Source organism: Anopheles coustani, chromosome 3 (genome assembly GCF_943734705.1).
Source record: "Anopheles coustani chromosome 3, idAnoCousDA_361_x.2, whole genome shotgun sequence".
In the NCBI taxonomy this organism is placed as follows: Eukaryota; Metazoa; Arthropoda; class Insecta; order Diptera; family Culicidae; genus Anopheles; species Anopheles coustani.
In genome coordinates, this window is record NC_071288.1 from 38,899,029 (window position 1) to 38,971,117 (window position 72,089).

The following is a 72,089-nucleotide window of genomic DNA, read 5'->3' on the forward strand; positions in this document are numbered from 1 at the left end:
GTGTGCATTACAACAAGTAGCAGACAGGGCGAGGATATACACTCCAGGCATGCCCCATGTGGGGCCTTCTTCGGTGGAGAGGCTTTTTTTGCCTATTTAGTATCTTACCCTCGAAGTTAGCCAGAAAAGTGTACCTCTGGCGCTGCTTGATTCTCTTTCATTCCAATTTGAAGCTTGATATCGTTCGAAGCCGAACTTCCCAGTCTATTTGTAAAGAATTGAATTTTTAGAACCAAAAGTGATTGGTTTTTCAAATAAAAACTTGACTTTTTCTGATCGCAAAATCACAAAATAAAATAAGTAAAAATGTTTGATTTGATCCATGTAAAGCACAAAAAAACGATAAAAATACACGATGGTGTACAATTTAACGACCGACCTACTTAAACATATCGCACAAGTTTTGTGAAGACAATGATTCTTGTTGTTGTTCTGAAGTAAATACTGCTTTTTAATTGAAACAAAGCAAAAACATAATAAAATGATTGAAAAATTGTAGTCAAAGCAATAACAATGCTATTATCCATCATTGCTGGAAAAAAATTAACGTCGTTGAATGGTACGCAACTTGTGCAAATTTTCACCGCGTGCAATAAAGATAAAGGAAACGAAAATTATATTACATTTCGCCTCCATTTCCTCATGCCGAATACCAAACGCGAATCTTCTTCTGCCAGTTAGCTCAGCATGTAATAAATTCATATTTAGCGTGGGCTTAGAGAATTTTCAACCGAAAGCTGCACAACCAACAATAACAGGAGCTTAATTTAATTTATTTCTCGAGCGCATGTATCATTTTTCGTGCGGTGCGAAAGCCCTTGAATGTTTACCAATGGAAGAACGAGAAATATCGCCCGCGGTTGTTACGCTTTACGCCGGCCGGTCGTGGCGATGGGGTCAGTTTGTTTTGTATTTTGTGCTTGTTAAATACCGTATTTGCTGCCCTTACCTTGGGGTTTGCCGTTAGCTAAGCGCCCGGATAGCGGACGATTTGACAAGCCGGTTGGTGGCGAAGGATTGCCTGCTGGCAAGACATTGTATCAGATGATGGACATTTGAGCAGAAATTCAATTAGTAACAAAATACCTAGATGTCACAACCATAAGCACATTTTTGGCCAGATGGAAAGCATAAAGAAATTTATATTTTTTAATGCCAGTTGAGATGAAATGAGATTTTATTTCTCTTGCTCGTCAAATTCAACGTTTACTTTAAAATGCTCAGAATCAAAAATAAGGGCTCGTGTTATACACACCAAATTAGTTTTGTTCTGATTTTTAGAATTCCCATCGATTCGAAGAAAGCCTTCCAACCAATCTTTGACAGCATGATTTGTGAATATCCGATCACAAATATTGCGATATTTTTATATTAGTCGATTAATGCCTATAAATAACGGCGAAAAATAAAAAGTTGTTTTAGAACTTTATATTGACTTTATCAGCGTGATGTTCAATGTATAGTGTTGATTATTTTTATATACTTCTGATTACAAAAAAATCATTAATACGGCCTTCAAACTAAAACTTAATAATAACTTAATTAAATAAAAATAATCCTTATCAGAACTGGCTGAACAAGTGGAGGTATCAAACAAGTTTGCTCATGCATATTACAAATCAGTGCTTGTATAGGGCAACGTACATTTAATGATGTTGATTTCAATCTGGTTTCAATCTTACCATACCCATACATCAATCTGGCTTTTATTGACTAGCTTACCACTGCAATTAGTTTCTAACTTAATTGCTTGGTCTCCTTGCCACATGCAATAGTGAACTGGCTATTGATGGTCAATGTTTTTCTCTGTATTCGAAAGTGTTCGTAAGTATTTCGTAAGGGTTAATACTTTGTTTGTGATTTATTTACAGATAAGGCGTGTTTCATTAGAAATTTTACATTTATCTTAAGTCATTTTTACCCTCCAAATTTGTCAACAACGCGTGCTTATCGATATGTTAACTCATTATTCATCAGGTTTGATGATTTGCTGTTGATTAAATTGCTCACACAATCGCACTTCCTGATATCGTTAATTCATGATAACGCGAAGCAAAGCTCTCCGATTCGCGTGACGAACTACAACCGTCGTGGCCGCACGTGGCCAAAACGTCGCATTAATGCAGTGGCGATTTGAAGCATTTATAAAACCTAACGACTTCCGTGCCCATTTTTGCATTGCTTGCCATTGCTTTCCCGCGAAGTTTGCCTCGTTCCGGCGAACTTTGGAGCTACGATTTGCTGCGCGTTCTGTGGTTGACGTCGACCGCATTGTAACCGTCATATGCACAACGTACGGACCAGCTCGGGGCCAGCGCTACTTACCCGCGGCATAACTGGCTGTGTGGTCTCGTGCGGCTGAGAAATATTTTATGGTACATGGTCCCGCCCTCCCCTAGGGCGCCATCGGAACCACCGCGCTTGCTTGGTCGAGATTTGAGGCGGGCGGAAATCAGGCAGAAACAGTTTCCTAATGGGGGCCACTTTATCTCGAAAGGTTTAAGTCTACGGCTCGTAACGAGAATTTATTGCACTATTTTCGGGCCGGTGTACAAATCTGTTGGATTTGGCCGGCCGTTCCGTCTGGGCGAATGATTTCGCTACTCGTACCACCCGTGTCCCATCAGGCCGCTAGTCCGTGTGCGCGTGTACTGACATAGTGGCCTCGTTTGTTTCATATCCGAATAAGGTACAGAAGCGACAGCTTGTTTATTTTTTTTTTTTAGTACTATCTTTTTCCAACGATTATTTATGTTTCGACTCGGACCGAACGACAAAATATGATATCGATTTGTCGATATCATTAATGCTCGTTACTTTTCGTTCCTCTTGATTGCGGTTGTTTTTATAAGAAATCGATCGTCGGTGATCAATTGTTTGCTAATAATTGTTGAGTAAGAAACAACAGGCAAGATGCCGACGTCAAATGATTTGTTTGTTCATATCCTTAATAGATATAAAACATTCATCCTAGAGAGAAAACCAACACAAGTTTGCCACACTGGGTAAGTTACTTCCAGCTATGGAAAAGTATTCCGTCTTCAGAAACAAAGGATGTCACAGATGGCAGGTCACGGTCACACTGTTCTTTCCACAGTACGCTGCAGAACGGAAAGCAGCACAAAGAAATTAAGATGTCTTTCTGCACAAAAACTGTTTGCTTCTTCTCGGGAGCATGACCGTTGATTTTCTGAATGTTCTTTCCCATACATAGCCAACTTCCAGCCCCTGTTTCTCTCCCATTGTTCGTTGTAGCAAAGAAAACAAGCCGATCTAACGTATCTTATTCGCGACTCACCGTCTAGGAAAAGCTCATAGGAAAAGCTTGGAAGAGTTTTTTTTCCTATTGTTTCAACATTTATTCTTCTTACTCATTCGAGCATTTTCACCCCGTCCCAAACCGACATCCTTAGGACTAATAATAAAATCACCTAATGATGCGTTACGATTATGTTATCCGGCTGTGTTTGTGTGGTTTTCGCCGGTGGTTTGTTAATTAATTATCGATACGCTTGTAGTGCTCGATAGTGCGAGCTAATGGGTTGCGAAATACATAATTCCATTAGGCAACTCGAACAATTTCCGTTTACGTTTCGGACATATTTTGGGGCAATCGAATGCCGCGGTAGGAAACACTAAGCCTGGGGCGTTGGCGGGGAAATGATATTGAATTCTATTTTTGGCAAAATAACACGATACTCTGATTCGGTGGTGGTAATGAGAATTCACTGTTTTGGGCTTAATAACTGGTGGAAATGAAAATTAACAAGAAATGGGTATACCTTCAGCCAAAATGATGTGTTTTCTATGATTGGTGAAGGAAGAAATTCATTTACTAATGAGTCCCTTTGCTTTAATCGGTTTATTATGTAATTTTGAGTATTGAAAGATATTTTCTAATTTTGTTTTCTCCAAGAGTTTTTTTGAAAAAATAATTCAACATAGCATTGTGATAGGATCTGCAGAAAAAAAATTAACAAATAAAATAACTGCTTGTGGGTGTAGGTTAGTAATGTATTTAAATACTCATTTATTTCAATCGATTTATTAAATAATTTCGTGTGAAAAAATATATTTTCTCCATTTATTTCTCCCAAAATTGCACACGCTATACATGGAGATGCAGTTCGGAAACATTCACGTATGATCCACAAATTTCGTCAAACATGGTCCCTTTTGTGGCGTTGTGCAGAGAAATTACAGTAAATGGACCACGCTGTTCTTATTATATGAAAACACACCGTTTGTCAACAACTTTTAAGCTTAAAATAGCAACGAAGCATGGGTACCAACACCTTTTTTAGGAGAAAAGATGTTGATTTACTGCTGACCAACGGTATGGTTATTTACAGTAAAAATGAGCAATCAGCTATTTTGCACCGGTCTTACGAAAGGGGTTGAAAGTGACAAAAAATACCCAAACCAATATCAACACCGGTTAACCTGGTATTCTTTTGAAGTTTCGATAAAGAGCTCAAATTTATGTATAAGACCCGAACGTGCTGAGAAAATTGAATGTTTTACCGGTCGATGGTTTTCCCTCTCCAACCTGCCAACAGTGCCATCGTTCGCTTTCCCGCCAACAAAATGTTCACACCTACCCGAGTTGTTTGGACCCAAAAGGTTGCATCCCTATATCGATCGGTTTCGCTGAGTGTCCGATAGGCTTGCCTTTTTGAGCAGGGGGATTCTCCACTAACGAGCACACTACCACCATCGCTGCTTCACGAGAATAACCAGGTGGATAAACGGTTTGTGGTTTTATATCTGGTGTTATCGGAAAAAACCAAATATCCAACCGCTTTCCCGCACTGGTTTGGACAAATTTCGTTACACACCCATCCTCGTAAAAAGGGCGTGTGGATAAGAAAAAGGACAAATTCATCTCATTTTAAATGATAATCGCCAGCCCCGATGGAAGATGCCTCAGCGAAGATAAAGTAACAACGAACAGACGGATATAATAAAATGAAAAATTTAGGAACATCTTTATTTGACAGTCGCCCAAATTGTTTCATGTAGCGCATAGTCTCCAACAAGTGTGTTAAAGAAGCTTTCTCTAGCGTAACGTTTTATCTTCCCTTCCCTAAGCTCCCTTTTCCTTCATCATCCAGTTGAATATACAATTCAACAGAATAGAAAGTTTAATCAATTCGCATCTGGTTTGTTTCCATTCGAGCTAGCGTCATTTACACACTATGTCTTTGTTGGTTATTTTCCACTTGCCTTTTTTCTCAACGACTGTACAAATCTTCGGAGCCGTTTCTTGACTTGTTTAAACAAACGCTTGCAGGATCACTCGTTGTGTGTCTGTTTTATTGCGCTGGCTGGTCCCCATCACGGTCTCGATCGGAATGGTCCGTTTTTATAAGCACTCGGATTCGTTCGCACGTATGAAAAGTATGCGAAACATTTGTCGATTGCGGATGGGGTGATTGTTATGTTTGGTTTACGTAGTTTTCTTATAAATATAGACTAGGATTAAAAAAGTTTATGGTAAATTTATCATTTGATGATCCATCAGGACACTCTTACAATTTCGTCTGTCATTAGATTATACATATAAGGTATATAAGCTGGAAATTTTACTAACAACTGGCATCAGTAGATTATAGACGGGAATCATTCCATTTATTTTTAATGCTTCGAAATCAGCGAAAAATATTGTTCACACTATAAGTTAAAAAGATGCTTTTTCAGGCTAAAAGAGTATAATTTGGCTCGATGGGACCACCATTTGTTTTTTTTTGATCCAGAACGCTCTTATCAAAATAACTTCAGATGGGGAAATCAACAATGATTCATTTGAATAATCGAATAATGGGAACATGCCATTTGGTTTTGTTCTGGATTTTTAATAGAAACTGATCTATTAGCATAATTGAATTTAAAAAATCAATTTAATTTTAATCAATACTTGAAAGGCGGTCGCACAAGGCCAGTTTATATCATTTCAATTAAAGGCCACGTTTCAATTAAAGGCGTAAATAAAGCCTGAACACAAATACTGAAATACAGTGTTATTTTTTTAGTACGTTCGTCTAGGTCATGTCACAATTGAAATAACATATCTAACTTCAATACTCAGCACACACTTGGTTTCTAAATAAACTTATTATTTTTATTCGTCGCATGCACAGAACAGCTGGCCATCATTTCCTGTTTATTTTAAATTACTACCGTCTTATATTGTTTGAATTCCACGGGTGTAAGACGGGACAGGGAAAATGAGCCAAACATATAAATCGCAGTGAAAAACTTAATATGCGGAGATATGTTATCATAGCATTATAACATGTTAGACATCTCCTGACAGGGAAATTGAACCATAAAATATTGTCCTTGATTTTTATGAGCCCGCTTACTCGTACCAATCTTTCAAGCCACGGGCTTCTTGTTTGGCAGTCGGTCACCCTGCCAGCAATTTGCAATGATTTCCCTACATTTTTCTATATGGCATATTTTACTGCTTATTACTTTAGTGTGTATGTATCCAGCCCGTTCAGCAGTGTGGTTATCAGCGTGAAGGTAATGCTTCATAAAAGCGCTCTGCGGTTCCAAACTAACCCGAAACGTGTGTGGCTGTCAGCAACATCATCGTAATTCCAAACTAGCATTACGACAAAGTTACAGTTGCTGCAGCCCAGCGGGATCCGCTTCCCACCCTTAGATTGTCCCGCCGAAGCTCGCTCGTTTGCTTCGTTGTCGGTTTATTAGCACCCACTTCGGGCCGGACGATCTGCCGGCCGGACAGACGTTCAACAGGCACCGTTTCCGACGGTTTCAGTTTGTTTACGCGTCGGATGGGAAGTGCGTGACCCACACAGCCGGCTCTGTTGCCATCTCCGGCGCGCGGTGCTGGCCCCGGGTTTGAAGCAACACCTGCGGTCTCGTCGCCCGTGGTCTCGTCCACCGTCCAGCAGCGCACGAGAGACGGTTATCTTTATTTGTCCTCATTCAATTTGCTGAAACAACCTGACGCCCGTGCTCTACCTGCGCCGGCCGAGGCCGGATTCTCGTGACGTAAGTTTATTAGACCGTCCGATGGCGACTTTTACACGCTTCTCTAACGCCGTTTTCGCGCGTTCTCGCTCGTGCGGATTTCGGACCGGCGGTCCAAAAAGTTCGACCGGAATCTAATCCTTCGTGGGTGGCGAAGTTTATTGCCTTAGAATAAATGAGCAGAAGTGATGGTGTGGCCACGCAAACAGCGCCAGTATTAAAGCTGCATCACGAAATGACCGTACGAGAGCATGTTAAACATGATTGGATATGGGGCATTAGCTCTAGTTCAAACAAATAACAAAAGGAACTATCCATCGCCTTCTTGGTATGGTTTATTAGTAGAGGTTATGATAATCTATGAGTATCTAAGTTATAACATTAACTTAATTTCTTAAGAACACAGTTTTTGAAACCCTTTGACGATAGTTTTAGTTTATATACAACCCGAAAGGCACAACCTCAGACATTTTTAAAGTCAGTTTTGCTTTTTTTTTTCTTAATTCGATTAGTTGCAAACATATGGATTGCAAAAAATTATTAAACGTTGATTACCTACAGTAGGACCATACCTCAGTTTAGGGTTCTAATAAAACGTTTTATTAAGATTGATAGGCATGCCGAGGAAATATTATATCTTAAATTGCATATTATTTTAAATTTTAATATTTATTTTCCTTTAAAATTCTCAATACTTAAAAATAAAACTAAGATAGTATTTGTTTTCTTGCTTAGGTAATAACAATAGTTATATAGATATCATTTACTATGAACCTCTACATAGAGATTCAATTCCTACCTAAGAAAATTTTCAAAATTGAGCAAATCTAATCTCCTCTAATAAATATGAGTTTCCATTGTGTTAACCTGCCACTGTTGTTTAGTTGGAACCAATTTAACGTTTATCTATAACCTGATGAAAAACTACCTTCAACGTGTGGTTGGCTTTAACCAGTGCACCTGTTAGGTGTTGCTTTTCACACGTAATTAATTTCCCGAACACCAACTATCACAACCAGTGTCCCACACGCCCTACTTCACATGCCACAGTACATCCGATAGGTCAACCCTGAAGGCTACAGCAGCGGGAAGTAGAGTTTCCGTTTTGGAGCATAATCAATTTAACGCCCAAACAAGACCACATGGCTGCAGCATACCGCCGAAATGCAATTATATGCTGCCAACGTCAATTTTGCCTGACTCAAAATTACATTTCCCCTGTTGCGTGCAAACCGAACCGCCTAGAAGCCAATGTGGGCTCGTACGGTTTGACCATCGTAGTAGTAGTGTAATTAGTAATTAGAGAGTAAACACAGGAATCGGTATCAAAAGAAATGGACCCATCCAAGTTACCCGCTGGGTCATGCTGCAGTTACAACCGGCCAATCCCTCTCCCTCTCTAGCCACCTCGCCAGATCCGCCAGCATCTCTTTTGTATTGGTATCACCATAAATCCTTGCTTCACTTTTATCCCGCCCGTATCAGTGCGGGCAGCTCATCAATCTCGCTGTCAGAGCATGATTGCCTATTGAACTAATTAATTCTGTGCACTTTATTTCCCCGATATGCCCCCGCCTTATCGTGCGATAACATCTACAGCCGAAAGGTACAACAGTTGCCCCCGTTGGTATCCTCCCTCAGAAATAAAACAACCCAACAATGTTGGGGCATCCGAGTTAAAGAGTGCTCGCGGCGCGATGTAAATCAACCGGACGCCGGAACGAAGGTATGTAAATATTATAATTGTCCACACGCTCGGGAGAATCACAGGAATGGGATGAGTTGCACTGGAAAAAAAAAATGGCCGAAGAAAAACGAACGCCAACTATCCACCGGCCCTTGCCCAGCTGGGTTTGCATGCACGTAAAGGTTGCTCGCAACCGCCAAAGGGGGGAAATTGGAAGTGTGTTTGTGTGTGTGTGGATGGATGGCGCTGTAATGGGGGATACCATTTCTGTTATCTATGTTTGCTTGCACATTGACAAACCAATGCTAAGTATGGTCTTGTTTAATTGTTTCGTTCCGTTTCACTAATGGAAAACCGGTGGAAGCCGAAGGGGGGAGAACGTTATAACTACCAGCCCGGTCTCTGTGGAGGCTTGAGAGGCAGCCGGTGGAAACGGTGGACAGGAAGTCATCAGCTGGGTGTGAAACCACCCCGGGGTTGCGCATTGTGTGCTCGCCCGGCGCACGACGCCGGTTGCCGTAAATGGCGCTGGTGGCGCTGCTGATTGCACTCGTCTCATGCCGCAGCGCTATAATTGTCTGTGAGCGGCGTGTCCATGTGGTAATTTATTGCGCTTGCCAGCAGAACGATCGTGGAAGCGATGATCCGGATGCGCCCTTCTGGAGTGCGCTATGGAGCCGCTCGTGCGACGTGGTGCCGGATGATGGATACTTTTCGTTGCAATTGAATTATCACTCGGTTATTTGAAATTCACTTACAACAAGGAGTTGAAAGTGGAATTTTTTTTATTTTTGAATTGTTAAATTTGGAGCTAATCGAAGTTTCTTTATAATACATTCATCAATCTTTCATTCCATACCGTTAGTAAAACATTCGCATTTGTCATATTCCGTACAAAATTTATGATGTATGAAAATCAAAAACTTGTAATCAGAGATTTTAAAGAATTCTCATAACGAACAAGAAGTAATAATTTATATCATATCTCTTTTTCGAACCGCAGGTCAACGAGAAAACTTCTACTTGCCACCCGATTAAAAATGATGATGCCTTACTAAGATAAAAGTGAACGGTTGTAAATCTTTGATCTTCTGCCCAACCCGAAAGCGAGTGCATTCGAATGTGACAACGTTATCATGTAACCCCGCCGTACGCCTCATCATCCCGCCCGCCGATGGCTTCCGTTGTAAGTTCGCGCTAAGACTATGCCGTCCGTGCAAGTGACTGAGCAGTGTGCAACGTCCCGCTTCGGGTGTGAATGCATCCGCACCGGTATCTTGATTGTCTCCACTTTTTCCAACAATCAACGCGGTTACCGTCCGTCCGCGAAGTCACGGGCGGGTTCTTGTTTAATCGGCTGAAACACTGCTGCATTTCTCGCCCTTTTTGCGCCCGGCGCACGGCGAACATCGAATCGCAACGAACTGCGGCGAAACCACCCGGTTCGTCGATGGGCCCAGGTCGGGAGTGCTTGGTGCACTTCAGCAAACTGCAGCTCAGCTGCGTGTCAGCACGTGCACTCAGAACGAACACACCAACACATAGACCGACCCACCGACCGGCCCGTTGTTATTAGTGTAATTGGATGAAATTTGAATTCACAATGAAGATGCCTCACCATGACCTCGAAAAACGCAATGTGGCCGGGCGTTGGTATAGCAACTGCAGTTTTTTTTTTCTTTTTATTTTGTTTCTATTTCTGCGCCGTTTGCAAGCGAGTGGATGCACTTTTTGGCACTACGCTGCTAACTATCAACCGAGGCCGCCCACCAACTGTACTGGTGGTGTGCTGTACTGTTGCAATTTTGTCGTCCGTCGTGAGAGAAATTATTTCGAACCGTGGTGGAACGAATGGCACCCTATCTTGCGTGCACAATTACGGCCAGGGCAGCCGGTGGGATGTGTTTAATTAACATCGACACCTTTGGTCAAACATTGTGTGATGTGTGCGTTTGTCTTACACCGAACGCAATCGATTGTTTTAAGCAAACTATTTCACAACAGGAAGATGAGAAGCGCAAATTATATTTGCAAATATACATGTTTCATGCAACATTTCCTCATATTTGCTTAGTATGTTTTTCATAACATACCCTTTACTCATCAGTTGAAAACAAATGTGTTCAATACAATTTCAGGGTTCAACAATCATTTAGAATTCCCTAATTGGTAGGTTTGGGTAAAGCATAGTTTGACTAGAGAATTGGATGTCCCATTTCTAGTTCTAGTCTTTCCTCCATTATACACGTGACGAAAACTTACCAATAATAATTTCTCGAATAATATATATACAATATTACCACCTTTTTTACATGCTTTGCTTGTTATTGCTTTAAGAATTGAGGATACATTAATTGGGAAAGTAAATAATAACTGCACTACTAGTGAAAGTAATTTCTACTGTTTCCTAATAAACTTTACATGAAACGTGCCACTAGTCTGATTGCATAGATTGATTAATTTTAATTAATATAATAATTAGTTATATTTGAAGTGTAAAGGATGGTTATCTATAGTTTTAAGAATCATCAATCATCAACCCTCAAAAGTTAAAAACAATTTTCTATTGAAGCGAAATATGTATAACGGATATCGCTCCTTATCTCATAGAAGAGATACATTAAAAATATTGAAATCATAGACAAAATTAATTACCATCTATGGCCATTGCTCGATTCGCTAAAATGCACTTTTGAATCGCAGAACGGTGCATTCGATTGATTCCACTAATTTCAGAGTCTCGCCTGTCGATGATGGATAAGGATCCGCTTTAAACTGTCTAGAATAAAATTATTTCAGGAAGTACAAAAATATAATAATGCACGATTGCAAATCTCGTTCGCTGGTTGCCGTCATTTGCATTCCAAAGGGGCTTAAAAACTCCTGCGGGAGTACACCAATCGGTACGTTGTTAACGCCATTCTGGCCATCGTTCAGCGTGGGTTGGTCGGAAAAGGGAAAAGGGAAAAATGATTGGTAGATCAAGAAACTGCAAAAGCTTTCTATTTCGTAATCTTCACCAGTCCAATTCGAACTAGGACTCGGGATTGTTAGTCACACCGTCGTGATGACGCGGCTCTTGAAGGTTGATAGTGAAGATGACGATTGAAATAGCGGAAGTGGCACTGCGGGAGCCACTCGCTTCGATTGCCGGCAAGTACGATGAAGTGTCGGGTGATTGAATCAGCGAACGTCTTCAATTGCGCGAAGTGAAGGAAGTTATAATAGGAAAAAAAACCTGGTAGATGTAAAGAGTGTGAAATAAGGAGAGGCGAATCTCTTCACCTTCACCTCAACTCTTTCCTCATTTGCTGCCACTATTTCGATCCCCGTTATAGTGCGGACTATTTACACGCTTCGGAATGCTCTCTATGGAAGACGACCAGATCTTTGGACAAGGTCCACGGACACTCATAGACACACTTCGACACTGCCTAACTTTGCTGGTAAGCTGAAGGGTTTTAGCGTTTCTCACTTCATCGACAGTCAATTAGCGTTGATTATGAAAAGGGATGTGGATTCATTGATCACACTTGTGCGCCTCGTTGGTCGGCAAGTTGACGAAGCAAGTCGTGCCTTCCTATTCGAGCAGTTTCAAGTAGGTAAGTACGCAGCCATTCTCGATTTACCGCCGCCTTCAGTGGTGACGATTTATGCCTTCTTTTCATCACTAACTCTAAGTGGAGCAACCACCTGTCGTAGAGTAGCGTTTTAACGTCGCTTCCGATCGTGTTTATTTGAAATCTTCTACCATCTGCTTTTTCTTCCTCCAAAAACTTGCGACCCGTTAGCGATAAATAGTCGACAAACTGGACGAATCAATTGACATGGGGACCGTTTTGCAATGGATCTCGGTTGAAGTAATGCCTTAGCAAATGCCGTTCGCAGCGTTCGCCTGCCCGATTGTTGTTAGCGTTCTTCACAACCGGTTTTCTGTGCAGTCTCCGCTGGAAGCTGGTTGTTCTGACAGCTGTTGCTACTGTTCGGTATGAGTGATGACACCGCTAGGAGTCACGCGTTCACTACTTTGTTGACCCTATTGATGTAACTCTAAAGGGACTGCAAGCGAGGCGTAACGAGCAAGTTTTTTTCAGTACGTTGATGGATGTGAGATATCTTGAAATAACCGAGCATGTCGTACCAAATGATGCCAAACTACAAGTTTATGCCTTTTGGATTGTGCCTATGCTGCATATGCAAATAATGAAGCTGGGAAGCAGATTAATATCACCATGCTATATATTATTCATACTTATTTCATTGAGGGGTTGTACTAACTTGCTATTATAAACTTCGTTTATACATGACAACAATGATTTCGCTTTTTTATTTTTATTTCATACAATCTTTCTAAATTTATCGGTTCTTATTTTCGATTAATGTTAATGCTTCATGTAAGATATATTGCAGAGGTATTTCCCTTTTATTCTTTACTTCAACGTTTTTTTCTCACTACAATCTGCATTTTAAATAGTACCATACTCCCCAAATATGTAGTTATAACATTCGTATCAAATCAATATTGTTACGAATTGTGAGGTTTTTTTATGGGTCATTCAATACAATTGGAATTGTACATCTACAGCCCATATAAAACAAAAATTACAGCTTTTGGTTTACCAGCAATAGTTGCAATGTTTATCGACATTTTTTGAGTTTGATATAGATTTTGGTTTTCTGTTCTACATTACTTCTTTGACCTCAAAAAACTATATATTTATAGTGTTAGGGGATGTCAACAAAGGGATAATTAATAATTAAGAAAATTTTCTAAGAAACTGATACCTTGCCAAATTCTCATTAGCTCTATGAGGAATTTCTTTGAACGTTACTACCTTATAGCAAACGAGAGGAATGCTGCTTAAATATGGTATAGAAACACGTGCCATCTTGGATGTTGGTTTACGGCAATCAAATCACATTCCAAACGCTTCAGTTGAAATAATTTGCTCTCACCGGGGAACATCCGAGCCAATCTCAGGATTTTCACTACGCAAAATAGCAACAGCACTAGGATCTAATAGTGTCAGTCTTACCTCCGGAGATTACGGTTCGTGCCTAGAATACCGCACGTCTCGCTCCGTTCCCCAATGCCACCCCAGCGCCGCCAACTATCTGAGGCTTGCCAGCCAACCAGAGGAGCTGTCCGTAAGTCTTGCGTGCATACTGCTAGTTAGCATCACGGCAGGCCCAGTGTCGGTGCCATTTTGCACAAGCGCAACCCCCGGTACCGTGTGCCATGCTGGGTTTCGGATGAATATACGCTTATCATGCCCATCAGTAACCGCAGCACAAATTAGTGCTGTCAGCGCATAAAATAGGTGGGTTTTCCGTAAACTGCACATCTCCCGCCTGGTCGTTACTTTGAGCCCAAGCACCCTCCGCTAAACCTTCGCGGAACTAGCTGAACTCCAATGAATGCTGCGCCGAATGGAGCGGTTTCGGTTTTAACTCCTCTTTTCTAAGCCTCAGGTCAAAAAGTGCCCGGCTCAGACACGCCCCGTCCCAGAGAGGTCGGTTGAATGAAGTGGTTAATTTTAAATCGTTGAATCATTTCACCCACCACACGCTAATGAATAGGTTTTTTTTTTCTTTGCAACCCACTTGCCTGCCCCGCTCGTTCGCCTTGGGCCAGAAGGAAAAGCGTTCTGTAAGCGCCGCAATTACTGTGCCGTAAAGAAAAGTAGAAAATTGAATAAAAAGAGTTAAAGAAAGGTTTCACCACGGTGCACCAGTTGGCATGCAGCTGACAAGAGCATTCCGCATCCGAACTGGCTTTCGACATTTTAGTAACATCGAAAAAAGTTTTCCCACATTGCCTTCAACGCAATATTTATTCTCGCTTTGGCTTCTGGAAAATACTCTAACCTTAAACGAACTGATATCATACCAAAACAGCTACAATGGTTTCCCGCTAGTCTCGTTAAACGTACACGCCTTTGCTCGTTCCATAATCTGCAAGATTTGATTCGCACATTGCACATGGGCTTGATGTGTTCGTCAACGGAGTGGAACGCATACGCCAACGCATCGCGACGCTTGCGGTACACAATTGCATTGGAAGCTGGAATGTCATTAAAAATTGTGCACTACATCTTTATTACAGTCCTAAGGGGGTAGGGAAGTAAGGGAGTATGCTGGCCAGCTGAAACACATGATTTATGTCACCCGGCAAACAGTTCCCGGGACCCATCAAAGCAGTAAATCATGTAGCAGAATTTGATTTATTTGCGTAATTTAATTGCGGGGAAAACTGTTCCATGGAATACAATCGGGAAAAAACAGTCTCGCTGGAGAAGCTGTATAGTTTTGTTCGTATTATTTAAATGCTGGGAAAACCAATTTATAAAGAATTATGCATTTCTGTTGAATTGGAGTCATTACAATCGCAAACTGTTATGATTGATTTGTGAATTGAATTGATTAGGTTAAATACATTTCAATGACATTTAATTAGAGAAACCAATACGTAAACTTTTTCTATGATACGTGCCTTCCTACGTGTCGCTGGTTTCAGAATGTAACAATTTTATTTGATATGCAAACAACACCATCCGTTTCCGTACCTCTCCCTACCAACGGTTGGTTGGAGACTGTTTCCAACTGCAACCAACCCCAAAAACGAAACACATCCCAGAAGTGTCTGTTTATCTTCCACCGACCCGCACATCCCAATCACATGCTTTGCCGTTTCGTAATTGTTGATAGTTTGACGACGGTGTTTGGGCTCACAAATTACAACAACCGGCGACGTCAAACGGGGCTCGGGGCTCTACCAGAGGTCATGGGAAGACACCCTACCCCAGCCGTACCGTGTGCGGTTATGAAAGGGCAAACTAATCAAATCCTAAATCCTACCCGGCACCGGCCTCCCATTGGCCACCCGTTTGGCCCTTTTCACCAGGGGTCACTTTTATGTAAATTTCGTGTCCCACACCAGGCGCCAAAGAAACCACAGTTAACCGAGCGAAACCGAGCTCTGCTGGCATTCCAGCCGGCGTGTGGTGCTGAAGGACATTTTGGAGAAACTAATGTGCCTTTTGATGATGCGCTTGGGTGAGTTGATGGCGGTCTTCAACGAGCTTACACGCCGTGATTACGAGGCCGCTAGAATATAGGGCTGGGCGGTGTATTGGTATATTAATCCCACTTTAGCTAAAGGTAGAAGAAGGTAAGCCATTCTAACACCCGAAACGGGGCCAGGATGCGTCGGTTCTTAGCGGCACGAGATGATTGGCTACGTGCCGAACCGTTTCCTAACGCGTTGTTACACTATCAGCCAGGGGTGTTGTTATTTCACCTGTGTTTGATGAGAAAGCTCCGGTGAATGTTATACCTCGAGCTAGTTCGAGCGGATCCTGTACCTACAAATTAACTCTGGACCAGCTGTCTCTTGAACCCCTTTTGGCGTCTTTTTTCTAGTTTCTTGCTCACCAGTGAAGAGTATCCATCACGTAACCGATGTGGAAGTGTAACGATAAGAGACCAACTATAAGAAGTCAGTGTAGGGAAAAAGATGGATCCTTTTGTCGGTCAGGTGATTTTCCTTCGTCCGGAGATTGCACCGAAAGGGTTCCTACGCTAAAACGAGGTGGAATGAGGTGGGTCTTCCACACCGGATGGCATTTTCTAGTCTAGTGCTTCTTTTGTGCCCGTGGCTCGCACGGAAACGGATGGTCCCTTTATGACCCGACGTTCTTTTTTCCCTGGATCGAGGTGCTGCGCGTTAAGAAACACTGGAACAGCTAACTGGTGCCATCAAAAGTGGCACACCCTGTTTTTTTTATTTCATCCAGCTCCAAGACGCAGGCTCAAAGGGTGGTTCAGCTTTCCATCATTGCACCATCATGTCACGTGTAGATGGAACGAACCCAGCATCACCGGCACTGAAAGATGCAGCTCGATCGCCACCGTGATGTCGCACTGATGGGTGGGTTCGGGTATCTAGGGGACATTAAATTATTCCATTCGACAGCTATCGATTTTCCCGGCCATCGCGACGCATCCGGCCAAGGCGAGCGGAACGGGCAGCACGGGAATTGGATTAACAGGATGCAACGAGCCCGTCCGCTATGTCGGTGCCAGTAAAATTAGCTCTCGGATGCTGTGCATTTGCCGTTGGTGCAGGAGCTTCAAATCCGGGAGCGAGGGTGCGTCCTGGAGCAGGGGAGGACGGAGAAGTCGTGTTGCCGATGATGAAGTTTTACCGGACGTGATAGAGACGCTGTTTGTGGTGACGTGTGTGGGGGTATAAATAAATCAATATAGCCGAACATGCAATTGCTTGGCGTTGTCGGTTCGGTCAAACGTTTGAAAAAGCATGTTGGTGTTTTATGCAAAGCTATTGTCGTACGGGCTTGATTTGTTTGTCAATAGTCACAACTAGGGGATTTTGGTTTGAGCGCGATTAAAATGTGTGTCACAGTAACCTCCACAAGGACTTAATTGGACTTGTGACATTCACAATCATTAACTTATATTGATGATGATTCGTGTAAAACCCGATCTGAAAACTTGTTTGGTATTTATTTAACACATTTAGAGTGTACATAAAATTTAAGAACACAATTCAAAGAAAAGTCAATCGACCTATTTTTAATAATTGTCCGTAAAGTATTTGTGCTTTTCTTTATTTTTAGTTTAACGGTACGAGCCGTATTGTGAAGTTTAACAGAAAACATATCATGCCAAACAGCAGATTCAATTTCTGTACTCCATGGTTTGAAATGAAATACATATTTCTGAGCGGAAATGAAAAACGAATATCTTAGTTGTTATTAATTTAGAACAGATATTTTAATTTTATCAAAGCTTTTCCCCATGCATTATTTATCGAATAATATTGGAAGAAACCTTGCTTTTTTGAAAGAAATTACTTAATAACTTTAAACTTTTCGCTTCTTGTTACTGGTTTGTTCGCTAGTAAATTATTAGTTTAGCAGGTTAATGCATGCATCGTGCAGTATCGTATCGTTATTATTGTAAATTTTAACGCGATTTGTGTTTTACTGTTAACATAACTCCTGATATTTTTGTTAGGGTTTGCCGGTTATGACCAAACTTTATGTTTCCTTTTGCTTTGGATGTACAATTGTAAACCATTACAAAACTAAAACTTAAAACATTGCTAAACTAGATCTTGCTAAGGATTCGTTTCAAAGAACAAAGAATAAGGGTGGGAATAGCATATGCCAGGACATCCACCCCAACCCTGGATTAAATATTTAATTAAAACCCAGCAACCACGGCCTTTCCTTCTCAGAAATGGAAATGTGGATCTTGTGAATCAAGTTGGAGTAGAATAACCAATTTCACTTTTCGGTACATTGCTCGGACGTTCTAGGAATTTTGCTTATTCAAGCAAGCCAACCATAGCCAAACCATCCTTAAAATAATACGATGTTGAAAGGACTTACTGCGTTTCCTGTACACATTGGGCTTTTGAATGTTAAATTTCAAAGGTCACATATGCCAAGGAATTGAAATAATTTTAGTTTGGTTAGACGCGTTTTTGGATTGAACTGAAGAAAACTTCTTCATTCTTATAGTAACTGAAAACCACTGTACCGAAAAGCTTTCGAAAGTAACGTTTTCTGGACATATGTCAAACATAAAACGTACCCTCCGCACCGACTGCCAGAAAGGCAAAAGTATCTTCACGGAAGCCACTCAAGTGCAAACCGATAAAGCGAACAAAGCTGCTCAAGAGGCCCTCGATGGCACAACCCGATTGACTTACGATAAGACAAAAAGTCTAAACTTTTCCCTGCGGGCCATATTCGCCGGTGAAGCAATCGCGCATCTTCTCCGCAAATTAATCACTCAAATTGTTTTCTGAACGTGTATTTGTGTGCTCGGCAGCTCCGTTCGCTCGGAAGACATTTCCGCTAGGACTACGAGCGTTTTGCCGAACAACCCGTTTGCACGTGAGGCTTGTTGAGTCAGTGTGTCACTTTTTTCTTATGTTCCTTCCCGTTTTTCCCTCCATTCCTTACGTCGATCGTGTTTATCGTCCCCAGGGCGACTGTTGACCATACTTGTGTGTATAGTGGAGCTGGAGACGCGAATATAGCGTCCAACAAGGTATCTTTATTGCGTTACTTGTGCAATCTTATCTGCATTCGTAGTGCAATCGGGCTGAGAAGTTCGATCAAGAATTGCTGACAGTTGAAATGGCCATCCGTTTGCGAAGTTTGTGCTTTTCTACTTAGGTATTTATACATTTTTGCAACGAGAGGTTTTCAGAGAAGGTATTGAAGATGTTCTATGTTAATGTTTATATCTCAATATTTTATTTCTAAAATATTTATGTTTTAATTATAGTTTTATTCTACAAAACTTAAAATTATCTATTGATAATTTATACCCAAGGGACATTTATAAATAGACAACCCTGTAATCAAACTCGAGCAATAAAACATCACCTTGTGCTAATTGACATTGAACGATACTGTTTGACATCAAGATCCGTCCACTTATGTTATGTATAACTTGCTCCCTGGCCAGGGACGTTCAGCTTTACGGTTAAGTTAGCAAATGAACATCCGTCTAATCAAATTACCTCTCAATTGTACAGCAGCATCCTGCGGTCACTCGGAGCTACCCTTGACCATGACTGCCTCTCCGACGATCCGAAAGAGGTTGCAAACTCGCACTTTACACACGAAATGAGCTACACCGTTTGAGCGTCCTGCCAACCCATTGATAATCATCGCTCCCAAAACCCTCCGCCATTTCCCGTGAAAGTGCTCTCAATGCACCAAGCCCAGCGCCGGAGGGACGAGCGAGCGATTCAATTTGCAAATCATTCCAAATGCAACCAAGCATCTACTTTGTGGCTCTTGACGATGCACATTGTCATCGTTGTAGCGCGCACGGTAGCGGCCCTATTGTTCACATTGTTTGTTTTGAAGAGTTTACCGCTCGACGGCAGGCCCCAGACGGCACGTTTCCGCAGAAATTTACCATTTGCAAATGCAGCTTTGCACCGTGAATGCAACGGTTTTGCTATTTATTCACTTTTGTGCGCCCAGAATGGCGTTTGTGCCGGGGCTAACTTTTCTCCGCCCTTGGTTCCGAGGCGCCAGAACGACGCCGGAATCCATTAGAATGCTTTGATGTTGGCTCTGCTGCTCGCTTTTTAACTCATATATACAACCAGCGACCGGATTAATCTTCGCGCCGTACCGCGTTCACTCGTCGGCGGATGGAAACCTTTCTGGCCGCTTGAAGAGTACTTGAAAGTTACCGTTTTGTATGCAAACAAACTTTCCCTCGCGGAACTTGCAGGTTAAAGGACAGGCTAAGCACCCTTCACGCTTACGCGTACCGGGCTTCCGTAACGGAGGGGGTGGAAACCTTGGTGTGATTCACAATTTTTTGTACTTTTCCGCCGATTATTCTGTTATTGGGAAGCAAACAACAAACTACGAACGATTGAGATATTTATTAATATCTATCGCCTGGCGTTGCGCCACCGTCAAACGTTTAATACTATGCACAGAGTGTGCTTATGACGGGCGGTAGGGCGCTTGGTCCGCTAGCAAACACGTGCCACGATAGGTGCAGTAAACGGTAGCACAAATATTTGTGCTTTACTGCATAAATAGACACCATTGAAGTGACACTTTACAGTCCGTATGGTGAAAGAAACCGGCCGCAAAGAACTGGATGCTGGAATGCTCTTTGAGCAGCGCAAACAAACTGCCTGCTCATGTGTTAGCGTGAGTGTGTGTTTGTGTGTCTGTCAGGATGTCCCCCAAGGGAAGGATACGATTTGTTTCTGGACAGACACTGGTGGGTGAAGCAATGAAAAGACGGTGAAAGTCTATCTTCTTAGTGTTTTTGCTTCATTTGAATGATTCGTTTTGAAGTCAAATATTGCTTTCGAAAAGCAGGACAGTCAAAGTCCTGAGGGCAAGTTAGCGTTAATGTAAACTGAAGATCTATTTTCCAAGCATTTCCATATCTTCATGAATGTTTTACAACTACCACAAAAGAGTTTTATTTTTTGGACAGTTTGTCATAAATCTTAAAGAAAAAGAAATATTCAAATATGATACCCGAAGATGAAACAATGTAATGATAATAGCAATAAGTTTAATTTGTAGCTTACAAATTATCCAGTGCATACCGATAAAATAACACAGTCTTCCTGGGTTCTATACAACTGCATTTAACATATTTATTATTTTAAACTTGTTTTTTTTTTAATACTTTCAAAATAATTAGTAAAAGATAATATAAACTAGACAAATAAACCAGCAGATATAAGTTGTTATTGTAATGATAATTTAGTTTTCGAGCACTATTTATTGCAATTTTTTTACCGCCAGTTTTCAAGCTTCAGTTAATGTTTTTTTCCACTATTTTGTGATCGAGGTTAATTTTTTTTTAATTGTACAGATTACTGAATTACAGAAAAATTATTTGCTGTTGTTGCATCCTTCTTTGTTTTTACTATAAATCTATTCCAAAAGAACTAATTTAAGTTGGTTCGTGATACCCGAAATCATTCCCTAATAGTAAAACACAAAACAGGTGTTTCGCTGCACCTCTGGTATATTAACCGATCATTAACTGGTGCACCAGATCAACAGTTCTGCGTTCGCGAGGCACATGAAACGCGCTAGTTTATTTGAACATCGAGTGTGCTAACTGGTTTCCGCTGACTCGTATCGTTCCCATATTCCCCCTTGCGCTCCCGAATTCCCACAATTCGCGCTAGAAATCAAGCCAACGTTTCACGAACACCCTTCGCGCTTTGATCTGACGCTTGTTCTATTTGCGGAGCCACATGTAAACATCTTCCATCCGGCGGCAAAACCAACCCGAAACTACCCAGCTTCCATTCACTCACTCCAAGCGACCGACGTCCATGGTGTTTTTTTTTTATTTCCCCAAACCGTTTCCCAACGTTCACCAATTATGAAAGGGTGAATAAAATATTGCGAAACTGACAGCGATATACTGTGGCTCCGGATCGCCGATCATGCCGATTGCCAAACATACCGTTAACTAGCCGTTTGTGATTGGGAAGATGCAGTTGCACGTAGCAGCTCGTTGGACCTTCGGAAAGTTGTGCAGCAAAGTGTATCAGCCACGAGCAATGGTAAAATGCGATTTGAGTACCTTGGAATATGAACTCGACTGACGACCACAGGCATAGAACCGCTCGCGCATTAAAGATAGCGCATGGAACGTGCAGAACACACTGCACAGTCATAACTTTCCATCAATACGGTAGCTTATTGGTTCGGGGCCCGTAACTCAGGCTAGCAATTTTTCCTATCTGCCCACCTTTCGTTCCGGAGTTTTGCACCGCCGGGCCCGCGTTCAAGCACTCTTGAGAAACACACAGCCCAAGAGGATGTTAATATTTACTCACTCATTCATGTAAACGCTCAAGATCCGACAGGAGCACGAGCCGGCGCAGGCAACGGTTCGCGTCGCCGGCAAAACAAAACACGGCCGGCCTGGGTCCCACGAACCAGCAAACGTTTTTCCTCCGCTGTGTAAACAGCGGTCCCAGCGGAGAGACACCAAGTCGAACATCTTGCTGTGTTTGGTACTGTTTACTTTTCCGTGTTTTCGGTGTGCGCACAGCTCCTTCTTTTGGAGGATCGCGGCGAGTCGATTCGTCTGCCGGGTTTGTTCTTTTCGAGGTCGGCCGTAGGAAACGTGGCATGTTTTGGGTGGGGGGAGCTTCTTGAACAGCAGTCCCTGTTCGTCCTCCCAGCCATCTCCCAGGAGAAATATCCTCCTGTCCGGCGATAGTACATCGGTCATCGGAGTGTGGAATGTTCAATCGACTGTGCCGTAAAGAACACAAGTTATCTTTGCCACCTTTGTTCACTCCGTCGGGCGTACCATCACCGATCGTAGTGTATCGATACTAGGAAAAGACCGTGGAAATGTAATACCGTTCATTGAGCTTTTTCTTCCCAACGCTGTAGCATTTTTATCAAGCTTTTTCCAAGACTTCCGTCGGACGCTAGAAAAATGCAAGGTCTGGAAAAGAAATCGCTTCCAATGATCGTAAATGGTCGATGATTGACTAAATGCGCTGCAACGCCCTCGAGCTGCGGGAAAATGGCCAATTGAAGCTTGGGTCTCTCCCAAAAGAAAAACGACTACTGCGAGAAAATTCGAACACTTCAGTATCATGCCGGTCAAAACGATCGAGGCATCGAGAACCGATGAATGAATGGACAGTGTTGCTTTCTTTCCAATCTTTCTCGTTCCTTGGTACAAGGAATTATTTATAGACGCCTCAAGTTGGACGGTTTTTACTCCATATGACCAGAACCATCGTCTCCCCCTCACTATCCCGGCGTGGCATATTGTCGGGCGGTGAACGGAAACGCTGCATTCGCCAACGTCAGCGGAACGGAAAAACAATCCGACTAAATTCACCTCCCCCAAAATGTTCTCCTCGCGTGCATGTGCGTCGGAGTTGGTCGATGTTGGAGGGCTTGATGTCGTATCGTGGACGGTAATGATCGTGATGATGGTGGCAACGACGCGCAAACCGCGCCAGCGTGGCGCTCCCAGCCCCCCTCACCCCCTCTTGGCACAGTTTTCAACGTCGTCGCGCTTTGCGTGCGCCGCCCTCGCGCCCTCGCTAACGATTTCCATTAATACTTGTCTCATGGATTATTCCATCATAGATAATGTGTTTTCGCGGACCCTCAAGACCGTTCCCTGCTGACAGCTTGCTGGCATCGAAAACGGTAAAATAATATAACGATAATAGTAACGGCGGCCGGGGGACGGGGGGATGTGGAAATGGCAGGATAGCGAGCGGCGACAGCATCAGAACTGATGCAGTGACAGCAGTTCTGGCGAGCAATACCACGCCATTTGAGCCATTCGACTGGAGCGGTGGTGTGGGTGCAGGGATAAAGTCAAAGGCGCGGTTCGGGTTGGAATGCTTTCCCCCCTGACAGTTTGCCAGCTTGACACGGGATGGGCCGTGCTTGGAGACATTGGCTTCGGTGTCGCGACCGAATGCCGCGCTTGAAACTTTCAGCTGTCAGTCGACAACGGCCGGGACCTTCCGGGAGGGACAATGGCGGGGCCAGGCCAAGCCCGGTGATGGAACTTCCGGGTGCCAGATTTAATGATTTGCTCCGCCTCGCTGTTCCGTCCGTTTCTGCCGGCTGAGGTGAGGACAAATATTTGCTAGAGGAACAGAGACCCCGGGGCTTCGGTTGAAGATTTGCCAAAAGGCTATTCATAGTCGAACTGAAATGAGTGACTGTGCTGCGAAAAGCGCAGGCAGCGATTGTTAGTCCAAGTGAGGAAATGTTATGCGAGTTTGATAGAGTTGCGAAGAATGGAGCTTATTCGCGTCGGCATATGAGACTGCGACACTTGGGCGTCTTTACTTAATAATTCTGTGTGTGTTTTCGTGTTCAAGATTGGTTTTGGACTAGCACAATAAAGCCTTAGAAACTTCCAAAAACAAATATAGAGACATGTTTCAGCCTTTTGTTGACTGCAGATTTAATTTTCCACCTTTATAGAACGAACTGCTCATATACTTATTTAATATTTCAGAATAAAAGCATCCCTTTCTTCAAGTATTTCCCTCAAGAGAGCCTCAAGTATTTCCACACATCAGAGGGCAAACGCCTGGAAAGTCTTAGGCTCGACATATTCCAAATGTTCGGGCATCTCTGGAGTAGTGCCGGAACATGTCAAATCGATTCTTTGCTCTGTTTCCACTTGCAAGCTTGACACTAAACTTACGTGACACGGAAGATAGCCGAAGGCTGGCGTGATTATTGTCGCCATATGAAGAGTGGTGACATTATCATCTGTTCCTCCCCCCACTGGAAGCCATGGAGAGCGTGCACAATCGGTTCCGCCACGAAGTTGTCACTGGTGAGAGGGTGCGCTGGCGTTATCTGCTTGTTATTTTTGATGTTAATTAGATTTCTGGGGTTGTTTGACGGTTGCTGATGCTGCGGCTGCCGATGTCCCCGAAGCTCATGTGATTGGTCCGTAGGTTGTTTCTTGGTCGGTGGAAAATATATATTTGTTGGTAAAGTATCGAAGGCAAGAAAGCCATGCACCTGTATGGAGGCCGAGTAGGAGTTGGGCCTGGGATGTCGTTGTTTTCAATCTATTTGCCGTGCACCAGCCGGATCGGGTGGTAAGTGTGGTCGAGTGATGATGCGTGATTGGTGATGACACAATCGTGACTGATTAATCATCTTATCGGGCAGCTAGTATCTGCCTCCTGGGGCGGCTATCGGACGCTGGGCACGAGAGCACCGCCGTGATAGCTCGCACCATTCGTGTAGCGTTTTTTGTTGCCCCGTTTTTTGTTGCAGCTGCTTCAAATTGCTATCGCTTACACCAACATCGACAAAGAAAGCAAATTCAATATTCCAGCAACACGAGTTTACTGTCAATTGTTCATCCCAAAACACGCTGTCAAACACAATCCAACCGGCGGCGGTGTTATGGGATCGTGTGAACGACGACAGTTATCACAGTCGAAAGTCCCCAAAGCGAATGTATTGGTCCATGTCAAGCGTCTCGTCTGGAGCACCGAGAGAAGGTGGCAGTATTATCTTATCGCTGCCCAGGATCGCCACCCTTTTGTGTACTTCGTGTCGCCCATGGGAGACGCGCGACAAATGCGGTTCGATTTTGGAGCTTCCATACACTTCTACGAGGGTTCATTTCACGCGCTTAATCAACGCTTGCCGGCCATCATCGCCATCAGCTGGCGTAGATCGAGGAAGTTGATGCTCATGCAGCTTAGCTTGTGGTTTACCTTACTCGGTATACCGATCGAAGCAAAACTTCACCATAGTAGCTCCATATTGTGTCAACTCATCGTCGTGCTGCTGATCGGGGCTACGATGAGGTTTAATGAGAGACTGAACTTTGCTCACCGGCGACTGCGGAAACGCGCACTCACACGCTGGCTCTGGCGGAATGGCGTTAAACCTGCGTGCCACCACTTGCACGCCACCGTAAGGCGCCGATTAATGGTCGATAATCGCTATCGGCCAAGTAGATAAATTTAAAAAGAAAAACACACACTTACATATAGATGGAATTTGAGGCCGATGCCCAATGGTGGTAAAGAAGCTCGAAATTTCTGGGGATTCTCGCCGACCCGAGCCGGGCGACCTACCGCAGTCTGTGGAGGGGGTTGGAGACTTCTCTTAAATGTGGCCTTTTTTGTGGATCTCAAAGCGAGACAAGGTTTCTTATTGTCTGCCCCACTTGACCGGGGCAGCATTCATCATCTATGGACGATAAGATAGGCCACCGAAATCGGTAAGAAATAGCCGAACCGATCGGGATCGAACCGCCTCCGGTGATACAAAAATCAGCCAAATTGAGAACCAACGTTCGGACGAAGCATCCCCGTGCTTTTGGCATCAAACTACCTTCGTTCTATTGGTGATACATCAATTGTTTTTATATTCTTGTTTAGAAGTAGTGTTCTTCTTGCTTTAATTCATCACGATCTTGAAGGATTTGTATTTTTCCCAAAATTATACTCTTTAAGTAAAAATACAAATAAATGTATTTTAGGAAAAATTTTAATATCACAATTGATAAAGAAACGTGTTCAGTTCATTCGTGTTCCCCCGGTATGTCCATCGTGTGAATAATGCTTTTGTTGAGTTAAAGTTATTAAACTTGGCCCCATTAATTGATAATTAATATTAACTTATAAACGAAGTTAGAATTCGGACGGTTACGCAAGTCATTGGCATTAAGGCGTAGATAGACCCTGATTTGATCCGATTATTTCAAGTCATTTCCAGGCAATTGCACAGTTTCGCGTAGTTCTTCATTGCACGATGACTTGCTGATGTAGTATGAGAGCGGTTTGAGTTGTGTTTGTGTTCTACTTCCATCTTCCAGCTGATGTTCAGTAAAGACATTTCCCTACCAAAATAAAACGATTTCGTGAGCATGCGTTGAAAGTTTAGACTCGAATGCACGCATAAATTTATGAAAATAAACTTAAAATTCTTCTCCCCAGAGTCGACGACATTGCGCCCACGGTTGCCGTTCGGTCGTTAGAACGCAGACCCTCGTACATAGTATTAGAGCACTTGCGGAAACACTTACGTAAACAGCTAATTACGTCGATGGTGCCCGTGGCCCGACCCAAATGCTAGTTCACAGCATCACACGTACCCGTCGAGCGACAAAATGCAGCACATTTGAATTTTCACACCGGAGAAGACGGAGAAGAAGCTGCTTTTCGGACCATCCGTATCGTTCGGCTATAATTAGATCCAACCACCCGTCCAACCTCTTTTTTCTACATTCAAGTCTCGAGCTTCCTGATCGGTATCCAACTTCTTGTTTTCCCTGTGCTGTTACCACTTTTTCACCCGTTGCTTGATGAGTTCTCCACGTGCTGCTTACTTGTTTGAGAATTTCCGTTTAAAAAAAAATCAAAGCACAAGCAAAAACCAGCAACAATCATGAATCGCCTGGTTTAAGGTGGTTTGATCAGGTCACTTCCCCGGGTACCGTGCGGTACTTCCTCCTCCCTCGAGTGGCGGTTCAACTTGACCACCTTTGGCTTATTCTTCCCCCGTCTGTGTTGTCAACTCGCTTCGGTGAGGGGGAAAAAAAGCTTCAACAGGCGTTCAAGCGATTAGGCAAACGAGAGGTGAGCATACACAGCCTATGATCTTAAGTGCCCACTTTGCCGCACATTCCAGCCACCCTCAATCACCTTCGACGATTCACCGAGCTAAAGATAGATCATCAACATACGATGTTTTGGTTTTTTTAAATAATTATTCTTCCGCGACTGATGCATCGTGGAATTTGATCCGTTCAATTGAGGTGAGGAAGCACACTCTGGAGATTTCGTCATGAAGCGCAATCGCAAAGTATGTTTACAAACTTGAAAATCACTCCCGAGCGCCAAGAGTGCGTCTTGGTAAGCGCTATATGGAAGAAGCAGAACATCGGATCTTTGCGAATGGTTCGGGGAAGCAACCGGAAACCTTCGAAACGCCAGCTGCCGTCGGTTGGATTATCTTGCGCATCCCTCCTCCCTCCCCCTCCACCCGATGACCTTCCACCCAGCATTAGCGGTAAGGCCCCTCCCCTCCTACCCGCTTGGGTAATTAAGGAAAAACATTACGAGCTGTCGTCGATGGCAGTGGATAATAATTTAGCATCAGGTTAGCAGGGTGCGCACGATCGACGCTGCTCGATCGAGCGGGAACAACCGGATCGGCCAACATATGGGCAATGTTACGGACGCTGTCAGCCCGTAACTTAGCGCGAGCTCCACTTCTCGGGCGCTTCCTACGGAAGATCGTTACGCCGCGGGGCTCGAGGGTGTGTCTGTTTGGCTGTGCGTTGTGTCTCGGCGTCCGTTACCATCTGTACCGTTTAGGGTCGCTTCTGGAGCGCTCAACCGGCGGTGCATAATTCAAATGAATCAACTAATGGACGTGCTAATGAGCACCGGGAGCGGCGCAGGACAGTCGATCGCGATTTCGGAGGTGATTCGAATCGAAGTTGCCACACCGGAACAAGAGCCTAGTTTTAGTGTTGATCAAAACCCGCCGGTTGGGGAGTCCTGCTCCATTCCACCGGGTTTCCTTCGGTCCCATAAATCAGGGGCCGTAAATTAAAATCCCGGGCGAAATTTTCCCGCCGGACCACCAACGTTTTCCCCCGAAACAGTAAAAGACAAACCAACCGGAGCGCGGTTGCAACCGGGCGGCCACTGTTTTACTTAGGGCCTGATTTATTTCACTTATAACCTCACTTCTTCCTACACGTTCCGCTACACCAAAGAACCCCCCGTTGGGGGGTGAAACTTAATTATGACCGGAACATTAGCGGCAAAATGTGAAATATTTCCTCTTGGCGCGAAACCGGGACATTAGCCATCGATCGAAAGGGGATGTGGTGGAGGGACTGGTAGGGCAGAACGGTTTCGCGAGGATTTGTTTTTATGACCGTAGCTTATAATGACTCGGCAGACGGAGCTCCCACCGTCCTTTGCGTGCCAGGTGGCCCGGGGTTCCGAACCCCAGGTTTCGAAGAATGATACGCCAATTTCTGTTCAACGTTTAACGCTGCAAGCGAAACACAGAAAAACTCGCTGTAAGAGGTGGTCTTTTACTTCAGGTGGTACAGGAAGAAAAAAAAAACCAACGGAGGTAGCAGAGTTCTCCGTTGTCCCGCCGGACTCGATCGATGCGTGCGAAGATTGACGAATTAACCTTTTTGACGGTTTGTTTTTGTTTACACTCGGGCGTTTGATGGGTGGCGTCCCGAGCGTTGCGGGCGGCGGGCGTCATTTGTAAATGGCTTTGCTCGGAAGGGGCTGCGCTAAATTTATTTTGTAACGGAGCGAGCAACCAGAACGCTACCCTTTGCGCTGCCCTTTGCGCACAAACTTCGAAAACAACGTGTTTGATATATTTATACTCTAAAAAGCGACGACGACACGACGTGGGATTTCCCTGCGTGGTTTTTACGTTCTTTCTTCTGAAAGATAAACATAATCATTGTAAGGACACACACACACACAAACGCACACATTTGGGTGCGTTTTGATGCGGTTTCATTTCATAAGAAGGTTTTCATTTTTGACATGCTGTCATAGTTTGACGCGCAAAAAACATAATCCAATGTGTTTATGGATGGTTTCTGAAAAAAAAAATCTTTTTAAAACCCGTAGTTGATAGCCGAAGGATGACTTGTTTTTCGTTTCGGTATCGTATCAACCAGATACTATTAGCAAAGGAAAATATGAAAAAGGGCAATCCGTGACGGCTTCCACCTGGTCACGGGATCGAGGGGAACGCCGTCAGCTTAAACGCTGCACGCTGGTTGGAATGGCGGGCAGAAAATCAATTTCCTTCCCAAAGCAGCAAACGAAATCCCTCGATTCCCCGTGAGGCGGATGCCGGCGATGCCGAAATATCTCATTACGAAGCTCGCTGCGTTTTCAAGCAGATGATGTTTGCGAAGGATCATGTCGTGTATGTGATCCCAAAAACGGAGACCGCTCTCCTCTGACGGGCGTACCCAAATTGGTTCGTTGCTAATGAAAATGGAAAATGTCTTCCAAAGGATAACCATCAGGAATACCGGGAGCTCATCAGCGTTTCCATGGCGCTTCGGGGGACGAAACGGCCGAATGGGGGAAAATGATGTCAGATAAACGGTTGATGCGGGTCAGCGTAAACTGATGGGTTTTTGGGGCTCTGGAGAATGGGTCATGAAACTGAATTCATCGTCAACCGTGACGGGAAGGGGTATAGTTTAAATGAGTTTAGGATGATTGATAAAGTTTTAGCAATAGGTGTTTTTTAAACATCCGTATTGGTTTCTGTCTCTCATAGGGATCTTTATTGCCCTAACGGTCGTATTCAAGACGTGCAATTAACCTTGTTGATCATTTCGTAGAAATAATAAAGTGCAATATTCACAAATTTTTCGACTTCTTCATCTTTTTCTCGGCAAATTCAAATGTAATGCAGCTTTCGCGACTTTTTCCTGTCACATTCTCGTCAACCTGGATATAATTATAACGACCTTGAAGGTCCCCCCCCCAGTCCCAAATTCGGGCCATGTATTTTTAACTATCGAAAAAACAAAAACCCGCATTATGATAAAGGGGCTGAGCGGAAAAAGAAAATATTTATCACTACCTGACAACCGGGAAGCGTCGATAAAGGGCGTTGATAAGAGCGCCTTCCACTGCAGTATCATCCGGCTTAATGATGTTGCTCAACGGGATTCTTGGCCTTCTTCTTATTCTGCTCCCTCCGCTGGTCTTCTTATCATCCAGCAACAGCACAACACTTTGGGCAAGCCTCGCTCAAAAAATAAATAAACAACGGGTGACGGGTTCCGAACGGAATAGCCCGGAAATGGTAGCTTTTTCTAGGTGTTGTTTCTCGTTTCCACCCTAAATCGGACTGTTCGAACTACACGTATGTGGGGAAATCACGTGGATTTTATATCATTCACTTCACACGCACACTAATCTTTGCTTTTTCAAATCTCGTTTCTTTTTCAATTGACCGGAACCAGCCGGTCCACTGTTAATTCACTTGTAGCGCTCACGCCGCGGTGGGAATGCAACATTTCTAAGATTGAAGGAAGGAGAAAAAAGGGAGTGAGAAAAATACATGTTATACACTGCTTTTTATGCAAACACCCACAGGCCAGCCGGTGGCGGTGAGATCAGCTTATCATTACAACGTAGCGACGATGCCACGGATCGGGGGGCGCGAAAGCTGTTGATTTGCATAAACTGATTCGGTTCGCCTGGTTGCGCTGATTACTGCGCTCTTCATACAATCGTGTACAATCACACCGAAATGTACGCCGCCCGGGGCTTGATCACGATCGCGACCAAACACAAGCATCGTTCAGTAATCTGCAGCCGTATTATCATAGTAATTTTCATCACTATCTGTTCGCACAAGGTGTCTACGGCTGAGGGCTGTCGACACAGAAGGCACAAATCATAGGCGCTGGAGGGAAGCATCCTCTCTCTTACACGGACTACAGCTAGTCATTTTTGATTCGTCGAAATTGATAACTATGAAACTATAAATTTGTCTAAGCCGCGTATCCTCGCAACTGCCCAGAACACCATCGTGACGGGTTTGCCTCGGCGTGCAGCTGTTCGATTCCGAACGGGTTTTCTGCTGCTCCACTCGCACGTAGCGTAGTGGTTAGAGGGCGGGTGTGAATTGTTGGTGTGAACCACTTGAACCACTTGTAACAACAATCGATGACGCCGTCGATGTTGACGACGGTGCTGACAATGACGACGGGGTCCGAGCGCCGCCCAACACACGCGTACACTTTCGCTCGCGCGTGCTCTGATAACAGCCCGGGCCGGGGCGATGGTGGTGTGCGCGGCGACCCTGGCCCCCGGGGGGAAACACTGGCGACACTTTTGCGACACTGGCACACAACTTTCCCACTTCCGGGGGCCACTTCAAACTCGGTCAACTCGACATTCGATCTTCCGTAACAATGCGCCGCTTCAACCCATTCGAGTTGCTTTCCTGCCCGGGCATAAAACATCCCAACCCTGGCACAACTTTGCACACACACACACAAGTACACACACAAATATACACACACATACACGAGTCCACTGAGGCGCAACCCTGGCTGATCATGATGGATAGTTCGAAGTTTACGTTCGAAAAGGAAACTTTTGCTAACCGACCGCAGCTTACTGACTGTTTTGACTGACAAATCGCACCAGACGCACCCTTGGGAGCCGGGCAGAAGCCGGACGAAGTGTGCCGCTTGGCACACGGCTCAACTTTCGGGTGATATTTCATTAATCTTCGACCAAGGTTCCTGTTTGTGGGCGGTTGTTTTTCTCGAAATGTATGCGTGATTTTTCTTGTTCCCTCCGATACTTTTCTCGAGCAATTTTGTGCTTTGCCCTGGTGCGGCTGTCAATCTGGAGCGAAACAACAATGGATACAGAGAACTACCGCCGGGGTACTAGCCCCGTTGCTTTCACGCCAGCACGGACGCTCGTGTGGGACTGATTGATTGTCGTTTGGAGTAGCGACACGCGCACGAAAGGATGGCATCGTCGTTGTGTAGGATTGGGTGTGTGGTTTCAGCTTTAAGTTAGGTTGGAAATGAGCGAAAGGAAATGGCTTTTAATCCATGCAATCGGATAAGATGGAATGTTTGAAAATTAAATAATAATTATGCAAACATACTATGCTTAACTTTAGCAAAAAGATTGATAAGCAAACTTGTTCCACACGTTCACAAAACGATAAACATGTTCAGAAACTAATGCAAATTACAAATGTTTAAAGGATTCCGGAAGGAAGCACCAATTTTTGCATTCACTTCAATTCAAACCGTTCCAAGAGAAAAAACCTCACCGAGAGGGTGTGCTGATGGAAGAAATTAAATATTTATCTCTGGTTCGTGTTCTTCACTGGGAAATGGAATCCAACGGAGGCTACATAACTCTCCTCGTCAAGGCATAACGTGCTCAGGCCCGGAAATACTTGGAAAGTATGTGTGGTCGAATTTTGAGTGCAAAACTAGGTCAAACTGGCCTAGAATGTGAGGCCACCATAGATGCGGACGATGACAAACTGTAGCTGTCACGCATGTTCATTTCGAAAGGACGATTAACCCGTCATTGGGAAATAATATGGAACGGAACGGCAACATTAATTGGCAATATCAACCTTCTGTTTCACATAACGCGGCGCGATTGATGCACTGTTTCGTTTGTGGCGACGGGATTCGATGGTTCAACACACTGCACAATGCACTCGCTGCACGGACACACGCGACCGAGGGCCAAAATTATGCTCCACCCGTCAGCACATCCTTCGAGAATCCGCGCACGAAACTGGTGATTTAAATTTGGTCGGGCACAAATCCACGATATCTGCGGTCAACATCCAACGCAACGCACCAAACCGTACAACCGCTAGACAACCGGAATGAAGTCGAAAAGTAAATCCGGACGGTGGCAGCTTGCGGCAAATACGTGACGAACGCGCGCGCGACCATGGATCTGCCCGCGATGGTCCATCGGTTCGTTTTCCGTGAACGTATCTTTCCACACTGAAGACCGAACGGCGATGCGGCGTGTTTCGGGCACGGCCGTTCGGCGCACCCGCTGCTGTGCTGAGTGCCCGATACGCGCGCGTTCAAATGAACAGACCGATGAACACGTGCACGAACGGTCGAGCGGTTCGGCTCTTTCACTTGCCCGCTCGTTCCCCTGGCCATATCTTTGCCGCAACTAAGAGCAAGGTCTCCCCCAACATCCAACAACGCTTTATTGCGGGCTCTCAAACGGCCGTTAATCAATGAAACGCTTCGAGAGCAACGAGTGAAACGCCATCGCCACTCAAAGCATCACGACACCGTCGCGCTGAGAAACGCGGCGCCTACTGAGAACGGAGCTCTTCAAAACTCTTAGTGACCCGTCTTGACTCGTGTGAGATCGGAAAGCTCACCGATGAACGGGTAGTGAATCTGCAGCTGAATGTGAGAAATTTATAGTATTTTTTATCGCAGTTGTTAAGTACAAGACTTTTCGATTTTAGTTGAAAAATACATGAATAGTATACATTCATTTTTAAATTAGTACAATTTCAGAAATTGGTACATTTTTTTTTAAACAATGCTTGGTATTGCAGTAGTATGATAAAATATTATACTGCTTGATACGTTTAATATTTTGTAAAATGCCTCAGTAAAATTTTCTATGCCATGAAGGTTATCAACTACACTTTTATTCAATTTCCTCTTTTACTTTCTATTTTTGTTATGACACATTACAATAATTTTACTTGAACTGAAAACTTACTTGCAGATAAGTTACCACTAAAATTGAACGAATTTGTATCTAAATTTTTGTGTTTTGCTCTAATTATTTTCTTTAGTTCCAGTTTTTGCAGTTCATATCAATTTTTTGTGTTTTTTTTTTTCTTTTGTTTTTTGAGTACCGTATGCTACCCCATACTTGAGATTGGTTTCGCGGTTCACTCATCCCGAACAGTCCCAAAGTGCACTTCGGTTCAATAAAAAGTAACTAAATCCAGTTGCGAGAAACTAATCCAGCGCAAACGAACTTGTTTTCAAGCCATTAAGCCCCCTAAAAGAGCCTGTACCGTGATTGATAGGGTACCGAAATGGAGAGATGCTTCCCTATGTTGATGTTGTTCGTTTCATCGCAACATAATCCTTTAGATAGTTCAATCGTTTGTATTCGGTGTTTGGCTTTGGCTAGTTCCCGCTAACGTGTGGCCGTAGCAAAGGAATCTTCTCTGTAAGCCACCGAATCCGATACATGAAAATGGTCACGAGGTTATCAATCACCAACTCTTGCGCGCGAAAGTATCGTTGGGGCGAAAACCTACAAGAAAAAAGAAAGAAATAAGTTTCTATTCGTTAAACCAATCTCTTTCAGCGCTAGGTTCGGTTTGATTGATGTGCCTCAAAGCTACCACAAGAGCACAATCGAAACGAAACTCGTGAAAGAAAATAGAAAACCTCGTTTGGAAATATTGCCACCGAGAACAGTGGAAATAAAAATGTGTTACACGCCATCGCAACCTGATTGGGACTCAATTGAACGGGCACTATAAAACTCACAATACGGTTGGGAAAATGAAAAATCACGCAATCGCGGTATATTACACGAACGACCCATTTTGGCAAATGTTCCTAAGCCGGCTTCCATCCGCAATTCAGCGTGTTGAGGTGTTGAAAATAACATTCACGATGCTCAATATGAGCCCAAAAGAACGAGGGTTTAATTTTTATTCGAAATCCTTCCTTTCTGCGCACAATTCAACTAATGATCGGTTGCTGGTGTGCGAATGGAGGCGCCTGGTGCTTGTAGATGAAGTGGAGGGAGCCAATCCGATGGAGGCGCATGGTGGCTCTAAAAATTTGCTTTCACCGCAGTGGACCGGAAACATCACTAATAAATATTGATGTCAGAGGAAAGGTTGTTAAGAAGATTGTTAACACACTTTAAAACCCCAATAAATGATAACCTGACTTTCGGTGCGAGAGTTTTCGACATAAATCATAAACAATATTGAGTAAAACATATTGTGGGTGAATCAAGCGAGAAGAAGTATCAAATTAGAAATAATAAATTAAAATACTCTTATAAGCAGAAGCAACCCTGTCAACAGTAAGATATTTTTCCACCTTTTTCAAATTTTCGACTATTTACAGAAATCTTTAAAAAGAATAACTTTACCTGCAAGGGTATTTATTCAAAGACCTACCTTTGTATTCTAGACTATGATTTTCGTTCATTCAACCATTTGTGCATCATCCAATAATCGACAGTTAGAAAAAGCCCTGCGACATAAATAGATCTCTCAACATAAATTATTATTCATTTTGTTACAATGTCACAATATCAAATGTTTGCTAAAATCTGAAAACTCTTTTTTACTGTTACAGTGGCATAAAAATGGATGCATCTTCTTCTGCAAATACAAACGCAACAGTATGCTTTTCTAAAATTAAATGATAAATTGCCAGAAATACTCTAAATGGACATTTCTTGTAACTTGAATGTCAAAGATCTGCAATGAAATCCGCAAAGGGACATAAATTCAATGATTAGATAAAAGATCAGACACAAGCTGCTGCATCCCTGAAGCGCTGCAATACGTCGATGGGAAAGGTTTGCGAAATATGATATTGACAAAAGCACAACCAGTGTCCCCTGATACGGTTGGAACTGCCGGGATGGGTTCAATGGAAACATAGCAACAGCGAAATAACAGACAGGTACATGGAACAACACGCAACCTACAAACAAACCTACCCCGAGCGTGGGGATGAACGGGCGGACGCTTAAATGGAAGGTGGAAAACTTTTGCATAGCAAATTTGTTTTCCCACCGGAGGGATGTATTGTTGCCCCTTTTTGGCCAACCGGGAACCATTCGAGCGAGAACGGTACGCTCGTCTTGATTGCCGCTGCCGTGTGGCGCCCGAAGCATTACTTTGAAGCGGAATGGGAGCATGTCGAGACCACTTGGCAGAAGTCAAACCATCTCGGGGGAATCTTTGGGCATCCCGTCAGATTCACCCCATCCATTCGTTCCTGACCCTGACTGCGCTGCCCAATCTTGCCCATTTGTTATGCAATCTCATCAAATGTTTCATTTACGAAAGCAAATCTTACCGAACTTTCAAGCGTTCGAAGCTTCTTGCCTGGTGCTTGGGGTTTTTGTTTGCGTTGTTTTTGATGTCACGCTCCACGAACGAGTGGATGTATGGGACAACAATGATATTTTGCCCCGCTGGAAATGCCAATACTCCCGGTTTACTCCCAAGAACGTACTGGATAAGGTTGGTACGGGAAGAAATCGAACAGAGAGGCAACAGATTGATTCTTTGCATGAATCTATCATTTCGATTGATCTTGTAACCGTCGTTCGGAAACGTGCACCATCAGAATTTATTCCGATGGGAATAGGTATGGGAATGCATTGCAAAGAGCAATACTGCAAATTCTTATCATACAATTTGTGACATTCCATTCGCAAAGCGCATTGATTTATGCATTTACATCGTAGTTGTACTGACTATAGTTGGAAGAAAAATGGCTCCAAAAGAAATATCGCCTGATTGGATTAGCTCTCCCTAAAATCTTGAAAAACAAGATTCCAAAATTCCCCGTGGATCCTTTCAATCTTTGATGTTTCAAATATAATCTATGAAATATGTTTATACTCTATATTGAGCATTACAGCATTTGTATATAGCCACATCATTTATGACTATATATGAAGTAATCAGCGTAAAAAACAAACTTCTTTATTTAATGCTGCTTGTTTTTTTTCCAAAACCGTGGTGTAGAAGGATTTACAGATTATTTTGGATAGTTTAGACTATTTCCTAGTTTGGTAATAATAAGTTTGAACAACTCATGTCTCTTATTAACTACTCTAAATGAGTAATGGGCTTAGGTCGTCCACGACAGCCAAGCGATTACGCCGGATTGAAAATCAACACACGAACACCGAGGTGTGGGTATGAATCCCCACCAAAACTGGACCTTCCCTTGTACGAGAGAACTGAAAAAATGTAATAAATCATCAAGGGTAGGGGTAGCAGGGTTTTCAAAACTTTTTCTCAAAGGCTATATTTCCACAATTTCAACAATGAATATCTGTATCTATGTCTTAGTATAAAGAAACTCCTGCAATAATGTGTTAAGGTTCCAACAAAGAGGCAACCAGTATCAATGTAATTTTAGTTATTGTAAGTAAGCATGTGAATTTACGAATAATAAATATCCTCTACTACTACTACTACTTCTACTACTACTACTACTACTACTATTACTACTACTACTACTATTACTACTACTACTACTACTACTACATGAAGGGTAGGCTTTGTACGAAAAAATATTTTACACCAGACAAAGAAAAGAAGAGCGTTGGGTTGGTCGCTCCAGTCCGGTTTTGGAAGTAACGTAAAGTTTTCCTTGTAAATATGAACTTTATGAGGTATAATATTTTACACCAAAAGCGGCAACCGAAAAATAACTATATTAAACTACTTTTAACGAATCTAACAACTTCAATTGTTATGATTGTAATAGGATTTTTTTAAATAGGACGAATTTGCTCCTAACACTTTTTATTTGATTTGAATGTTCAGCATCACATTTGATATTGAAGCTCTAGAATTTTAAACATCTCACTAACAATTATGTAAATCTTTCTAATCGTTCTGCGAGCTGGTTCCATTATTTAAGCTGTAAAATGTAACATGCTAATGAAACTCTTAAAGTCACCAACAATATGGTAGAATACTTGTAAACAGATTCACTTATGTAGTAAAAATTACGAGTTTCCATTTAATGCTAATCTGCCACGCCAAACACCCCAAACGGTTACAACATGATGGCTTGATAGGAGGGTCTTGAAACTCTGCACAACAAGTTGGAGCACGTGGGTCAGCGAAATGTGCACGTGATCACCGTAGGGTCTCCAAAGTTTCGCGCATCAAAATCACATTAACCACTGTGAGATAAGACTCTTCTCCTCGTCATACAGCTTACTCCCAAACGTACGAAGGACCAGGACTAAGGGGGAGAGCTTCTGTTCAAAGCTCGGATTGGTGAGTGAGCAGAAGAAACTCGACGTACCGAAAGGGGTTCCGCAAACTTTTCCACCTATGATTAGAAAAGATAACATCTCAAGCCAGCGGAGCAAGTCCCAGGATTCGGTCTCAAGGTGCCTCGGAAGATCAACTTTTTCTACTGAGTTCCCTTTTGGCAGCCATCCCCATCCTTGGGAAGAAAAAACAGTCCAACTTCAGTCAGTTCTCCGAGGCTTTCTCCCTTCCAGGCTTTGGGGCAAAATGTGTTTTGAGGTCGCACGAAACAAGCTCTGCGTTGACCGTTTCTTCTCACGATCGCGCTTGTGTTGTTTTCGCTACCAAATATACCTCTTTTTTCATTGCGTTAATTCTACTCAAAACCGCATGCAACTCACCGGTAAGACCGAACAGAAAGTTTCTCACCCACGACAAACAATACCGAGGTCGTGTTGGGCGGAGTAATTTCCCTGCGAGGCGAATTTATGATGAAATTCCACGTGTTCGCTAGCATAAAACTTCGCAACCGGGCTCCCTCGAGCGGTGCGACCGGGCGGGAGCAACATTATTCATCGAGATAATTGTATTACTTTTCTCCACTCGTTGCTCTTTTTCCCGGTTCTGTTTTATTCTGTGTGTGTGTTTTTTTTTTCGCAAAACCGGAGAGCATTTGCATCCGAACGCAGGGACATTTCGTAAACACTCCTAGGAGGTGTTTTTTTGTACCCACCTGTCCCAACATGAAAACCAACAGCAATGCATCATCGGTGCGCTCATCATCAGCCTCGAGTTTGTATGACGCTGGGCGTCCACAGATCGGGTCGAGGGAGCTTGCTCATTTTCTCGATTCAGTTCAGGCCCTCCTTGTGCCTCCATACCCAGGTAGAAAAACAACGGTTCAGATGTAGAAGTCATGCTGAACAAGAACGTAAATAGAAGGAGGGGGTGGTGGAAGAGAAGCTTTTGACTGTTGTGTTCCATTTGTTACACCTTTTCCGTTCCGTTTGTATGCAGCGCTCAAGTGTCATCGGGTTGCCGGAATGTCCTTTCACATTTCGCACTAACACAAGCGCCCATGTTTCTGCCATTTAATCGGGCGGGGTTTTGAAAAACTGGCGGAATGATTTCGCCGGCAGCATTCGCAGGACGTTGCCCCGTTGCGTCGCGCAAACAAAAGGCAGCTATTTTATGTTGCCAGTAGGTACCGGCATTCGGCAGGATTCTGCACCACCCGGGAAATCGTCGTGCGTTGTGACCGGGAAATGCTAATTCATCGTTGCGCTACCTGGCAGCATTCCTGCAGTGCCAACAACATTATCAGCACCGAAGCTCAGGACGCACACATTTACAAACCGTGTCTGGGCTTCCGGGCCAGCAGGGAACGGAAACTTGGGCACCATTCATCACACGGAAATGCAGGAAATGTGTCAAACGCTGGAATTTATGCATCACCACCTGTAACGGTGGGACCCTTACTGTGTTGCTTTAATTTGGCCTGAAGTGTTGAAGAGTCGGTATGGTTTTCTCGGTGTCAGTAGTTTTATTTCCTTAAACATTTGTTTTTGATCAAAAAGTTCAAATTTATCCGCTTGACGGCACGGAACCAGTTCACGATTAATAATTTGCAGTAAAAAGTTAAATTTTACTAAAATTAATTTTAATTTAAGTATCATATAACCAATTGATTTGCGAACACTTCATGTTTCGCATGATAGATTGGAAACAAAGTGTTCGAATTTGCTGTGGCCTTTCTAAACCTTCACGAAGTAAAATGCTTAGTCTTGACTCAGTCTATCGCATGCATTGTACTATGCAGATACAGTTTTTTTGAGTTTATTATATTTCAGTTACATTCCATCTTTCTAGATTTGATTTTGCAGGGTTTTTGTGCATAATTCGGCAGCAATTTTTTTACAACTGTTAGAAAAGCATGTTTTACAACTTTTTTCGAACTTTTTTTTTGTTCTTGTGGAAACAAATCTATATTTCTTCGACATTTAAAAAAAACAACTGTAATGGAAGCTAGCCAGGGCGAAGTGGTTTTCAGTAATACAGTAAAAGTTAGCCAATTTTACGTTAGGTTCGGAAAAGATTATCAATTGTTTATTTTATTTTAATCAATTACAAATTTATTAATTTATCTCACCTTGTGGCATACATAAAGCTTAAAACTAGTGTTAAAAATTAAACAGCAGACATATTTAGATCCAAAGCAGGAAATGACAAATTTTAGGCGTTACCCTTGCGATGAATTAGATCACGAGCACAAAAAACATTGCTACAAAAAGATACGCATGGAAAGCTATTTCTGTTAAGAGTTGTTCACCTTAAGTATGGTAGTATCCATATGCGCGGTTAGACTATGTTTAGAGTCTCTGCCTCCGAGAAACTAGCCTCCGAAGAGAGTTACTCCCGCTGATCAACGGTATATTATGTATAGATCAGTGGTCAGCCGTTCGCAATACCGGAGAGTGGCAGATTCAAGATACGAACGCTTACCTTCTGGCGTGATGTGTCCTCGCGCTACCGTTGTGCCATGGGTTTCCCTCAAGAAAAACTAGCAATCTTTGAAGTAGAACATTCGACAACTATCATTCAACTTATTCTCAGCAAACATGCCTCACTGAGGAAGCATGACGTTTTATAATTGAGCAGTGTAATTTGATAACACACTTCGGGGCGTCATCAGTTGATGTAAAATGAATGCGCCACTCTTGATGCATTAAATTGGTTCAACACTCAAGCTCATACTGTCAGAGTAAGGTGCAGTCTCCGAAGAAGTGCAAATCTCCCGCTCCGATGAGGTAAACAAATAAACTCCGACAATGCAAGTGGAAAATGTAACCCAAGCATCAGGTATGGGAGGGTAGCGTAGACGTAGACTCAGTAGACGAGACAAAGTAGAAAATTAATATAATAGACCAGCATCACGAATCACTTCTGCTTCGCCTCTTCATAGCAGCAAATCCTTTTTATAAAGTCTCTTTCATACTGAGACTGCATTATGCATTGGTCTTCTTTTTATTTATAATAATTGCTTATGATGCCTTTTCCTGGTAAAAGCATATGATTTATGTCACGTTGATCCTGTGTTCAAGTTTTAATTAGTTCCCAAAATAGAATATCTATTCCTCTTTTTAGTTCGCCTTATCTAATGAAGAATTTATTGCAATGAGATTAGGATTTCCCTTTCTCAGGTTCACGTACTTGTGGTACCATCAATGGAATTCATTAGCTCATTCGAATGCCTCCAATATCAGTCACATTATCAATTTACCAGCGTGGAGTATCTTCATTGCCTTGCGGTTTTGCCTAATTTGACCCACAGTTCCGACCGGTCCGCGGACCTATGTACGTTCGATGTAAAGTTTTCCTTGGGCTTTTGGCTTTTATACACATCCTGCCCGGTCCGCATCCGGTCGTTTACTGTGCAGACAATAAATGCCCTAACAGGGTTCCCGAGTGTAGGTGAAGGATTGTTTTATTTCCTGCCAGCAATTGCCAGGCATACCTCCATAAAGTTCGACCTAACCTGATGGAGAAAATACGACCCTGCGCGCGCGTTGGAGGGCGAGTGCGGGCTTCCGGGAGGGTTTCGGAAAAGTTTTCTAATTAGCCACATTCCTCCTGGAAGCCACCGCCTCGTAACGGTGACACCGTAGATTTGTGGCGGTCGAACCGGAAACACTCGTTTGCCCAGAATGTGCCCCGCAATGAGGCACTTCCGCCGGCCGAAGCATGCGCGACAATGGTGGAACGATGTGTTTCCAACTTCCCCGACGGCAGCGAGTCCTCATCGCCAAAGTGCGGCATTCAAACTGTCCAAAACTTAATCCGATCCGAGCGCACCGAGGATAAACCGATGTGTGCCGGCGGATGGATGTACGACTCGGATGGGCATTTGTTCCGCCACACTTGCCGGCGGTTTGGTGGACGATGCGTCCGAAATTGGCATCATAAATCAGTCCAGTCCGTTGTCCACTCGCAGTAACGGGGCACCCGGGCCAGACCGTCGGTGATGTATGGAAACGCTTTGTCCTGGAGCTCCCGGAACGACTGGCACGTGAATAACTTTGAACAATTCGACCCTCCAAAGGCGACGCGCCGCGCACAACAAACGCATCAGATTACTTCATTCCAGGCATATTGCTCACATCGAGGCCGACGTTTGTGTCCGACGGTATTTCCTTCACGAGCCCATGGGCTCCATGCTTGTTGGCTGTGCGGATAAATCTGCTGCGGAAGAAAGCTCCCGATAGGACATGCGAAATGGAATTGATTATCGACATCGGGCGTCGTTTGACCGTGCAGTAAATCAATGCCGTTATCCATACAATTAAGCTAGTCGAACTACCGGAATCACTACCACAAGATGGTCATTTACAATGGAATTCAATACTCTATGTGGCTGTAATACAATAGAAACCGCGTGTGGAAACATACGTAAATGCGGTGTATGACATTGAACTGTATTGTCAGACTTAATCACAGTCACTCCATTGACTGAAATGTACAAAGTGATCGAAATCAGTATTAATGCTTTGAAACATTTAACAACAAACTTAGAAGCATGTAACGAATTTTTGTGTTAGAGTTCAAACGAAGAATCAAACTTAAAAATACATCAAACGGATGATATACCAACCAATACTAAAAACTGTTTGTAAAGCAGCCTTATAGATAAAAAGTTTTGCACTCATATTCCTATACATTTAAATCTCAATCTCTTCTGCTTGATATGATATGAAAATCCCACAGACAAGGAAAAATTTGGAAATGTGTCAAAGTCTCTGATAGGATAGTCAAGGCATAATATAAGAATTTTGTGATACACTCTTATGTGATACTTAATCAAAACGACTGAAAATTTAACAGATTGTTGCCAACTAATCTTATCCCTAAAACTCTTTAACAATCTGTATTTGCCGTAAAAGGATATTAAAAAAAATTAGATTGAAGTCCCAATCGAGTGTTGAGGAGAATCGTAAGAAATTGTTATACATTGGTGTTCGGTACATTTTCTTAGGTAATCAAAATATGACATTTTGTTATTTAAAATTGATATTTTGTTGAAATTGAAAAGCCAACTTGTGATGGTTTTTTGTACACTTGTCTGGGTGCAAAAAAAATGTTTTCAATTGAACGAGGAACATCTCTTCTGACTGTCTACATACATGTATTTATATAAATTTAGGTGATTTACCTATCTTTGAAAGAAATATTTCATTCCCATAGCTGTATTGAGAAACCGACAAGGTATTATTGTATGATTTTTACTATTTATGTGAATCGAAACGATATGCCAATATTGTTAACGCTTATATTATTTAACTAAAATATATACGTTACTTCAAGCATAGTGAAGAAAAAATAAGAGTAAATATGCATAAAAGATGAGAGAATGATATCATACAATCTTCACATCGTAGTGTTTGGACAAAAGGTTCGTAATTTCTCAGATATCTCATACTGTCGCCGAATGAATAAACCGTAAACAAAAACAAATCACTAAACTAAATGAAGATCCCACAACGCACCGACTTTTCAGCCATTCCTGGAACTGAAAAATCACCATTATAAATTAAACGTCGCTCAAAATAGCATGACATAAGCCACCATCGTCAAACTTGAAATTAAGAAAGGTATTTTTGCAACGCGCTCGGATTTCCAGCGAATCCTGCCCTAGCTTCGGTTGAAAAAATGCTCATCCCTGGCTTCGTGGCCGCAGCATTACCGATTCCGGACGAAATGAATATTTCACAGGCCCTGCCATGCCGGGTTGGATTTTTATTTCATATTATATTTTTAAAGCTCACCACCCACGGCACGCGGCATCCAATCGAGCGTTTACCGCCGGATGCTGTAGTTAAAAAATTCATAAGCTCCCCATCGCTTCCGTCGGTGGTACATTTATTGTTGGCACAACCTCGCGTTGACAAATAATTTCGCTACGAAGCGAAAGCGAGCGCCAGGCGGGCGTGGGAACGCGCAAAAATCATACCACTCACCGGTGTGTGTGTGTATGTGTGTGTGTGTGTGTGAGTGTGTGTGTGTGTATTTAAACGCACGATTACCTGGCGCTCTCCATCGTTTGCTCGTGTTTCTCGGAACACATTTTCCATGTCACTGATAGATGTGCTTTTTGCCTACTTCTCCTCCTCTTGACTTTGGGACAACCATGGGTTTAAAGTAGCTCGAATTTTTGTCGTGTTTTGAGCTTTGAAATGTCAAACAACATTACAAAATGCAAATCATTTGACGTCAACTTCATGAATTTTTGGAACAATGGATTACAAATACCTTATAAATACAATTGCCCAAATAATGTCTCTTTGAGTCACCCAGTTTTTAAATGAAGAATATGTGACAATGTGGAATCTAAATTGTTTTTATTTTAATAAATACATGGTTGACAACAGTAGAGGTTACTATTTTTTTCAAAACTTAGTCTATCTTTTCTGCAATACCTTTTTGTTCAGTAAATCGGCGTAAGACTTCGGTGAAAAACTGAGCATCAACTTAATTTCAATTTTTATTCTCAATTTCCCAATTGCACCATAACGTAATTTACATTTCAAATGACGCTTGGCTACTGTCAATGTAAGATTTCTTACCCTACTTCATGCAACCGAATTGGGGCCACAAAAAAAAAATACTCGTAGATGGTTAGAAATCAGTCAGCTTCTTTAAGACTACGCGGAACCGTGTGCAAATACAGCTCCTGGACCTCTAGACCGTACCAGGAATGGGTGGAAACATGGCTTGATGGGGGTGGCTTGATTTTATCTTTTATTTTCCCATCACGATTTGCAGCACATCAAAGTTGCTTCAAATTGGCATGGAAAACCGATACCGATCGCAATAAAGTCTCCTCCCTGAAGCGACCCCCGGAAGACGGAAAAGATTGGAAGAAGCCATCTTCGAGCCACCACAAGGGGTACCCTGATTGCGCCGCGTTACGATTGTTGGTTTTCCATTTCGGAAGTTATCATCCAAAGCACTTCCGAGCCAACGCGAAGGAAAATAACAAACTAAAAGCGGAGGAAAAGAAGTTGTTGCAGTGGATTGGTTGGCTCGTAAATCAAAATGGAATTGACATCGCAATACCGTTTGATGGATTGGTAAATTAACCGGGTCGGGGCAGCACTCGCTCTCTTGGGTTCGCTTTATTTTATCGTAATTTCGCAATCATTTTCTCGTTTATGTTTTTTCAATAAATGTGGCTGGTTTACACTCAACCTATTATTTTTGTTCTTTTGCAGAGATACAAACCATACGGTATTTTACACCACATCAAAGCGCGTAAATAACTGCACGAAATCAATGCATTCCTACCGCCATATTAACATTCCGATCTTAAAGCTCTTCAAATGGAAATGGCTGTTTACTTTGCTCATTTCATACATGAATTCAACATTCCTTTAAAGAGAACCAAACTCATTAGAAAGGCATTGTGTGGCCTAGTTGATTGTATGCATAAATGATTAATGTAAATCGGTTGAATTTAAAAAAAATGTAATTGAAATTCAATTTGATGTAGGTTGAGAGTAAATGTTTGGTTTCTACACGTAAAAATTTTAAGGCTTTGATTCCACAATTATTAAACTCATTAAGGGAAATTGAGATAATTGAAAAGGTTTGTGCTGGTAGAAAGAATTCGTTTTCTAAGTAAATTGAACTATTACAATTTCTTTTCACTAAAAATTATTGCAACAACTTTACGCTATAATGTTGTATAATGCCACATCAGGTCTGAATATCGTAAACACTATCAATTAGTTAAAAATAAAATTATTTAACAATAAATTGCTCTGTTATGTTTTATCCAATGCCTACCATAAATTTTATCCATATTTGTTTATTTTTACTTGTGTTGTTGTTATTGTGTTGTTCGATTACTGTCACATGTTGCTCTTTTTAGTTATTCAAATTGTCCCAACATAAATAACTTTCCAGCAATGAAATGACTCTTTTTATGAATTGGTGACTTAAAAGCCGCTGTACAAAAATCCTCCACTCGGCACACGCGCAAAACGATAGCACAGGTATGGCACAGGCATGTTTCCAATCTTTTCTGAACGAAAAAAATGGACATGGTATGTATTCAACTGGCACCGCCTGAAACCCCTTTCCACGATCGATTAAACGAAAATTTGCAACATCATTCCAGAAAATGGTTCACCTGTCCACAACGGGCACTAGCTCGGTTTCGGAAGAAAACCTTCGTTTTTCTTTCTCTCCGCTTGAATTTCAGGCGATTTATTATTTGCAATCGGATGGACCCCACGCGCCCATCCTGACGCGCGTTCGCCGTGTGGTTGTGGTGTTGGCGTGCCTAAAAGGATGACGATTTCGATTTGAACCACACACAATGCCATACCCTGAGTCGGCGAGTTTCGACACGCACCGGGACCGGACCCATCATCGGCAGCAGTTGCACAAACCGAAAGTGAGTATTTTATCAGAAAAGTGAAACGACGGAAAAACTCCCACCCCGGGTGGTCGCAGTCCCTTTTTGCGTGCCATCATTCACACTTTCACCGAAGCCGGTCCATGGAACGTTTCCAATCATAGACTTCTACCGGTTCTGGTTCCACTTTGTGTCAGATTGGCAACAAAACATGTCAATGAAAAATGATGCTTCGGGTTCTTATCTTGCACCGGCATGAAACGGTACGACGACAGCAACCCGAAAAGCCCACCTCGTGCCGAACCGGCGGTGTATTTTTTCTTCCATCAAATTTTGGGTTCATTTCACTTGCCTCTAGGTGACGAAAACAAATTACCGTAATCAAATCGTAGGACAAGCTATGGTCCCTTTTTTTTGGAGTACGTTTGTTGTTCACGTTCCAAAAGTGTTTTCTTTCAAGGGGCATTGTAAATGAAATAAATCTAAATAACATTCCGCTGCTCGCACAGCAAATACCATGAGATATCTCGAATCGAGTGAGAACGGTGGAAAAAGTTTGATTGATCGATGGAAATCTGATCGATCGATTTTTCATGGCTACTTATTTTTGGCCATAGCGAAAACAGAGTAGTTCGGACAATGGTAGCTAGGACTTAACGAATCGCTTCGCTTTCAATTGAACTCAAGATTTTTTATTCTTGTAAACTCTTCAACTCAATATATAGCAATTGTATTATGTACGTATCAACTTCCTCAATCGAAGACAACTCAATCCATTTGAACGCAAAATAGAAACTAATTCCAACTAATAAACCATTTAGTGTAACTTATTCAGATAATCAACGAAATGATAAACGGCATATCTCAAGAACAAATAAATAGAACAAAGTTAATCCTTAAAGAGTTGTGGTCTGACATTGATGAGAAAGTGCAGTCCTTGATAGTTTATAATATGATTAATGGTCTTCCCATGTCTTATTGCATAATAAATAAAACAAAACCTTATGTTTTATGTTCAAAACATATTTTCAACTGTATTTATACAAATCATGCACAAGTTGGATGAATAACCATGACATGTTACAGTTGGAGTTATGGCATTTAAATAAAGCTCATGTTAAACTTGTTCGTGATAAAAAAAATCAACAACAAAACGTAAACGTGAATGTAAACCTCAAACTATGTTCTTTCATGCTTCTAATAAAATGTGTCTACATATTAGAAATATTCAAAAAAATAGTTACCTTATACCCACACAACACATATGCATGTAAATCGAATATCAACTTGAAATAATAGTACTTCTATGCAATATGATTGAATCGTAAATGATGCTAAAATAATGCCTATACGTACAAAAGTGGAGGCGCTAATCGTACATTGTTCAAAATGTATATGTTTAGTCGTATATTTTCTAAGTCTGCATCATATACGACTTACGATAGACATCAGCCGTACATTGCTCGTATATCTATACGTATGCATAAAGAAAAACGTATTACATTCTTAATCGGCATCATATGCAACAAAGAATATACATTGCTCGTACATTGTCTATGCATAATGCGATTCCGATTCGAAATATACTAATATGAGATTCAATTTATTCAACTTAATACGACTTCGTGTTGTGTGGGTAATCTACTTCATGTCAGATAGTAATGCCAATTAATGAAATGTTTTAACTTTGCACTAATAGGAGATAATCTTTGAAGAAGTAAACGTTTGTAACAAAATTGAATTAAACATTTTGCTTGTTGCTCTTTAACTTTAACACCGCAGTACACGTCCAGAGACGCCTGCAGTACACCCGGATGCAGATACCACCAGACAAAAGGTAGACGCAATGTGCGCAAACTTTTTTGCCGTGGAGACCAAAGTTTCTGAAACACAAATTACAATTTTACAAAAGAGCACGAACTTCCACACACTCTTGGCGACCTTGTCGACGCGACGGGGTGGCACAACCGTGTTGTGGAACCAGTGCAGCAAAGTGCACTAAATCGAGTTTGGTAGCCGCTGGGCTTCCGCTTGTAAGTTGGGAACGAAATTCGATTTGACTCACTTAACCCACCGGTTAGCATCAAATGTCACGGTTGACAAAGTTTCGCCCAGTTGCCAGCCACAAGCTGCATTCCGGAGCCGGCCCGCTTGGAACGATTTCCTATCCCAGTGTTTGCCCTGGCTATCTCATCACCTGTTTTCTTGGGCTCTTGGTTCAGCCTGTTGGCAGGAGGCGCTGGGAATAGAATACCGTCTATAGCATGCCTCAGGTGCTGTCAGTGGTTCTTTTCTTCTCAAGTTTTTCTTGACCACTCCATTGTCAGACGAGCATGTACGTCGCGCAAATGGGACATCCAAATAGGAGTTTTTTCAATGATAGACGGTTTCGGGGAACTGATTCCTACCAGTTCGGGGTTAGGTAGGATTGGTCTAAATACGGTAAAACACGAAGTAGCAAAATAAATTATTTTATTTTGGAAAACTAGAAAAACTAAAAGATGCTACCATTGCTTAGAAAATGATAAAAAGCATTTCAGTAAGATTTTTAATAAAAATTCGATTCTAATATTTTATACCGAGAAGCAGCTTCATGAAAATTATACATGTGTACATATCAATTTTTCTTACTATCATTCACTTTAAAGGAAAACATTATTTTGATTTTTATATTTTAAAATACTACAAAACTAAAATTGCAAAAAAGTCTAAGGTAAATGTTGGAACTAACAAAGCATTTACCTATTATACAACACGGTCAACGAAACTCGTTGTAACTACTTTACAGTGATAACCATACAAGGAATACATACTTATAGTACTGGATGTTGCATGAAAAATAATCTTCCCCCGGAAGGACAGCTGCGATCCAGAATTTCCACTAGGTCTACTGCCAAGCGTACTCTTTCGCTTCAGTGCAAAAGGTTATGACACAAGAAAAATCGCCCCTCGCCACTATCTTGACACGGTCTGCTGGCAAACGGTAGAGCAAAGAAGAAGTCCGACAAGAGAGAGAGTGCCAACCGGCAAACATAAAAAAAATGGTTGCAAACCAGCCCAACGTTTCGGTGCTTGTAAAACGTTAGTGCACGTAAAAGTGCATCTCACATCCCGAAGCGTGTTGCTGTCATTTGCACCAGCCAGATCGGGTTGGGAATGTTAGTGCTGAAGCTTTTTTCCCCTGATTATCGTCCTGTGTCTGGGTGTGCTTGCGTGCTGCAACATCAAGTGCATCTTTACCAAACAGGCTACAAGGAGCTTTATGCTCGTTGTTTATCACTTGTACATAGAAGATTGTAGTGCAGCTCTGGTGATTTATCGCATTACCGTCACTGGCATCGTAAGAAGATGGCGACAAAACTGGCAGGCAGAAAAAGAAGAGAAAGTGGGTTTATATTGTGTTTACATTGAACGGAATGTAAGTCTAATCGGTTCGTGTAATTAGTCTCAGTTTTTGATTATTCATAGGGCGGGTATTTTGAAGTAACCAGAAATCCAGTATCTAGAGTAAATTGAGATCTTGCGAGTGATGAAACACTTTAATATATTTTAATAAAATTATGTTGTGATTGGTTTTATTAATACGCATAGTATTATCAATGTTTGTGTTAGTAAAGTTCGTTTAATCAGATACCTAGAATATGTCTTCCTTCTAACACACCAATGATTCCATAAGGTGATTGAAATGAGGGCACACTCATCAATATGTTTGCTGAGACAATATCTTCGTCATCACCATTGATTAACATGAGGGTGAGCGTTTCCAACAGGCGCCTTAGCGGCTGGTAAAATTCCTGACGCTATGGTAGGATCATCATATCCCTTTCCATAATCCCAGTTTGGGGTGTTATTTCTTCTCCTTTTTCGTACTCGCCCGACAACCCAGACGCCGGGACGCTGTGTGTTGTGTTTTCACAAAATGAATATGCTGGAAATTGAATTGAAATCTAATTTTAAAATTTATTCCCCTATCGCAAAAGACAGCCTTCGTAGGGCCTCCCTAACTAGGACGTCACCCGGCGCGACTCACCTCCTCCGGAAGCGGGTCCAGGAAGCATCGACGATTCAATACCGTTTCGATTGGGAGCACAAACAACCACGAGCTCCGTCCGTTCCAACATGGAGCTAACATGAGTTAGCTCGCTGCGCTCGATGAGAAATTCAATTGCTTTCCATCGTGTGGGCCGTGGGCAGATCCAACCCATGGTCCATGTTCGACAACGACAACGGTTTGCCCAGCGCTCCGCCAAGGGTACGATTGACGCTAGATGATGGGGCTAGGGTTGGATGATCCTCCGAGGGGAAATAAAGCTGTCCCATTGACATAACCGAGCAGCGCCGAAAAACACGTCCCGTGCCTAGTTGCCGATAGGCTACATGGGTTCATTCTTTATCCGAAAGACTTTTCACTGATCCATTCCACCACGTGTCACTGGAGCCGGTGAAAAGATCTGGCTAATTAGAAATGACATGGAACTTTGAAGACGGTTGCTATTACGAGTCGTGTTCGTGTTTCCCCATGCGAAATACCCTTTTCTATGGCCAAGAACAAGTTGTCCCTTTTTACTAAATCACAACAATCTATACTGGATACAGTTTTCTGAAACTTACCTTAAAGCACTTTCTCTTCCTATAAACAGACACGAAAAGAGCAAAATGCTTTTCGTTACCTTCAAATATTTGGAAATATTGAAGTAAACACCGTTCTCCAAGGGTCTTAAAGATGTGTGGAATGTTATACCAGTTCGTAAAATCCATCAACACCGGCATCCGTCCGCAGAAAAAGATACAGACGGACCTCAACAGAAAGGGCAGCGTGCAAATCCTACACCGTAATGTTTTGACAGATGAACAGACGCATTTCACGTCCTCAGGTATGCGAGTGTGTGCATGGGTGTGTATGCATGCAACGTGATTTGCACGCTCTCCATTGTCTGACGCTGAAATGCTTTCCATCTTTCCGGGCAACTCAGAAACGGGGCGTGGGACGTCTTTTGAATCCATTCCAAGCGAGAAGTTACGAGCTGTGTTGTGTTGAAGAAGCTTTGCAAATTTCAGCACATTCCCTTCACGCTTTGTATCCCATTTTTCACGTACACACACATAGACACTCGTGTCAGCCCTGGTTCCTAAGTGGCCTAAAAGAAACCGTTAAGCAACGAGACAAGATGTTTAGTTTTTGAGAAGGCTAGCTTTATTTTGCCAGTTTTAAAATATTCCCATTCTTCTTGAGCTTAATGTTTATGCACTAGTTTGAGTTATTTTAATTTAATTTTTTTTATGTGGCACGACATCCTATGTTATTTATTGTAATTTATTCATCCATTTATTGTAAAATTGGATATTACGACATGTAATTTATTCATCCATTTATTAATTATTTAAGCTGGGCCTAATCAGCTGGCGTGAATAACAAGATCTTTTGTATCGTATATTGCTCGTATTGCTCGTAAGCCCTATAGTGGGCAGGCATGACCAACAAGGTCGTTACGCCAAGAAAAAGAAGAAGAAGAAGAAGAAGAAAAAGAAAAAGAAGAAGAATATAAACGATAATATGAAAAGAGGTACTCCGCATAAAACATAAACGCTTTCTTAGGACATGTATTTCAAATGCCAAATGACGTATTCAGGTGGTCTTCTCTTCTTCTTGGCGTAACGACCTCTTGGTCATGGCTGCCCGTTAAGGGCTTACGAGACTTGTTTCCCTGTTGTACGTGGATAGTCCCCACACAACACATATGCATGTAAATCGAATATCAACTTGAAATAATCGTACTTCTATGCAATATGATTGAATCGTAAATGATGCAAAAATAATGCCTATACGTACAAAAGTGGAAGCGTTAACCGTGCATTGTTTAAAATGTATATGTTTAGTCGTATATTTTCTAAGTCGGCATCATATACGACTTACGATATACATGAGCCGTACATTGCTCGTTTATCTAAACGTATGCATAAAGAAAATCATATTACATTCTAAATCGGCATCATATGCAATAAAGAATATACATTGCTCGTACATTATCTATGCATAATGCGATTCCGATTCGAAATATACTAGTATGAGATTCAATTTATTCAATTTAATACGGCTTCGTGTTGTGTGGGTCAGTTCTCTCGTACAGGGGAGGGTTCGGTCTCAGTTGGGATTCGAACCCACGCCGTTGGTGAGCCCCGGTCGCCGATCCCCCACGAATTGAGGTGGTAATCTCTTGTTTGTAAAAGCAATATCGTTAAATTGTTGATTAAATCAACTTATATTGCAAAACTAAAATTTTTATGACAATAAAGACCCATGAAGGTTTTCTACGATTTGATGGTTAGTGTTTTTAATTAGTGCAGTTAGTGTTTTTAACTCTTTTCTATCAATGGTAAAGATAAATATGAATCTGGGCCATGACAACAACAAACATCTATGAAACACAGAGAAAGTGGTTTTTGAATCATAAACTCTACCTTTTTAGCATCGAGGATTCCTGGAAATGTATTTATTTTATCTCTAAGAGATCCTTGAGCCAAATAAACGGTTCTAATCTTCTTTGGCAGACAGCATTTTCGCTCCATTTATTGTGATTCCTAGAAGGGCGTCCATTTCCTGTGTTTCTCGTTCCACGCTTGGTGTTAAACCAAAAGTAACAATGAACCCAGGAAGAAAGTATCGGCACGGGCCCGGAAACCCATTTCAATTAAGACGTGAACCATAATGGAGAACTTTTACCACTGCCGAAAATTGGTGCCATCGACTGCCGATACCGTTTCCGTCCAATAGGGCGGCAATGGAGAAAAGCCTGTACGTATTTTTCTAAACTTGTGCTACCAGAAAATCGACAGCATTCTAATGGACACCACTGGCGAGACGCTGGCAAACTCAAAACGAGTATAAAAGCAGGATTTTCGATTGAAAAAACACGATGCGGCTAGCGATGATTGTTTGGTACCGATAAATGGGCGATAAATATAAAGCCATTAAAAAGTTACTTACAGACATTAGGTTGAAAGAAGTTAGAGCGTTGTGGATAAAGCAGAAGCTTGTTAACGTTAATATTGACGCAGTCTATTGGTGTGTAATGAAATCGCATTTATAATGACGTGACGTTCCCAAAGTATCTTCAAAGTAACAATATCATGGCGCGTTGTGGGATTTCTATGTGATTGTCATTATTTAAAAAACTATGTGGGAAAAACTATCTGGTTTTAGCATTCTTTATGGTTCATCTTACGAGCTTGATGTTTTAAAAAATGGTTATATATATTTGTTGCATTTCGATTTTTACACAAATTTCTTCTTACGAGTTCATGATTATAAATTAGCTATAAGTTCAAATATTTATGTTTATGTTAAATGTTTAGCAATGAGTTGTTTATGCTACATTTGTAAACCTCAATGGAGACGCCTGGTACTTTGACGATGAGCCATACATTTCAAGTTAATTATAAAAATATAGCTTTATCAACACTTAAATTAAATCAAAACCTTGGTATTCTATTTGCTTAAGCTTTTTTCATTTCAATGCACCAGCAAATAAGAGAAAATTATTGCGAGATTTTTTTATTTATTCAAAAAGAAACAAATAGAATGGTCCAAGCCGTTGAACAATTGCGTTTCATGACATTTGAAAAAAAAAAGTTCTGTTGGAGAAAGAAAATGTCTAATTAAAAACAAAAAATATTCCATCTTAACCAACGTCACCCAAAAACATCATTTCATCTCAACTACGCAAGAAATACCGCCAACAGAATGGTTATGTCGTTTTACTTCCTCATGTTTGAAATATGACGCCAAACGCAGTCCAGAAGGATGAATAAATCAAATTTTGATACTATTGATTTCCTTTCTCGTCTCATTTCCTATCACAAAACCTTAGGGGTACCTTCACTGTAAGTTAAGCTAAAAGTTAAATCAAAAGTGAAAGTGTGACTAGAGATGTGATTTTTCCCATTATTCGATAATTGTTTTCGAAAACTTTATGAACGAAGGTAAATCTCACTAATCGTTAAATGATTAGTTGCGATATTACATTTAACAAAAGAAAATAAAAAGCAATTTTTAGTATATTTTAGCACTAATTTTGTGAAATTTTCTGCACTTTTGTTATTTATGGATATTGTTTTTCAAACTGCTGAATTATCGTCCATCATTTCATATATTATTTGAAATATACCAAATTTGACCGCCATCAACGAAGACATTGGGAGGGTATTTCTTTCAACAAAAATGGCTTCAAATCAGGCTTCAATTCATGCGCTGGTTGAATCGTACAACCCTACATAAAAAAAAAGCAACAATCCCAAGTTTAACACCGCCAATCCCCACCATGCAATTGCGACATCCCATAATGCTTAAACTCGTTTGGAATGTACCTTGTTATTCGTCTCGAGCTCCCTTAAACCTGGCATCGGCGCTTCACACGAGTAGCTTACTGCCGCACACCTGACGTTAACGGTTGAAGCAAACGGAAGCATACACGGCACCGAATGGCGCCGGCAATGGAAGTGACAAGCATTTCCCACACACACATACTTATTTCCGGTCCACCGTTTTACCGGTCCTGAAACGATATATCCCCTGTGCCGTAGTACCACCATTCCTCCACACGTGGAACATATAAATGACATGAAAATAATCGATATGGAATAACGAACATTAAGACCGATGCCGACCCATTCTAACAAACAAACGAACATTCAAGTCACTTTCCATCAACGCAATGGCTTTTCCACTTGCCGAGCAGCCACCTTCCACGCACTTCGTGGGCCATGAGTTCAATTTAAGCGCCGAACTTTGAACGATGTTTTTTCAACCCATGATTTATGGATTTCAATTCATCCCACCCCGGCAGCTCCGGCGTGAACGGGAAGCGGGGAGTCGGTTCAGCACGGCAAAGGGCACGTTTCCTCCATTAAACACGCACGCCACGGTGGGATGGGAAGGTGCCAAATTGTTACCGAAAATGACCCCTTTTCCCGAGCAAAACAGCTCCCGCTTTCCAACGACGGGTGGAGTACGGATCGAATCCGACTTCTTAAAGCTTTTCGCCTTCTTCAAACTTTCGACATTAATCTTTTCCCGGGCGCGCCTACCGGTTTACGCTTGAATTGGGTGGCTTCTCGAGCGGACCGACAGGAGCGGTGGACGGAACGGGGGCGGCCATCGGCAATGGTAAGCATAAAGCTCCAACAGAGATTCCGCGACTGAGACTGCAGAAAATGACGTGTGCTGGTGCTAACTTGTGTATGTATGTCTGTGTGTGTGTGTGATTAATGATCAGCGAACCGAAAAGTGTCGCACAAAAGTGTACGACCCGGCGGCTTCTCGAATGGGAGAGCATTCCCGTTTTATGGATACATCGCAGTGCTGAGCAGAGGAAGTTTTCAGCCTTCAGCCGGCACTGGAACTCGGTCGTGTCGACGGTGGCGAAAAGTTTTCCATCGCCAATGCCCCACAATGCGTCGTAAACGCCTCGATACATCAAACAAAATGATGGCGATAAATGACGAGAAGAACGAGCAGCACGTGAGAACATATCAAACACAAAGCCTTTACGGAGAAGCTTTGTCTCCGGTGTCGAGGCATGTTTTGGCAACTCGGATTAGGGAGACAAAAACATGCCCACGGGTTTGGGCTGGGCGCACACGAAAACCAGTGGTTGATGCGAACATTTTCATGAAGATGTTCAGACATGCTTGATTAGTCGGGTCAGGTTTCATGGTGGCGAGGCCCATTAACACTTGACTTTCGGTGAGTGTGACACTTCATGGAGCCAACTGCCTAATTGAAGAGATTAAAGAGAGCAGATTATGATGAGTGCTTATTTTCGTTTCATTATGTAAACGATCGTGATGAAAGGCAACAAATATAGTCGTGTGGAATCAGGAAAACCATTGTAATGTTATGCATTTTAACAAAGGAGACCTGTTATTCATCAACCATTAATTTAAAACAAGAAGAAGCAAATGTAATGCAAACAAGGAACAAACTATGGTCATCTGAAATGATCTATATTTCTAAACGATGGTGCTATCGATGAAAGCTTATCACAGTCGATCCAACCCTTGTTTGCCTCTTAATCCATAATTAAAACAGCGCTTCAACTTCTGTCTCTAATGCATCTGAGTTTGGCTGTAGCGCATGAGCTTTTGTCTCGAGTTTATCTGGTTTTATCTCCTAATTTCGGTGTTGCCCCTGTATATTTATGTTCAAATTTAAAAATTAAAAGATGAGATTTGATTAAAATAGACCGTTTGGATGTTTAAATAACAACATTAATGTTTGTCGTTTGATCAAATGCATGCTCGTGCAATGAGTTAAATGCTGAAAGCATGTCCTTTGTCCTCTGCTAAGTCTCGATCGATAAACATTATTTTACACTTCTCAAAGCTGTTGAACAAATATCCATTATGTAACTTCTATTACCACTCCTATCGAAAAAAGACACTTCCCACCCGGAGCGGTCATCCGGGAAGGTGTGCTCAGCGCAACACATCAACATCCTTTAACGAACCACAGTCCCAGTCTCCGCTGTTTGCTTTTGCAACAGTCGAGTGGCAAAAATTGACACACACACGGGACACCGGAAACGCTTGGGCATGCCAGCTCCCGAGGTCCGCTGGTTGTTGAGTATTCTTCGCTAGCCGACGAGGATAATGTTTGCCGAAAGTCGTAAAGTAAACAACGCTCCCCATGTCCGTGGTGCGGGTAAAAGATGTTCGCTCCGGTGTTATTGTTTTCCCTTCAAACCGCCGTATCTATCGGACGCTTACCCCAACGTTGCCGCGCTGTTGTTTTTAGCATTTAACGAGCTGGAAACGAATTGACGTTCCACGGCGGTGGGCGATCTCCATCCTTCGGAGAATGGGTTTAGGACATCTAAACGGGCTCAGCAAGAAGCATCGTAACGGTAGGCTGGGGTTTTTCTGGGTTTTCTGCGCGTGTCAACCAGAAACAGGAAAGGGCACTTACGTATAAGGGCGCTGATAACAAGTTCCCGTGATCCACTCGAGGGCGTGACATGGTTTCGAAGTCACACACGTCCAGGAGGGATTTTATGTTTGATTTCAATTATGAGATGTTTCCGTCGGTCGATGAGACAGAAGGCCGAGGTCAAATTTTTAAACAAGGAGAATTTCAAACAGCCTTTGAAGCCAGTTTCAGCTTTGACTACTTTTGGCACGGGGGAGCATTTTTACTTCATTTGTTTCTAATCAAAAGTTATAAGTTCAATCTAATTGTCACAATAAATTTTCATTTAATCTTGTTTGAATGCATCACACATTAAAAAAATAGAGTTATCTTCATCTTGCAATTGCTCACTTGATGTATTTCTGGTTTTAACATCATTTTCCATACTGGACATCCTTGTAACGGTTCCTTTGCTCAACTAAATTTACCTAAATGCACTGATGAGAAGATCCGTTTCTTACGAGCTCCTCTCGCTTAGTCTGATTGCTAATCAACTGCGCAAAGGAACTGCTCGTTATCACTTATCTACATACAAGGAACGAGCAAATAGCGGGCTGATGCGACTTCCGCAAATCTCTGCCTTAACCAACCGCGTGCTAGTCTCCCGCTGCACGTTGAGGATCTCACGTCCACGCCACGTCAGCCGGTGGCCGAAACTCATTAAACTGCGGTACAGTAAGCTTCCGGATGGAGTGGCATCGAGAGGCCCATAGTTAAGATCCCTCTGGACGTGCAGCTTCGCCCATCGACTTTGCTCACTTTGCTTCATCAAGCGGCGTACGGACCGGGGTTTTTGCCCGTGGGCCATCAGCTATCTTCCCCGGTCGTTCTTTACCTTGGTCGTTCTACCCACACCGGACCAAGATCTTACAACAGGAAACGGATACAAAACGGCTACACTTCCGACCAACCAGGTCCGACCGAAGGCTAGGCGCCAGCGTGGGAGATGGATTATTTGTACGTGTGGGGAATTATTATTATTTGCCAAACGGTCCGAAAGCTACGAAAGGACCCACCGACCGGCCCCAAGGCAAACCGATTGATGCAACGTGTGGAACGCTATGGAACAGCCACCACTCAGCTGCTCTCGCCATCGACCATACTCTACCACTTCCGGTGCGCCCGGGTTCGGCTCCATGCACCGACCGGAGGCGGATTAGTGGCGCTATTGTTATTCAGCGCATCCCGATCGCATAATGGGCCGTGAGAAACGATATGAAACCTATCATTTTCACACTTCCGGTCAGTATCTTTTCCGCTGCACCATCATGTTGGCGCGCAAGGCCCCCCGGCTAGGGCAACCAAAGGGCCATGGCCGTAAAATGGTGTTATCAATTTGTGCTTTACGGAAATCGAGCTAAACGTCACGCGCGTATCCTCCGGTGGATGATGGTGGTGTAATATTTTCCGCCCCGGCGAAGGCGATCGGTGGCGATTTCCCCAGCTTACCAGAAAGTCCCACGCAAAGTATTCGGTTGGAGTGGAATGTATATGAAGGCAATTATGGTAATGATAGAGTATCGGAGCGATTGGCTGCATTCGTAATGCTGGACCGCCAGGGGTGAGGGTGAGGGTAGGCTACGATACATTTGACGATTATCCTAATTGGAGGGACATGAAAGAATGTTTTGCGAAATTTGTTTGCTACTCAACGGATACACTTATTTAATTCAAACTCATTTTGATAAATCTGTAAATCTGCGTTCAGTGTTCACTGCAATCTAATTTGTTGGATTGGATTATGAATACTATCGATTTCTACCTGCCATGGATGCTGTTATCTCATTTCAAACTGCCAAATCACGAAAGAGTTAGTAAAATATCGTTTTGAAAAATGTTTTACTTTTACGTCCCTTTTCTATTCATATTTCTTCGTCTTGTAGCTCATAGTTAGTCATCAAATCATTTTTTCCTGCAATTGTAAGACTAATTCTACAAGGATAATAGAAGCTATAATATAACATAATAAAACATTTGAACTAGCAACTGTTTTCGACAGAAAATATACCAACGACTACAATCTCGCCAAAACAAATCATACTCTTCAAAATTTAAGTTTGTTTTTTTTTACTAATAGATGAAAACAAACTGAAACTATTGGTAAAAGAATTAAAACATTGAATTAAATCGTTGCCCTGATCAGTTTTTGAAAATTGGAAGAAAGTTGCTAATTGATTTGAAATTTCCAGGGGATGTTAAAAGATATTTGGACTAACACGTAAACAAAGCGAAATTAAACCTTTTTGGTGTAGATTGTGCTGTCTATTTTAAGAAGAAAAAAGAAACATTAATGTATTTTCGTAGTTCAGCAACGAACTTTGCTTCGAAATTTATATTTAGAATAAAACTGGGTAAGTTTTTTTAATTTTTGTCATTTTTTCCAATCTGAACAATGTTTTTCATATTTCATCCCTAGACTTTTGTTTGTAACTTATAGGGTAAAGGTACCAATAGTGGTGCACTTAGTAATGTAACTAACAATATGATGTAATTTATAAGTGTTAAGAACACAATATTTTACATATTGGTACAAACCAATTATGATCGAGAGACGACTTTTCTTCTGGAAAACATCTATTTTCACCGTAAAACATTAAAAATAAACGAAAAAAGCTTATTTTTCTCCCGAGTTGGTTGTTCCTATAATGGTGGTATGGTTCCTATAGTTGTGGTATCGTGTTCCTATAGTGGTGGTAGTACTTGGAAATGAATGAATATATTTTGACTGTGACATGTTTGAAGCAAATTTAAAACAGAATGGACAAATTTCTTAGGCCAATGCATTTTCTTAGGCATTTCATTTCATTGAGTCAATTTGACAAGTGTTGATGGCACACCCATGATGCACAGCCCTCTTAACTAAGCAGACATACAGTTTGAATACTCAAATAACCAGTTTAATTTACATAACAATACTTTGAATCCACTAAACAAGATTTCTTTTGTTAATTTTACCTACGAGGTTTCATCAGATTTTGTCGATCAGTGCTGTTGTGTTATTAAAACACTCTTCCACGTGTCACCACAATGTTGAACGTGTGTCCATTTTTATTTCCACTATTTGTGCTTCGTGCAAGGGAGCAACAAGCTGCCCAAAAGGGTCCTCTCGTTACCGACCTGCCTAACGCGTCGAGAGGCGATTGAGTTAATATCGATAACCGCCCATCGTCCCGAAACCGCCCAAAGGCGCTGGCATAACCCAAACTTGTTGTTACTGGCGGCTTATTGGCCTGGCGGCTCGGTAAGCACGCACACACATCGTTCACCCCATCCGTCCAGCACGTACGTGAACCCAAGCCCGTTATGCATCCGTCAGCGATTTCGTCGGGCGAACCGCTGCGATGGAAGGGCGCTCGAACGGCTCAGGAATGGGTTAATTGTATTAAACATACTCGGCCGAGTCGAGTACGGTTTGCGGTGCAAGGCTCGGCCGTTTACGGCGGCTCTGTTTACACCTCACTGTTGGACGATCGGAACGTGCGCAAGTGCCGGTAAACATTATCAGAAACACTACAATTAGGTTGTCCATCGTGCGTCAACCGATGCTGGTGCGATTATCTACGTTTCGAAGTTTCCCTCTGGCCCGACACAGCCATCGCTTTTAGGTCCATATATAAATATATGTGTGCATGAGTGTCGATGTGGGCATCAGCATTTTCCACGTTCCATCCCCTCTGTCATACACACCAGCGCACCGAGAAAGTAAAACCAAGAAACTAGCAAACCACTGTCTCCCCTTTCGGGGGAGTTGGTGTGCGGTTACGGTGGGTCGAAGTGCCAAAGTAAATTTGACAAGTGTTGATGGTGTGGAAATTTTCCCCCCATTCCAACCCAAACCCGAATGATGCAACCACGGTCAACATCGGGTTGGTCGGTATGGTTTTAGTGCACCGTTTAACTGTCATGAGTGAGGTTGCTTGGCTTTGTGGGGATGGCTGGGCGTTGGCGCATGAGGGAGGAAAAAAAAATTGGCTGTCGGAGTGCTTTCCGGCGCACCTTTCTTCCAGCATCCTTTCCATCTGACGGAACGTGGTGCAGCATGAAGCATCGGTGTGTTTTACGATGTCACTTTTCATCGCCGAAACAAACAGAACCTATATTTTTCGCTTTCCCAAACATGATGCACATCGCTAAAGGAAAACTGATCAATATTGACGGTATCGTTTTAACACACCCGGAACAAGGGATATTTTTTTGAAAATAATATTGGATATGACCGTTGCATTCGGTTATGAATAAGATTTATCAATTCATCTGTTACCGCTCACTTTTGTGTTTCCATTTGGACCCATTTTACTAGCTATTTTAAGGGCTTACGAGACTTGTTTCCCTGTTGTACGTGTCTCGCTTGGGATTCGAACCCACACCGTCGAGATGGTGAGCCTCGGTGCTCATGGACCAATTTTTTAACCGGCGCTACCGCTCGGCTGTCGCGGACCCCCAATCAAATACAGTGTGTCCCATACAAAAATGCGAAAATTTTCAATGTTTATTTTTGGGTAGCTTCAACCGTTATTTTTGCGTGGTCATCTGGGTGTGTAATCATCTGGTAGTAAACTCTGAAACGATGTCATCAAAACAGTGGAACTCGAGTAATAACGTTGAGAAAAATGTTCGCAAAGGAGATTGTGATTAGTTCACTGCACGCCCAAAAGCACGAAAAACAAACCGGACCGACTGTGGGATGCCACCTGGCCTCCGTTTACCGTATCAAACGATCACTCATTGGTGGACCACGTCCCCAAAAGCCAGGTTGTGGCCTTCCACGGTCCACTCGCACACCGAAGGTCATCAGATCGATGAGAGGTTAAGTGAGGCAACATCACATCAGCTCGATCCACAAATTGGCTAAGGAAGCCGATATTTCAAAATCTACCAGGATCAAACATAACTTCGTCCAGCAAGTTTTGCCCCATCTATAAATACTGGCCAATCACAAAACTTCGTCTTAGACGAAATGGTGGAATAGTTAGAGATGCTCTTGGCAAGAGGAAGTGAACGAAGGTTGCGAAACCGATGTCCCACTCCACTATATGGGCGCTAATGCAGGAACCAAAAAACAAATTACGTGAATTTATAAAAGCAAGGAACACGTAAATTGTAAAAACCTATTTTTATAACAAACGTTATGCATAATTGTACAAAAGAAAAATACTTGTCATTTTTTTGTATTTTTTTATAGATTCCTGGCCTATTCAATTTGCTCAATTACATTGGTGCTCCAGTATTTTGTGCGGTCTCAGTTCTGACAGTTCAATTTCAATTATACGGCATTGAACGAAAAAAACTAGTACACATCTGAAACTTTCACAATGTGATCGTTACTAGTCACTTATACTATTAAAAATTGTTTGTTTCCGGCTGGCGCCACTAGAGTCGCCACAGTAGCGCGCTTTCTTTGGCTGAATTTACTATGAGACAGACTTTACAATTGACCATTTGACAAGCCCGGATTTGAATCCTTCGGATTGAAGCGACCCAGCTGGTCCACCACCTTGCTTCCTCCAGTCCTTCCCGCCCGAAGCCTACAAACACCAGCTCTTCCCGTGCCCGCGGACAAGTTCAATCAACTATGGGAAACGCAACGTATAGCAAGCCATTCAGCCTGGCCGCTCGGCTCGCTTCAGAATATGTCCATATGTTCAAGTTAAGACCTGTCAACTTTCTAGTCCCATTGTTGGATCCCTGAAAGTTTCATTGGCCAAGCCATGGATCTCTAAAACTGACTCATACATTCAGCCGGCATTCTGTCCCCGTTTGGAGAAGGTGATCGAGAAAAATTGTACGTCTATAGAGTAATGTATTGATTAAATGCTTAAAGAATGTGTCCCTAACTAAAATTTTAATTTTTTATCATTCTGTATGAAAAAAATTAAGCCAATTCGGTCCCGACGTTGTCAAACGTCACGAGGTAACTTCAACGTTTAATTGTTTAATTGTTTATGAATTTCCTATTGGATGATTTAAATCCTAACGGATAGTTTTTATTACTGCTTTATGATTCCTGGGAATTTTTAACAGGGATTCGAATCCCAAAAGATTGAATGAGTGAGTAAAAGAGTTTTCATAGGGATTCGAATCTAATTTTGAGGTTCAACTTTAGTAGATTCAACTGTAGTTGAACTGCAAAGGTTATCGAGCAATCAGCACGGTGGTTGAGAGTAGTGAATCGTCGTCTAAACTGGTTACGGCTTCACTGAGGCTAGTGATTATTTACAACGGTTTGCGCTGCAGGTTAGATGTGGAACGGGCATCAAGGAGCTGTAAAATGGGAAGCAGATAAGACAACGATCTAAAAACCGAAAACTCACCCCAGTTCTGGAACAGACTAATATTCTGCACGTCAGTTCTGGAACAGACTGATATTCTGCACGTTAGCGGAAAGCAGAATCTCGCACATACCCGTTCCAATCCAAGCATGAGGCGCTCCTTCTCAAGAAGCATCCATTCTCGAGGCTGATCGTGGAGCATCAACATGAACTTCTTCTTTGTGCCGAGGGACGACTTTGTTGCTGTGAGACATGAGAGAAAAGAAGTGACCGTTACTAGGTAGTATTCGGGTGAAAACCAGCATTAAATTGTCACACCAAAGGTAGAAATCACAATTCAGGGGTTTCCTGAGCTGAGCTACAAAAAAAAATCACAAATTAACAACTCTATTCCCCGTTCTTAGCATCGAACCAGCGTTGCCACAAGATGGGCAAACTCACTTACTCAGCCACCTCACCCAACGCAGCAGCTCAGCAAATAATGCTGGCTGCAAATTACACGAAGCTAAGTAGGGGACCCATCTCCTATTTTACTTTAAAAGCACTTCATTCGAAGACACATTACACAGCGTGAGAAAAAATATTAATTTCTTATCATACATCCGAAGTCGGTCACATATGAAATGACCTATGCATGGGACCTTTCTGACACACTTCAATTCCACACACAAATTTCGAGCAAGAACCCCGTAGCATTACTTCTTCTTCTCCTTCGTGTAACGACTGTCTTGGTCATGCTTGCCTGGTTAAGGGCCTACAAGACTTTTTTCCTTTGTGAACGTGGACAGTCAGTCCTCTCGTACAAGGGAGGATCAGGTCTCGGTTGGGATTCAAACCCACGCTGTCAAGGTGGTGAGCTCCGGCGCACGTGGGTCGATAACTTAGGTTTATTTTCCATATATTTTTCTTTTGTACATATTTTTGCATATTTGCATTGTATTTCAACAATCATCAGATGCTGACAATTATCCTATTTGCCCCTGTTTTACTATCAGTAAACATTATGGTACTGAAAAATGGGGAGACAAAATCACAACATGCGACGCTTTCAGTTTTCTTTATCGTGTGGGATTTAAGAAGTTTGTTTTGAATACTCTACAACGAATTGATGTTAGATAAACACTAAAACGCTTTAATTTTTTGACACTACGCTACTCATTCACAGAACTTTATTCGGCTGCGATTGTGTTCACTTGTTGATTGTCGTTTTCCGTTGGACAGATATTGCAACACCACCGAAAAAAGGCTATTTTGATAACACATGATACGCATAGAAGCTTCGACTAAGTTATACACGGTGTCGGGCAACATCGTGATAAATCTCATCGAAACCCATCTTGTTTACAAAGCTGGCGACAAAGCCACGAGCTGTACGACTACAGATGTACTCGGTATCGAGTACAAGCGAAACAATGTCCCAAGCATTGACAAGAAAAAACTCAAGCCGGTCACAATGCACATGCTTGCACCGTCAAAAGAGATGATTATCGCATATGGTGACCTGGATATTATTAGACCCCGATGATCAGGATATTATTAGAGAGAATAGAAAGCTTCCTCTATCGAATGACACAGCTACTTCTGTAAAAATATGATATAAATTTCTGTTTTCATATAAGTTAACGTAGAACATATGCTACATATGGCACTTGAAATTAATGCCGAATAACAGTGTCGAAGCTTTGAACACCGATCGAATCGACGAAGTGATACAATTTCGTTAGTGTTGGTTGTTTGTCTTCCTTCGTGTGGCGACGTAGCTTACTTTGTTTAATCAGCCAGTACTAGTCCAGGAAACCACGCGTTGTTTTTTTTAAAGATGGCTTCGCTTACGGTTGAACACGGGAAAACTTCTAAGTGGATTGGCCTTGGAGCAGTGTTTGAAAAACGTGTTGATCATAAAAATACAAAGATAGAAAGAATATCGGATTGAAAACTGTTGCAGGACACAACACATTGTTTTAACAGCCAGTACTAGTCCAAGAACTCATGCGTTTTTTTTTCTTCAAAAAGCGGTGACGTGCTTTGCTCTAAAATATGATATAAATTGCTGTTTTCACATAAGTTAACATAGATCAGGCTGAGGTTATGCAGTTGCCGTTGTTCATGCTATATGTCGAATAATGCCGCCGTTGTTCATGCTATATGTTCGAAGCTTTAAACATCGAACGAATCGACGAAGTGATACAGTTTTCATCTGAATTGGTTGTTTGTGTTCGTGTCGCAACGTAGCTTGCTTTGTTTTAACAGCCAGTACCAGTTTCTAAGAAACCATGCGTTGTTTTTCAAAAACAGATGACGTGCTTTGCTTACGGTTGGTTGCCTACGAAAGCTCCTACGTGGATTGGCCTTGGTGATAAGGTACCCTTTTCTAAACCAGACGTGAAGACACGCCACGCAGACGCAAATATCCATATCTCAACGGTATAAATTGGACACGTTTCGCGTCGCAGTTACAGAAGCATTGCCATTCTCGCCAATGTTGATCGTATTTCGAACTTCCAGTTCCTTAGAGCATCGGGAAGCATACCGTAAGATGGATAAATTGGTGTTCTGTAAGTATGGGTTGTTTCCTTTGTCTTTTGAAAGCGAACTTATGGTTGATCATTTTCTTTCGTTAATCGGTTTCTTTCGCAGCATGTTTTCTCCTTGGAGGGCTTACTCCCGATCCAGTTCCGACGGACCCCTGTACTGTCCTGAATAGCTACTGTTCTGCTGGGATTACGAATGTCGGATGCAACCCACCTCCATTGACTGGAGGACCGGCTTGTGACGGAAAAAATCCACAAGTCGTGGTGCTTGTTGAAGCAAACCAAAATGACATCTTGAGTCAAATTAATAATGCCCGCAATGTAATTGCCTCGGGAGTCTATGGAAATGCTCCAGCTAATCGAATGTTCAAGCTCCAGTGGGACGCAAATTTGGCCACACAGGCCGGTCACAATGCACGTTCTTGCGTCGTGGCGAGAGATGCTTGTCGGAATACGGCAGATTACGCCAACGTAGGGCAGTTTATACGTGTTGGCTCTGAGGATGCTGCTGTCGTAGCAACATTATCCGTTCAAACTATGACTGATTTTCTACTCGGCTATATCTATCTATCCGCCTATCGCAACGGGGCAGCATCATTCAACAGTTACTCGGCATCGTAAGTATTTTGAATTTTGAAGATACAGTCATGCTCGAAAAACAACTTATGACCTTATTTTCTGTTAAACTCCAGCACCAACACCGAAAACGAGGCAAATCTGTGGAACGATCGTTCAAAAAAGGTGGGCTGTGCTCTAATGGAATGGACCGAGGATGGCCAAACATACGTCTACCTGGTGTGCAACTTCTCAGGCAATGTAATCGAAGGCGAACCACTTTACACACCTGGAGCTACCGCAGGCGCGGGATGTGCCACGACAGACCCGACATACCAATCGCTTTGCCTTACCTAATATTGTGACGTATCTACTCGTTGATGGAACAACCGAAAAGTGGTTCGAACCGATCACGACGCTACTTGACGCATGCTTTTTCCTAGCCTCAGTCCCCGTCGGATGAATAATTGAAATAAAAGCTATCGTGTCACTCTTTACCAGTGTTCAGAAAATTTCGGATGGTATTCGTGTGGTGCGAGCAAACCTTAAATTTTGACGTTCAGTTGAAAACGTGGTAAAACCACATATGATGATGTACAGTATATCCCTTAAAAATATGTAGTTATCTGGTAGTAAACTTTAAGGCGATGTCATCAAAGCAGTGATTTTCGAGTAATAAAGTTGAGAAAATTGTTCGCAATGGAGATTGTGACTAGTTTACTGCTCGTCCAAAAGCATGTAAAACAAATTGTACCGATTGTGGGATGCCACCTTGGTGGACCACGTCCCCGGAAGCCAGGAAGTGGCCATCACACGCCGAAGGTCATCAGATCAATGAGGGTCAACATCGTATCAGATCGATCCGGAAATTGGCTAAGGAAGCCGATATTTAAAAATCTACCAAACATGACCTGAAATGTTCGTCCAGCGTCAGAGTGAACCGTCATCGTGCACCAGATCGAATCAAACAACTACGATCGAGTTCTCACAACATTTGGTGTCAACATTAAAATAAAAGAATGCCGTCGTCGTATTCACTTATGAAAAAATGGTCATCGTCGATCCCGTTTGTAACACACAGGCAGGTTTATATCGGCGAAGAAGTTTGAGGATATTCCAGAGAAGATAAAAATCAAGTTTACAACCAATCATTCGGCTAGAGTCATACATTTTGAGACAGTTGCTTGCAATAGCTTGAAAATACTTCCACCATTTGTCAAAGCTGGTTTAAAATTTAATACCGAGGTTAATATGCACATTTCGATGGACCACGGTTTGTCATGGATGAAAGCCAACTTTGGAGCACAAAAACACGTCATTTTTTCAATAGGACGGAGCACCGTGACGAGGACTCAAGCGTAGCTGAAGAAAAACATTTGACCTCCCACCAGCCTGGATTAGAATCTTTCGGAATAAACAACATGGGCACATGTTGTAGCGTTTAAATTAGCGGGCCAGACCCTGTATGGCCAAGATAAGGAGAATTAGATGGCTGGGGGTCCTTGACAGCTGGCGGAAGGAGATGAGCGGCTGTCAAGAGGGAGAATTGACAGAAGTGTCCCCAGACCACGAGGCAATGATTCGATCACGGACAGCCGAGGAGAAGAGACGCGATAAAAAGAAAATTGTGAAGAACAACGATCGTGATAGAGGAAGAGCAAGTGTTATAATGTTCAGGTTAAGGCCTGTTAACGTTCTAGCATCATCCTTGGCTCCCTGACAGCCTCAATTGCCAAGACTCATACATGACTCATACATTGAGAAGGTATGCTTTCGATTCCGTCCCCGTTTGGAGAAGGTGATCGAGAAAAATGGTAGACCTATTCAGTATTGTGATTAATGATTGAAGGCTTAAAAAACGTTTCCCCAACTAAAATTATATTTTTTTTATCATTTCGTATGTAAAAAGGTATTGTCTAAGTTACCGAATTCCGCATTTGTTTATGGGACATAGTGTACAGTTAAAAATAAATAAATTTATAATAGCTTAAATTCTCGAAACATCCTGTGCTTCTGTTTGAAGAAAGTGGATTATTTTGATTGCAGATTTTGACATTTTTGCATCTTTTACAATTTTTGAAATTAACCCTAATAGATCTAATTTTGCACAACAATGCCCGGTTGACGACAAATGTCAGCTCACCCTGATTTTGGGTCCCCGCATCCAAAAATCAGTACTTCTCCCCCCCTTAACTCTATGATTAGAAATGATAATGTGTTCGCTGGTCGTTTTCTTAGTGAGAGAGAGGGTGCGAATGCTTGCTATGCATATTCTATCCTTTGCAACCATGCAACGCCATACTATCCCCAATATGCTTACTGTGTCGTTATACGCGTATACGCACGTCCTAAGTACGAAACTTATTTGAGATCATAGGATAGCATTCTAGTCATAGCAATCTTCGAGTGTGGACGCAAGTACGTTGAGCAGCAAGTGTTATGATCGTGTAATTAATACTGTTGAGGTAGGAAAAAACTAACAATCATATGAAACTGATGGAAATCAGTAACACACTAACTTTTTTTACGTAGGAATGAATAGCGAAGCTAAATAATGCGTCGAATGATGCATGAGCTGGATCGCAGATGCTAATGAGAATTGGATCGTTCTGGGACAGCAAGTCCACTGCAGAGGCCGGATCTCTACACTGGTAAGTCAGAAAACAGCATGATCGCAAATATCCGAATAATAAACATCCGACTACTTAATACTCGAAAAGCAAATGTTTTAATTTCACCGCATCATTCTGCGGGTAGAAGAAAATATCACGCGAGCTAGTCTCACCCACACCGCCAAGCAAACCAATGCAACGGTGTGCGGCAATACATGCGCGATCCGTCAATTTTCGACTTGCTGGGAGGTTGCTGGGACTCTTGTTGGAACTACATGACAGCAGCAAAAAATTTGAATTTCTGTCAACCGGGTGATATTCAATGCAATACAAAGCCTGCGTGCCTTACGCTATTACAGTTCGTTCTATAAAAGTATGCACATATATTATTTGAAACAAAAATGAACCCGTATTAAATAGAAAGCTCTTAATAATACTACTAGTTTTCATTACTAATTGCTTTATCTGTTTTCGTACTATGTAGGAGTAAAAAAGCCATTTCATCCACAGCACAGTAAAGTATGGCACCACATACGACACAGAAAACAAATTGTACGACCACAGTAAAATGTCATGCCGTTATACCAATAAATTGGATGAACCGTTCTTTGGTTCCTTGGTATACCAATAAATAAGGAATAAAGGAGGAGGAATAAAGTGTACAAATCATTTATCATAAAACATCGCTACCACATATTCTTTATATTATTATTTGTATAAAAAAAACTGTCACTATTCCGAAAGCATGTAATAAAAGGCTACGATTGAGGCGCTAGAGAACGGTTCAAATCCAAGAAGAAAATTGCTGAATCGAAAACATTGCACACACTTTCTGATTTGAAAAGGTGTTGCTGAATGAATAAAGACGCTGCATGACTGTATGATACTTTACTGTGCTACCAGAAATGCACAGCACAGTGTGTGGTACCACAGTACGGCACATTCAAAAGTGTTTCTTGATCCAACACTAGTTTTATCTTATTTGAGCTCAGAGATAGGAACACATTTAGTTGATATTCTAATTTCATTATTCGGCGCTACAAACGAAGACGATCTACAGCCAATAAAGCGAGTTATGCTCTTGTAGTAAGCAGTTTTCGACGACTGAATTCCATAATTCCATTCGCCCGGACCTGACGGCATCCCATCAGCTGTCGTTATTAATTGTGCTGAAGCTGTATGCAGCCCCTTGTGCTCGCTGTTTAAACTGTCTGCGACATGCTGCAAGTTTCCGTCAACGTGGAAGACATCTTTAATGGAGCCAATCCATAAAAAAGGGGGTAAGCACAACGTGAACAACTATCGTGGCATTACGTCTCTATGTGCTATAGCAAAAGTACTTGAATCGTTGGTACGTAATGCTCTACTGAGTAGTTTTGCTTATCTCATCTCACAGAATCAACACGGCTTCGTACCCAAGCGCTCCGTGACTACAAATCTCGCACAATTCGTAACCTCAACACTTCGATGAATGGAAGCTGGGAGGCAGGTCGACACCGTCCATACGGACTTCAAGGCGGCGTTTGATGCGCTGAACCACGACCTGCTAATTGCAAAACTGGGAAGACTGGGTGCCGGTTCAGACTTCCTCGCATGGATCACTTCTTATTTACGCGGTAGATCATACAGCGTGTAAACAAGGGATGCCATCTCGGCTTCATTTACTAGTCCCTCAGGCGTCCCTCAAGGCAGCAACCTTGGTCCTTTGCTGTTTGTTCTGTTCATTAATGACATTTGTAATGCGCTTAAAAATGTATCTGTGTTAATGTATGCAGACGATTTAAAGGTTATTTTGAAGTGTCTGACCTGGCGGATTGTGTTAGGCTGCAGGAGTCCCTGAAGGCTCTCTGTTCGTGGTGTGAAGTCAATTCACTTAGGCTATGCGTTGATAAATCTTGCTTAGTGTCGTTCCATAGACTAAGAGAACCTAAGTTATTCATGTATAGGCTTAATGAACAGAGCCTCAATCACTGCTATTCTGTTCGGGACTTAGGTGTAACCCTTGACAATAAATTGACATTTTGCGAACACTATAACGTATTAATTGACAAGGCGAATAGAATGTTAGGCTTCGTGATAAGAAACACTAAGGAATTTGATGACCCAATGTGCCTAAAAACGCTTTATGTCAGTCTTGTCAGATCGTGTCTTGAATGTTGTAGTGTTATTTGGGCCCCACATTTTTATGTTTGGTGTAATAGAATAGAAAAGGTTCAACGACGATTCACTAGGCTAGCTATTCGTTCACTAAGGTGGGAGGACAGTAACTTACCTCCCCCGTACCAGTCGGAGTTTTTAAGGGTTAGATTCAGTAGGACGCGTTACGCTCAGTTTGCACCAATGACCGCCATGTGCAGAGCATTTAACATCCAGCATTTGACTTCCACATATCTATTGACACTTTCAAAGCCAGCCTTCTTGCTGATCCGC